The following is a 71,465-nucleotide window of genomic DNA, read 5'->3' on the forward strand; positions in this document are numbered from 1 at the left end:
TCAAGGAGTTAAGAGGGTTCCTTCGGTTAACTGGGTATTATCGCAGGTTCATTAGAGATTATGGGAAAATGGCTAAACCCCTTACTGATTTGTTGAAAAAAGGAATGTTTAAATGGTCTAAAGAGGGGGCCATGGCACTGCAGAAGCTTAAAGAGGCAGTGACTACAGCTCCAGTGTTGATTCTCCCTGATTTTGAGCAACCCTTTGTTGTAGAATGTGATGCTTCGGATACAGGTGTTGGGGCTGTTTTGTCCCAGAAAAACAGACCCATAGCCTTCTTTAGTAAGGCGTTATCTGATTCTTCCTTAACCAAGTCCATTTATGAGAAGGAATTAATGGCACTTGTGCTTGCTATACAACATTGGAGGTCGTATCTATTGGGTCAGAAGTTTGTTGTCTTTACTGACCAGAAGAGTTTGCGTTATTTACTGGAACAACGCATTACAACTCAAAGTCAACAAAATTGGTTAGCTAAACTTTTGGGGTACGAATTTGAAATCAAATATAGGACAGGTGCTTCCAATCATGTGGCAGATGGGTTATCCAAAAAAGGCATGGAGGAGGAGGAAACAGATAAGATGCTACGGATGATATCACGACCATATTGGCTTGAATTTCAAGAGATCATGGAGGAGGTGGAAAAAGATGAGAGTTTGCAGAAAGTGTTGGAGGAATTAAGGGTAGACCCTAACTCTCATCCAGCTTATACGTTGGAGCATGGAAGATTACATTACAAGGGGAGACTTGTCTTATCAGCAAAATCTGTTTGGATCCCTCGCTTGTTGGCTGAATTCCATAGTAGTGTCACGGGAGGGCATTCTGGGGTTTACAGAACCTATAGACGGGTGGCCCAATCTTTGCATTGGATAGGAATGAAGAAAACTGTTACAGATTTTGTGGCTGCATGTCTAGTATGCCAACAACATAAATACTTGGCAACTTCTCCCCAAGGATTGTTGCAGCCTTTGCCAATACCCAAAGCCATTTGGGAGGAGATTAGTATGGATTTTATTGTAAAATTACCCAAATCTCATGGGTTTGATACTATATTGGTGGTGGTGGACAGACTTAGTAAATATGGCCATTTCATCCCAGTCAAACACCCTTATACAGCCAGATCCATCGCTGCATTGTTGGTGAAGGAAGTGATTCGGCTTCACGGGATACCCATGACCATTGTAAGTGATCGCGACTCAACATTCATGAGTGTTTTTTGGCAGGAGATTTTCCGCCTGCAGGGAACTCAGTTGAACATGAGTACTGCTTATCATCCAGAGTCAGATGGCCAAACGGAGGTGCTGAATAGGGTGCTGGGAACGTATTTGCGTTGTTTTAGTTCTGAACAACCAAAAAATTGGAGTACAGTGTTGCCTTGGGCGGAATATTGGTACAATACTAGTTACCAAGGAGCTTCAAAATGCACACCTTTTGAAACTGTGTATGGAAGACCCCCTCCAACTCTCACACGTTTCATTCCTGGAGAAACAGTGGTGGAAGCCGTTGCACAAGACTTACAAACAAGAGATGAGGCTTTGACACAACTTAAATATCATCTGGCCAGAGCTCAAGATCAGATGACCCACTATGTCAACAGGAAGAGAATGGACACCAAGATCAAGGAGGAAGATTGGGTATTCTTGAAAATCCGGCCTCATAGACAAACTTCTATGCCCACACGCTTACACCCAAAACTTTCTGCACGGTATTTTAAAACCCGCGGATACATATGGATACCCGCGGATACCTGCAAATATTTAAAAAAATATATTTTTATAAAATATTAAAATAAAATTAAAATAAAGTTATAAAAAATATATAAAATATAATATAAATTAAATTAAATTTAATTTAAAATTTAATTTTAATTAAATTTAACCTTATAAATATAAATTAATGTTAATTTTAATTAAATTAAATTTAATAAATATAAATTAAATTTTTATTTTTTATTTTTTGCGGATAGCAGATATCCGCGAGTACGGATACTATAATACCCGCACCCGACCCGTTTATAAGCGGGTATTAAAATATTCGCTACGCGTAACCCGCGGGTAGTAAATATCTGCGGATATTAACTATCCGTCGCGGGTTTTATCCGCAGATATCCACGGACGCGGATGTTTTTGCCATCCCTAGCGTAACCCCACCCCCCTCCACCCTCCTCCCCCATCCACCCTCCTCTACAAACTCTAACTTTCAAACTTTTCTCCTCCCAGATCAGATTCTTCCAAATTCCTTTTCTCCTCTAGTTCTGTTTTTTCCCAACCCTTTTTCTCCATAGTAGTTTCCATTTCATTCGTTCTTTCTTCTCTGTTTCAATCTCCTGGTTGTGCGGTGGTGTTGCGGTGTTGGTACGATGGTGGTGCTTTGTGTGTGCGTCTACTGTGCACATTTTTTCTTTGGTCCACGAGAGAGGTTGGTCATGATAGACATTTCATTTTAATTTTAGTGTATTGGAATATGTTGTGTGTTGGATGTTTGGTCCCTGCCTGTGCGTTTTCTATGTTTGGTAGTTGTGCATTTGGCCTTGAACAGATGTTGATATCCGTCTACGGATATTGACATCCGGTTTAAGAGTCCAACGAATACCTACATCCTTCTCCAGCGAATACCCACATCCGTTTACAGTTATAGGTTTATATATTAAAAAAACCTGTGAAGAACGCGGACCACCTTCAACTACAAGAACCTTCTTGCACCTTTTTTTTCTTGCACCACTCTAAAGCTTTTTTGCTATTTCCTCTAATCACTGGAGAACCTTCTTCAATCAATGCTATCTCCAACCAAACACACCACAATATCTCACGCTACACCACCACATTTTCAGCAAACAAAAATTAAAGAGAAAAAGATCCAAAGAAATTTCATTCAACGGAATCAGTGGAATGTTGTGGAGATGCATTGATACAGGGACATTAACGAAAGTGGATAGTTGTTGGGTAAAAAAATTAAAAACATAACTTAAATATTACTAAGAACAAAAAGGGAACAAGAAAGGTGAAGGAAGTGATGCGTGGTAGTGGAGGGAGCAACTCCCTGGTCACAGCTCAAACTGGGTCACTAAGGCATCGAGCCCGGATATGTACTGAGTCCTTTGCGATAGGATTGTGTTTATAATATTATATAATATGAACATGATTAACATATGTGCAAGAAGTTTCTTCTTTACATTTTGGAATTAAATTGTGTTAGTGAAATCTCAAAAAATTGAAGGACTGAAAATTTGAATCGATTTGATTCCAATCTTGTACGTTTATCATAGTATAAAAAAACTCTAATTTTCTTTTAAGTCAAGAAAATATGTATGAAAAAATTTATTCCAAAAATAATTTCATTTCATCATGTATGAAAATATGTGCAACATGATAGAACAAAAAGCATGTGAAGATTGATAGACATTTCATCAAAGAGAAGCTTGAAGCTGGAATAATTTCATTTCCTTTTGTAAGATCAGAATTGAAGTTGACTGATGTTCTCACCAAAGGAGTGTGAAGAAAATTGTTTAATGAGTCTCTATTCAAGTTGGGAATGTGTGATATCCATGCACCAACTTGAGTGGGGTGTTAAGATATTCCAAATATTCTATTAACAGATATTAGGCAATCAAATATTGTGTTAGTTATAATTTAGATATTATTATAATTTGTGCAAATTTGTGCACCTATCATTCTTTTAATAGATAAAGAATTATATGATCTTGTATGTATATATATGATATTATACTATTTGAAATAATACATCAGAATTATTCTTTAAACCTTTTAATACTCTGTATAAGGATATTCAAACAACCAATTATTCAGTCCACCAAATACAACCTTAAGGAAAATATTCTCTCTAACGTACTTAAAGTAAAACCTTAAAGAAAATATTCTCTCTAACATACTTAAAGTACAACCTTAAAGAAAATTTTCTCTCTAACATACATAAAGGGAATTCTTCCATGATTGATTTATTTATATTCAAGCTCTAATTTAAAATGTCCCAAAAGTTTTGATGAGGAATTAAAATACCTCTACACAGTCATGAACAACACTAATCATAATTTTTTGTATCCATGTTTATTTTACACATTTATCTTTTAAATATTTTTTTAAAAATTAAAATAATTATTTTATTAATTTTACCACTTCTTTGGAGGTAACCGTTTTATAAAACTATCTATAAAATAAATAAAAAATAATTATTTATATTTAATTTCATAATTAAAATAATAGCATATATATCTATACTTTTTGGATTTTTTTGTGTGTTTACGTTTGTTTTTTAAATTTACCTTTTATAATTATAATAATAACAATTGTCAGAATCCTTAAAACCCCAATTTAGTGGAGTACATGTGTCCGAAAAAAAAGAAAAATGAAACTCATTAAGTGGAAGACAAGTGTGTGATGCAGAGTGGACAATCAGTATTTGACGGTAGTATTTAAAGCAAAATTTCAAACTCCGTGCCACTTTTTCTGCATGCATCATCTCTTCTCCAATTTTCTGAAAACCTCATTTTCTCCTCCTTCTCTCAAGCTTTTCTCTAAATTTCTTCTTCTTTTCTCTACAAACTCTTATCTTTTCTCCTTCCAATCATCAATCAGGCAACGCCTGAGTACTCCTGGTGTCAAGGACTTCACTTTGCACCGATCAATTTGTGATTCTGAGCTGGTAAGTCCCTTCTCTTTCTAAGAAAACTGGTTTCTGGCACATGCAAGCCAAAGTTATGGTTGCATGTGTTCATCAACTTCATTTTAACCAAATCCTGATCATATTATGGTCTTTTAATTGATTTTTCCTTATTATTCGGTGGGTTAGGCATTCTAGAAAGGTTGGTGTTTGGTGGACACATTCTGCTGTTGATTAAGTAGCTTTGCTGATTAAAGAGGTAAGGGAAGCTTATACAATTTAATTAAGATTCTTGTTTTGAATAGTTGCATGTTGATTGATTGTTGAATGAATATGAAGAATAGTTGTTACCGCATTTTTTTTGCTGTATGAGTGTATAAAGGATGAGGAACTGAGTTGACATAAGGTTTGATCTTAAGTTTGTAGTTTTTTGTGTAATTCTGTGTTTGTCACTGAAAGTCGTTATTGACAGTTCGGTTTTCCTTTGAGCATTCAGTCTGGACTGGATTCTTCCTTTGTGGTGAATTTCAGTTGATAACCGATCGGTTTTATCTTAGTATACTTGTAAATAAGTGTTCGGTCTAAGTGTAGTTGTCCCTTTATATTTGGTAATAAGTCTAGGACAGTATTCCATATTACTTAAGCATATATTAGTATATTTATCCTCCATTAAAAACAAGTTATTTGTATCTATATTATATATATACGAAACCTTTATTCTATAAGTTCAGTAGTGCTTGGTCATAAATCAAGTGCTCAGTCTCGTTAAATAATCTATTATTACTATTTTAAAATAAGAGTGTTCGGTTAAACTCAACAGTGTTCGGATTCTACAGTGCTCGGTCTAAGACTAGCACTCGGTCTCTTCAATGTTAGTCTCAGACCAAAAAGCTAAGTATTATTAGTGCTCGATATCATACTAACTCTCAGCTTCTTCATAGTATCTAGTCTGTTACTAGTATTCGGTGTCAAACAATATAAGTCTCAATAAATGGTGTTCGGCTTAGAGTCTTAGTATTCGGCCTAGACTTAGTAGTATTTGGTTTACACTATTAGGAGTCGGTTCAGTGAAGTGGTTAAATTGGTAATTAGCGTTCGGTCCTGTTAGTTACTAGGGAGTGTTATTCCATTCGGTCTCTTTCATAATCAGGATAATAACTCTTTCGGTTCTGTTCTGTGTATAAGTGGGAGACCACTCGGTTTTCACTCTAAGAGTTCAGTTTTGTCTCTGGAGTGGATGTTATTGTTCAGTTTAAGTGTAAGATGGGTTTTGTTTCTATTGGTTCGGATTGATGTATTGATAATGAAGTATGATGGAATGTGGTATGAATAAAATAGTATGGATATGAAAGAGTATTCTAGGGAGGAATATCTCATGATTTAGTATTGAAATGGTAAAGTATGAATGTGGACAAAGCTTAGCTGGCGTTTATCCTAATATTCTGTGATTACTCATTCTCACGTAGAGAAGAGTAACTCATGTGTGGGAATGACAGGAGGTCCTAGTCCATAATGTGAATTTGGACGGAACGGATTAACCCCGGGTGGCATCTGTTGAGGGCATCCCAGTTACTACATCACCCGGGTGCACAAACGTCATAGCTACACAGAATTCATACAGTCCGGACAATCAGAGTCAAGTGGTCTATCTTTGCATGCAATAATATATGAATTATGATTAGTTGTTGTTTGATCGAATCATGGAATTATATGTTTTACTAAATTAATTAAATTACATAAGCTTACCCTATTTCCTGTCTTGTCTGTGTTGTCCTTTCTATTGTTGTTTTTCGTTGCAATGATCATCCGTGTGGATGTGAGCAGAAGGAGAGGAGTTGCTGGAAGAAGCTCTGGAAGAAGTGGAAGTGAAGGCCGAACCTTAGGACCGTTCGATTATTATCTTTGCTTCTATTTTGTAGAACCGTTCGGTATAGATGATTTTGGAAATCATTCGGTCTAGACTGTATACTGTAATAGTTTAAATTCTGAAGTTATTTTTGTAACGCCGTTCGACCATACTCCTACCTTTTTTCTTTGTAAAACTGAGCTGTAATATTATTAATATGTAATTATTCTCTTATATGATTTTACACTGTATTTTTGGATGTTACAACAATTATTATTATTATTATTATTATTATTATTTATTTATTTATATTTTATTATCATAAAAAAAAGTAAACACATTTGTTTTTAATGGTATATTATAATATAGTTTAAATACATTTTTAATTTTCAATAAAATTATATTCTTTGAATTGAGTACCCAATATTACTTTATAAAAAATTTCATAGTTTTAATATTATTATATTTTTTTCTTTTGTTCATTTATCACCTTTCGTAGAAAACAAGTTTTTCACATAAATTATCTCTTTTATTTCTTTTAATGAATGTTGAAATATTTTTCTTTCTTTTTTTCTTCTATTTTTTTATTTATTTAGTCTCTCCTCTTCGCTTCATGCTGGAAGGAGAGATATCACAGACCACACAACGAGGGGGTAAAGGAAGTAACTACCCCAGCGACATAATTGCAACCTTTCTATCCGACCAAGAAAAACTAGCTGACTTGTCTATGAGAGAAAAAAATGCACTTATGCGCATTAAACCTGAAATGTGGAACCCTAACTGTTCTGCTATTATTCTAATAAATAAAAAAAAAAAAAAACCTAGCAATAGGTAGTAAAACACATTGATGAAAAGATTAAATCGAACAAATATTAAACAACTATTGTTCGGTTAAATATTCAGAATAGCACAAAATACACTTAAAACATTATTAAACCAATTAATATTGATTTATGAACCCAAACTAGTTTGAAAGATAGGTTAAAGTGGCTAAATTGATAATTTATTGAGATATAAGTGTAATAGAATGATCCGTTAAAGTGTTCATAATTATTAATGATTGAATTTAATGTTTATTCAATACCTGTATATATATTTCCTCTAATTTTTTATTGATACAGGTATATTTTGACATATTTTATTTTATTTTTTAATAAAAATTGAAATTCTTATAATTATTTATAGAAAAGTGATTTTAAGATATAACATAAGACAAATAATAAAATGCACCAAACAAACATATAGTTGAAAGTAAAAAAAAAATTGTCAATAAACTATTTGATCAATAAATTAAATTATAGGAATTTTATTTTATTTAAAAACTAAAATTAAAATTCTCTGAAATATACCTTTATCAACAAAAAAAAAACCTATAAAGAAACATATGAAGATAACTATTGATGTCATTCTATTTTTCTTAACTCTATTTAACTTTTCAATTAGCGTAGTCAAATATAACATTGGTCAATTATCATTTATCTCAATTACATTTTTTAATTAACATTACTCGAACTTGAAGTTTCATTTACATATATATAAATTTTCATTTAGACTTATGGCACATTGATACTTCGCTTCTATTCAAATACAAGAAAAATATTTAGTGTATTTAAAATAAAATAAACTTTAACCATTTTAATTTGATGTGATCTCATTATTCTAAAAACTCTATTTTTTTTAAGATAATTTGCAAAACATAAATTTATTTTGTGTGATTCCAATAAAATCAAATGAACTTAATTAATTTGAAATTAATTATTATTTTATTTTTTGCACGCATTCAGATCAAATAAATAGTGAACAGATGTGCAACCATGCATTTAGTTTGAATTTTAATAATTTATGGATATTTATTCTTATTTTGTTTACCCTACACATATAAATTAGTTTAAAAAATATAACAATTATGAACAGTTTTTATTAATATTTATTCATTTTTGTCTGGATTTGAGTATCATGCAAAAAGCAACACATTTCTGTTTTGAAAAATTAATTGAGACATAATTACATATAATTAAATTTATTGAAGTATTAAATAAGAGAAATTGGTGAGAGAAGGTGAGCGTTAAAGTCAACCTGGAGAAGCAGTAAGCTTAATGTAAAGAGAAGGGAAAAGAGAGTGATAAGGAAAACCTGTTGTTAAGGTTAGCGGTCTCTGCATGCCTTTTTCGCACTTCTCTTCAACCTTTATTATGTAAAACGGCATCCTTTTCTAACTTTGCATGCACACTCTTTCTCTATATATATACTAATTCTCTTTCTCTCTCATACCAAAGCACCACAACAATAGTTCACATTTCCAAATTCCTTCGCCAGTGTAAGTGTATTGTTGTTGCAGCACACAGAAAGCACCTCAGAGTTGTTTTGTTTTGAGGATGGTTTTGTTGTTCCTATTTATCTCAAAATCTGTGTCATTTTAATTCGTTTTTGTGTTGTTTCTAGGGTTTTTTGAGTTTGCAGTGGATGGAGCTCGATGTTTGCATGAATGGTGCTTGCAAGAATGGCTATGCGAGAGAGTGGAAGAAAGGGTGGCCTCTGCGATCGGGTGGATTCGCTAGGCTCTGCGATAAGTGCGGGTAAATTTGATTTATCTCCCTTTTCTTTTTCTGTGCTGAATTTTGATGGATTTTTTCGTTGTTGGGCGATTTTGTGAGTTTGACTCTTTTAAAATGAATGAGTATTATTTGGTGACCACAGTTTCTGAGGTCAAGGATTTTACAGTGTTTGTGACTGTAACTGTGACTGCGTGAAATTCCTTAATGTTCACTTTGTTTGCTTTAGATCTGCATATGCCAATTCAATTTTCTGTGAAAAATTCCACCTGCATCAAACTGGTTGGAGAGAGTGCAACTTTTGCAACAAGGTAAAGAGTAAAATATCTTTTTTTTCTATTTAAATTATATTCAATCCTTGTCTTTCTCTCCTTAGTGTATTTTTTGACTTGGTTTGCAGTCTATCCACTGTGGATGCATAATATCAAGGTTTTCTTTTGAGTACCTTGATTTTGGAGGTATAGGTTGTTCAACCTGTTTGAGGGCTTCTCCATTTCCTTTGGTAAGGTTAATCTGAGTATTTATTTTTGAAGGATGATATCCAGGCTTACAGTTTATTTTCTTAGTAACTAATATGGTTCTAGCAATGTATATTTTAGTCAATCTCATATTTTTGCCGAATTGTACTTCTACAACTGTACATGCATGTCTAAATATCACAGAAATTACTCTCTGACAAATGTGAATACTGTTGTTGAAATCGTAAGGATTGAATGCAGCCTTGTTGCTATACCTTTCAAATAATTGTGAAGTTGTGATTGTGTTATAAAACAGAAAATGTAATGCCAAATGATGCAAATAACCCTTTCAAGTTTAGTGACTTAAATATGACCTGTAAAAAGAAGCAAATATAATGTCACTCATGTAATGTAATGTTGTTCTAATTTTCTCCATCCTGTCATATAGTTCATTTTCCAATTAGGTTTAGCAAATTGTTTCACCTTGCTTGCTGGTTCCTCTTAGGGATACCTGGTCTTGATCTCCTGTATGTTTAATTTGATATAGTGTGAGATGTAGCTAATAAAATTTTTGAAGAGTTTATTAATTCCCTGCTGCTATTATTCTCATTATTATTTGATGTTTTGTTGCAGATACAGGAGACTGGAAACTCTATTAGGTCTATTAGATCAGTAAAAAATCATGCTAGTGATCGTCATACAGAACATATTGATGATAGGCTATTCCTTGATGGTTCTAGCAAAAGAAAACCTATGCACATGCGTAGAATTGTGGATGGTAGAGAATCCAGCCGTTGGCCTCAAGTTAAGAGAGATGACATACATTCCTGTATTGATCTAAGCAGAGAAGAAATGAGATTTTCAAATGTGATGAAACCGTCTAATCATTCATTAAAGTTTACTGCATTAGAAAATAACAGACCAACATGGGAGAATAGAAGTATGCACAGATCAAGTTCATTGAATATTTCTCTGGGAGCCTCATCAGGAAACCCTGTGCTACCTTCTGCTTCAGCGGTTGCAGCAGAAGGGAGATTTGATGGTAAAACATCATCTTCTTCCTTTCATCAAGGGCAAAGATCTCTCTCCATTATGCCTAAACCATTGATGAATGCAATAAACATAAATATGGAATCAAGCAATGGAATGATTTCTCAAGAGCGTGTTGCACGGCCACCTACTGATGGGAAAGGCAAGAATATGTTACTTTCTCGATACTGGCCAAGGATTACAGACCAAGAGCTTCAGCAATTATCCGGAGAGTATCCTTTATATTTATGCTAAATAGTTTTTTTTAGCCTCTGCATTACATATCATAAATGCTTATTTTTATATAATTAAAATTCACAATAAACAAATCTTTTTAAAAACTGTAGTATGGATTTACAATGACCAATTTAAACTAATTAAAGGTTATTTTTATTTTCCGTTGACAAATTTATGTAAAAAAAGCATAGGAAGAAATACAAATGACAGTATGGAAACCAAGATGAAAGAATTGTAGTTTTGAGTTTCTGAAAGGGTGAAAGAGAAATATTTTATGTTGTCCACTGTCGTCTAAAAGGTTGAATCATCCACCAGGATTTCATTTTTTATTAGGGACTTTTTCAACTCCATTTGACAAGAGACATACAAATTTGTTGGGGGTAATATTTTCTTATTAATAAATTTTTTTATAAAAATATATAAATAAGTTTATTTATTACTATGAATAATTGAAAAAATAAAAATTTGTGTAATAATTTATTTCACAGTTTGTGTTTGACTTAACTAAGTATATTGTTTAGGATTATATATACATATATATTAAAAATTTGTTTTGGTTTACATCTATACTATGAATAAGTTGTGAACAAATTTTATACAATGGAATAGCTGAAATTGGCTAATTCTTAATTTAAATACATTTAAAAAATTCTAAATAAATGTAACTGCAGCCATGAAGGTGGAATTGGTAGAACATTTATAAATCTTGCATAATTTATTTATATGTAGTACCATCTGATGTACATATGAATTGAGACCAACCTTGTCTGGCAGAAGGAGGTCCTCTTGTTCATGATGAAATCCAGATTGATCCTCTTTAACCAGTAAATCAATAATATCCCTAACTTCAGGTAATAGATACATTTATTCCAGGTAAACAGTTTCAACCTTGTTTTTACTCCTCTAATAAAAATAATATCTCAAAAAATGTTATTGAAAAATATCAGGTACATTCTAAACTTATTCTGAACTTTCTATATATATATATATATATATATATATACATTTTTTTTTGTGAAAAACTCTTTCTCACTTTGAATGGCATTAGTTGCTCATTTTAATAGAAACAATACTATGTATAGCATCACTCTTATATAATTTAGAAGTTAATTCTATAACTTATATATCCTTTGTTTGCTGATCACAAAACTCTTATATAATTTAAAAGTTAATAACATCCACTAACATAGAAAGTTTTGTCGTAGGTCCAAAATAGTTGTTATATAAAAATTGTATTAATGGTAAAAAAATATGATATTTAATAATAAAATCAATTCAATAAATGAAAAGTGAGTGAGTATACACTTGTATTCCATATGTGGAAAGAGATTTCTTTTGCCTATACTATAATGTTGTCTAATTTGACCAAGATCGTAATGCATAAAGTGAAATAATTTAATAAAATGTTGGGAAAATACTTAAAATAAAAATATAAGCGTTGATATGTATCTTACTACTTTACTACCGTTTTTAATTATATATATTATTCACTATGGTTGCGTTTCACAAATCATTTTTACTGGTTATAATTTTTTTAATAATTTTTAACATCTTTTATATACTATTTCAAGTTGCTTTAATTTTAAAGTGCCAGTTTTTTATATTTATTTATTCTTGTCCATATAAACTGTCTATTAATTATTTCTTCTGCTCTACATAACCTTTTTTTTTAATCAGCATCTACTCTACATAAGGTAATATGTTACTATATATTATTTTTCTATTATTTTATTCATACCTGTTAAATAGGATTGAATTTTCATATTTTCACAAGTTTTTGATAATGACGGATAATAAATTTATTGCATTTAACGATTATTTTTTAAAAATACTTTTATATAATTCTATTTATTATAATTACTATATCATTAACAATATTTATTTTATTATTTCAACATTATACTTAAATATATTAATATTTATATATAACTTTATTTTGTGATCGTAACCGCAAGTAGCCGAAAAGATAATTAGTAATTGAAAACTGTTAAATTGGTAGTTTATTAAAATAAAGTATGCAGTAAAATCATCCATTAAAGTACTTAATAATTATAAAGTAATAGAATTGAACATATTTTTTTATTTTATGTTATCAATAAAAGTATATTTTTACTAAAAAAAAACAATAAGAAGAAAAAAAAATTGAAAGAGGGTTGATTGAAATGAACAGACCCTAAAGAGGTTTAGGTATACAAATAAAGATGAAAGACACGTAGTTTGAGTTTGTGAGATGGTTGAGAGAGAAAACTATTTACTAAGCTGGCAACAGTAGTGTGTGGAATACACTTGAAAAAGAGAGAAGAGAAACAATACTTAGAATCTCTGATCAAATTCCGACTCATGTATTCGAATTTACAATATTTACACATCATCTGCATTAAACTTTGTTATAGGGATAATTCATTATACCCGTTTCCTTAACTCTATATCACCACAGTTTGAAGTCTACTATAGTGCCTTTATTTGAGAAGGTACTGAGTGCCAGTGATGCAGGTCGAATTGGTCGTCTTGTTCTGCCAAAATCATGCGCTGAGGTAAGCTTTTATTCAATGAATTTCTGTCTCTATGTTTGTGCACATGTTCATGCATGCAGTTGTTGTAAAAAGTTTTCTATTGAAGAAATATGTTACCACCTTTTAATTGCAGCATATCTGATGTAACCATTTGCACATGAATTTCAGGCTTACTTTCCTCCTATTTCACAATCAGAAGGTCTTCCTTTGCATATGAAAGATGTGAAGGGCAATGAGTGGACATTTCAGTTTAGATTTTGGCCTAATAACAACAGTAGGATGTATGTATTAGAGGGAGTAACCCCATGCATACAGGCCTTGCAATTAAATGCTGGCGACATTGGTATATAATTTCATCTGGGCAGTGATCTATGCACATACTTGTTTCGTTGCTGTTTAATACTTTACTAAAAAAGTTTATTTGGTATTCTGATTTTCTTTGAAAATGTGATCCGAAGTAAATGTGTTTTCATGGCTATAAACGTTTTTGGTTCCTTCAATTGTTTTAATCGCTTATGGCTTGTTCGATATGGGTTATGTACTATGATCTTTTTGCTGCAGTGATATTTAGTCGAATAGATCCTGGAGGCAAATTTGTTTTGGGTTTTAGAAGGGCATCAGATTCTACAGATACACAGGTTGTGACATTATTTTCTATTTCACTGTCCGTTGTCTCTTCTTTTGATAATGCGTTTACGATGTTTCTTCTTTTGATAAAATTAACAAATGATCATTATTGAAACAGGATGCTTCTGCCGCTCATTCCAATGTTTTATCGACAAAGGAAACAACCTTTTCTGGTGCAACTGCAGGCAATAGTTATCATGATCTTCTCCAGACAAGGAAAGGGAATGGTGATCCTTACTTAAATAAATGTTCAGAGCATTTCCGTTTGGGTACTGCTGGCATTGCTGAGCGTCTTCGAACTGAAAATTCTGAGATTGTAAACAAAGATTTGGTGCAACTACCAATTTCAGTTTCAGAGAAGACTCAAAATATTGGACCTATGTGCAAGAGGTTGCTCATACACAATGAAGATGCCATGGAGTTGAGAGTTACATGGGAAGAAGCTCAGGACTTGCTTTGTCCAGCGCCTAGTATCAAGTCCAATATTGTAACAGTTGAGGACCAAGAATTTGAGGAATATGAGGTAAGTGTCAGTGCCACTGCCATGGCTGTGCATCTTTTTATTATATTGGTTTGCTTATTTCCACGAGAACAAGGAATGGAATTATATATAGGGTGTGTACTTTGAAGCATTACATTCAAATTTCTGTTACTCAGCTAATATATGACTTCATTTTCATTTTATTTAGGAACCCCCGGTCTTTGGGAAGAGAACTACAATAAATGCTCGTTCATCTGGGTAAGATTCAACACATTGCATAAATCTTATTTACATTTAATCCAGCAGAAAACTTTGATTGGGGAGTGACAGTTTTATGATAAGTTTTTGTAGCTTGATCTTGTCTTCAAATTTTTCATTCTGTTTTCTTGCATTATTCGATGTTAAAGAAAGTGTAGTGGATTGCTTCCTCGGGCAATTAAGGTTGAGGATAAGTGGTTGATGAAGTTCCTTGTCTAGTGTTTGGATCTGAGTTAAAAAATAGGAATATAAAACATTGTAAGACTAAAAGATAGCAAGAAGTAGTCATTCATACAAGAAATATCCTTTTCGAATCCTACTGTGATCTACTTGTATTTCATGCATGGTCTATGGTTCTTACTGACAATGGTTTTTCAGGTCTTTGAGCTTTGCATCAGAGGAAATGAGTCCAAAGGAATTAGATAATATTCCAGTTATCAGAAAAGGTGTGATGATCCTACACCTTTTATATAATATTCTCTGTATTTGCTTTGTATATTCAGATTCTAAAGTTGTAAAGCTCCTGCATTTTGTGAACATTGAAATAATAGGTCATCTTTTAAAATACCACGTAGTAATTTTTTGGTGATAGAAATGTCCATAGATTCATTCTTTAGTCCAGTTGATTAAACTGAAACTTAGACAATTAATTGTTGAATGTGCAGGAGTTTTGGAAGATGATGTTGCTGACCGTGGTGATTCATCAGCTGGAGCCACCACCAAATATCCAAGGCACCGTTCAGGATGCACTTGCATTGTGTGCATTCAAGCCTCAAGTGGAAAAGGGAGACATAGCCCTCCCTGCATCACCGTGGAACGCCGTTTGGACACCCTTCTGACGCGTAAGAAGCAACGCCTTGGTACCCAGAAAGATGAAGATGAAGGAGATGGTGCATGTCTCTCTGAGAAAGAGGGAAACATAAACAAAGGTTGTCTTAAGAAGGGTGAACTCAGTGCAGGACAGATAGACCTGAATTGTCGTCCCAATCTCGATGAAGACATGCAAGTGGATATATGAAACCATAAATTATCCTTTAACGCAGCAATGCATGAACCAAAATGGCCTAAAACTTTGATCCTGAACTGCAGTTTAGATCGCTCCTTTTCACTTAATCTTCTGTATTGAAGTTTTCTCCTTTTGAAAATGGGTTTGTCAGTGCATTCGCTTTTTGTAGACATGGGAGACTTGCACAAAGTTTTCTCAACGTGTGTCTTTGCTTCCTTGCAAACACAACGATTCTCACAAAAGCGTTGGGACCTTAAACTGTCACAAAATACCTATATGTCAACTTCAAAACTATGATTTGAATATCTTTCAAATAGGTCTCTAAATACTTCGAAAAATTTGCCAAGAATATAGTGTCATTCTTATTCTTTAGATATTTCGATTAAAGAGGTAACGTGCTAACCTCATGTTATAGTTTTTTTACATAAATAGTACACTTTTTCACATAAATTACAAAATTTGGCAAAATTAAAAGAAGTTACTACTTTTTAGATAAGTTGTGTATGTCTAGGACGACTTCTCTATCATACTCTTTACACACAATTTCTGACTAATAATATAAAAGGACTTGAAGTCGTGAGAAGAGAACATAACATTAAATTGTACATTTTATCAAATGATAAATTGACTTTCAATTTTTTTAAAATTAAATTTCATACATGAAAAAAAGCAATTCCAGTGACATAACATTAAATTATATATATATATATATATATATATATGGTACGTTTGATGTAAATTCTTTTAATAAAGAGAAGTACTTCATCCCCGTTATTAATGATTTTTTATGTTATGGACATATCTACTTACAACATGAGAAATATATGTCGGTGAATGCGAAGTTTATATAAAGGAAGTAGAAAGACAATTAGATTGAAAAGTGAAAATCATAAAGTTAGATAGAGGTGGTGAGTATTATGGAAGATATGTGAAAGTGGACAATATCCTGGTTTATTTGCTAAGTTCATTGAAAAACGTGATATTTGTGCTTAATACACAATGTTAGGCACACCACAATAAAATAGTGTGTCAGAGAGGTGTAATCGAACCTTAATGGATATGATTAGGAATATGGAAGATATGTGAAAGTGGACAATATCCTGGTTTGTTTGCTAAGTTCATTGAAAAACGTGATATTTGTGCTTAATACACAATGTTAGGCACACCACAATAAAATAGTGTGTCAAAGAGGTGTAATCGAACCTTAATGGATATGATTAGGAATATATTAAGTAATTCATGTTTATCCTTATCACTGTGGATGTATGCTTTAAACACTATCGCGTATTTGCTGAATAATTCCTAGTAAGGTTGTTCAAAGAACTCCTTTTGAGTTATGAACAAGTAAGAAACCAAGTTTGAGACACTTGCATGTTTGGTTGTCAACAAAAGTAAGAATGTACAATCTGAAAGAAAAAGAAACTGAATGAAAGAACAATCAATGGATATCTCATTGATTATCCAAAAAAATAAAAAAAGGATATATGTTTTACTATCCTACTCATAGTACAAGAATCATTGAAATTGAAAATGTTTAGTTCATTGAGAATGGTTAAATCAGTAGGAATGAAGATTCACGAAATATGGAGATTAAAGAAGTTAGAGTACAAGTTATTGTAGCTAGTACCTCTTCTTCAATAATTGTTGTTCCCTATGTTGTAGAATCACACAACAAACAAGAAAAATGACAAATTAATGATCTTGAGGTTAATTATGAGCTGATAGTAAAACAACCACAAAAAATAGTATTAAGAAGATCTCATAAAGAAAGAAAGTTTGTCATTTCGAATGATTATGTGATTTATCTACAAAGAGTCGCAAAATGACTTGAGTATTGATAATGATCCAATTTCATTTTCAGATGCTATGAAAAATAAGCTTAAATTAATGAGACATAATGACATATGGGACCTTGCACTACAAGAAAAAATTGAATTACATACAGTCAAAATCCGTATATAAGCTAAAATCCATATATAACACTTGGTTACATACGACTTATATACGGACAAAAATCCGTATATAAAACTATCGTAGATAAATTATATACGGATATATCCGTATATAATTTATATACGGATTTTTTCGTATATAATTATATACAAAAAAATCTGTATGTAAAATCCGTATATAAATTATACACGAAAAAATCTGTATATAAAATCTGTATATATATTATATACGGAAAAATCCGTATGTACAGTCTGTATATAATTTATATACGAAAAAATCCGTATGTAACTTATGGTTTTATAAAAAAAAAATTGAATGATCTCACATCTACACCCAATAACTAATAGTTTCATATACTGATAAAAGTCAAATAAAACTGTCAAATTATAAAAAATAATACCAAATATCTGTCAATTTTTATTAAAACGTGATGTTTACAACTGGATGGTCCTACCTCATTGTAACTAGATTGTCATCGGATATTACAAAAATTAAGGCAGAGGTAACTGACTATGCAATATATACTATTATACTATTGAGACAAAAGTTAGTCATGTTATATTCTACTTTGATCCATTGCAAAAGTTACAAAACCATGAAACTATGGTCGAACTGGTAAAGCTTTGGGCAAAGCCTCATGAGCAGTGACTGACAGAGTCTGAAGCTTGCAATAAGAGGAAATGAAGGGAGAATAGTCTCCACTTCCATCTCCAAGTTCTTCTCCATCACTCCAACCATGAATCTCAGCCTTAAGAAGTGAAGGATCTCTGCATATCAGATCCCACAATGGAAAGTTCTTCCTTGGCATCATAAAGTCCTTCTCTTTCAACCTCAAACTTGGACAATAGTGTTGGAACAATCGGTACCGTTATAGAGTCGCGCAGCGGAATAAAGTAAGATAACGGAAAGCGTGTAACGATCACAACACAAGTTAAAATAGTCGGTTTTAAAAATTGATTTTCTTAGCGAACTTTTATCGAACAGTTGATGTGCTAAGAGTTTAGGGATCAAGAAAATCAACACAGAATTTTTATCCTGGTTCGAATCAAAAGATTCTACGTCCAGTCGTTAATCACTATAAATAGTGATTAACCTTTTTCACTAAAAATATAGTTGTACATATTACAAGATAAATGAAATGAGCAAAGAATAGAAAACACCTTCCTTCGACAAACGAACCGGAAGAGCTTCCTTCGACGCACGAACCGGAAGCAACAACTCTGTCAACTTGAAGAGGACTGCTCCGACCTTTGACACACAAAGCGCGAGCTTCTCCTATTCACAAGACCAGACAAGAGCACTCTAACACTTTGAGAACTTCCTCAGACAAACTGTATTCTCAAAATGGCATAAATCCTTTTCACTCAGAGAGAGCTTCCCTTAGGCACAAAGCTCTAATACTCTCAATTGAAAAGTTCTTTCTAAGAGCTGTGAAGACCTCTATTTATAAGCCTAGTTTCGTGCAGGGTCAAAAAAACTGAAAAGACATCTCCCAACTGTCATTGATAATCGATTATCAAAAGTGATAATCGATTATTCAAGTCCGTTACAGGGTTTTCAAAATGTAATAATCGATTATATAATGTGATAATCGATTATTCCTGTATGACTCTGTGATAATCGATTATTGTCATTCCATAATCGATTATTGCAGTTAAAAATGCAAGTTTACAAAGTTTACAAGAATTTCCTACTACATTTAATTTCTACAAATTGCTTTTAACTAATTCTAATATCTTCTTCAACTAAAACTTCTTGCAACATCATCAAAACAAATTTCTTCATGATTTACCAATACTCCTTATTGGTAACAAATAGTCTCCACTTCCATCTCCAAGATAGATCAACCTCTTATCCTCTTCTGATATTGAATCTTGGATTCTCTCTATCACTAAACCCTGCAATCATTCACACAAAATAACGTCTTTCAATCTTTGATAATTAAAGAAGCTTCAACCCAACATTTCATAATTTTGTATTTATTTGGAACTATTGGTGGGGCCTATGTCAAAAATAATCCTTATTCTGTATTTCAATCAAATCCTATGGGCTCATACCAAAGACAAAACCAGAATGGCATGGTTGCTTGGTTAAGAAAAATTTTGATATTTTTTAAGGCCGAGAAATCAAGAAACAGCACTCCACAGTTAGCACTTGTCAACATGATTAAAAATAGAAAATAATACTTTCCCAGAAACTAGAGTCAGTTAACATCAACTTGAAAACAATATCTGGAAATGTGTGTAGTTGCCAACTGCATATACCACAATACAAACCTGTAATATATATAAACACAACTATCCATCACAATAGTTTTCATTCAACACCATACCAAACATTTTACATTTAAAATAGATATATTACATAAACAACTTAACAAAATATACTCAAACCTATTAATGAATTATTGAACACTTACAATATCAAATTTACGATTTTTCATACAATCAAGAGGCGTGAAAAGATTTTGTTTGGATAATGATATCTCTTCCAATACATTGTTGAAATTGCACACAAATTCTAATTTTCACTTCAAGCATCTCAATTACACTCCTGAAAAGAGAAAAGTACTATTAAAATTGGTCTGTTACTGGATTTTCTCTAGCTAAATTTTAAAATTGAGACATAGTGATTGTAGACCTATAACCCACAAAAGATGGCAGCACATTCTGAATGGGGTACAAGGCGTCCAATGAAGCTAGAAGAAATAAAACACGACATACTTCAATTAAATTTTTCCAAAATAATAAAAAAACTTATATTGAGATTTACAATGAAACACTTGCCTCCAATTGAAATTAAACTAAAACTAATTTGAAAAAGGATACTTACACTTCATAAAATTTGCAGTATATCAATACATCAACATGGAACTTTAATTAGAAATCCTAGGAAGATGATAAGGCAATGGGAATTTTAAAAAAATATTTCTAGGATAAAACTAAAGAAAACATAGAAAAATCACACAGATAATTAATTAAGAGCTAGTCAGAAAAAACTTGATAACTAGGCAAACTAATAAAAGTGCAGTAAAAAAAAGAAGCTAAATCCGTGAGTCATCTTTGGAGGATGTGGTCAAAAAGCTTTAGACATAACTAAAAATGTATATACAATTTTTTTTCACATGTCTTAGATTAATAAAAACGGTGGCATCAATATACCATTTTGCTTCTTCGATTGATCTCTCAAGATTTAATATAAGAACAAACTTCTTATCCAAAGGCCACTAAACTTTAATTCTGCAGCCAATTAGATCTTCAGCATCACTTTCACCTTTCTTTGTTGTACACTATAGGAAAGTGTAGAACCACTTTACTTTTTAATCTTATAGATACAAAGAATGTGAGACAGTAATGTCCCATGATATTCACATTAAAATGACACCTATGTTAAAGTTGTATTTTTTTTCCTTTTTATAATTACCAAAGACGAAGATATTTCTTCGACTACAATTAAAATATAATGAAAAGGTACGTTATTTCACTTGTTTAAAAACTTCACTTATTTCGTTTTGACCCTTTTCTCACAGTAATGATGTTACAATGATCACAGACAAAGAATTTAAGATCCAAGATAATCAAATAAAATATAGATTTATTATGTGTTAAGTCTAGGGGTGGACAAAAATCCTTTTTCCCCATCGGATCAACTTTTGCACTGTTTTGATCTATTTAGAATTCATTTCATCAAATCTGTTTTTCGGTGACTAATTGGGTACCAGGAGCCTCTTTGGATGAGCTTCTTTATAAGCTCTTTTTAAAAGAGAAATATAAGAAGAACCTTTATCATAAACTAAAATTAATTTATCCATATGTTACTTTGCAGAACCTTTATCATAATTCCTCTAACTTCTTATTTTTAACTCATGCATAAACTAAATTTGGAACTTGTCAAGTAGCTATACAAACAAGTTTAAGTAAAAAAAAAATTAAGACTCTTTATATGCCAAGGATTATGATTGAGCATTTAAATATTCATGTGAATTACATCACCCCTACCTAATTTTGGGCCACACAGTGATAAATGGCATCCTTTGCATTATAAGAATACAAACACACAACCTGATTTCAATTCATGATGATCAAGAGTTTATTACTTGAGCATGGCAATACCTATTCAATTATAACTGCTTTCACATTAAAAATGTCTCACCTTCTTAATAAAATCTGTCAGGAGAAATAACAGGTCCATTGGGTAAGGTCTTCCCATCCTGCAAATATATGAACTTTTAGTATCACCTAAAGGTAGGGAATGTACCAGCTAACAGATATAATTCTGCTTTGAATGATATATTATTCACAGTTTTTCTCCTCTTCTTGAAACCAAATCAGAGGATAATTTTCTTGGTAATTTGTATTTGACACAATTTGATTTCATAAAGTAAGGCTACACACTAAAGCTACTTTTTTAATACAAGCCACAAAAAATTATATTAAATACAAGTTCACCACACTCGACATATACCTCATTGCACCAAAACTAAATAGACAAGTATAAAATATGCAACCAAACGTATGAAGAAGAGTCAACATAACCAAAATTCTCAAATCAACTTTAGGATGGGAAGTTTGGAAAGATTTGTTAAACAAAGATGCTGAGTTAAAAGGCTAAAATATCTTATTATATAAAGATGAGGAACCCAAAACTTTCATGTTCGACAGAGTAGACAACCCAATTTTTATGTTGAATCTAGCCTACTTGGGTTGTACTGCTACGCCATTTCTCCAGGTAGTCTTAACTATTTATAGCTGATATAGAAAAGAAATTTAAGGTAAAATGGCTTATTAATTAATAACCAAGTTCCAGATAACAATCTCAGTGGGGTCAGGTGCTCAGAACAAAATAACCTTAAAGATCATTCTATTTTTCCTGTACATTCCTTCCAAAGATAGCCTTAAAGTAAACAACTAATTCTCCTGAGATTGATGACCACAACGGGTACATGTATAGAAAGTAGTTTGTCCTTCATCTGCTGATCTCATCTGAAAATAGAATGATTGAAATAAATAATTCTGGACTATAAATAAGATTCAGATCAAATTTCCAAATATACATTATAAAGTCTAACGATACCTGTCGTGGTGAAGCAGTAGCCTTCAAAATAGAAATTGGGAGAAAGTGATGCAAACCAATCTCTCCCCATTACATAACTCCATGAACATTCATACAATCATTTCATCAAAAACCTAGAGTTTGTTTCTCTTCACATTTTAGGTACTGTTATAGGTTGGATTGGTTTACAAATAGTTAATATCCACATTTTATACATTCTCATCACTCTATACATAACATTTGCATTTCAGAATTAGAATAGAAGAAAACAAGAAATAGTCTTGCGTTTGTGACTCATTCAATAATATTCTCAATCATAAAACACATAAAAAAAAAACCTTAAAAGCCCTCTGAATCTTCCCTAAACGCAACATCGGTAATATAAATATCATTGTATGAAGGCCTGAAGGCGCGATTTAAACTGTAATGAGGCTCCTCCGGTGAAGAAACGCAGCGGAATGATGTAAATTGGGAAGAGAACTCGAGACCAAGAGCCGAATCAATGGCGAACGAAAACAAACCCTGAGAATCCAGGAATACTCCAAAAACGGAGAGGATTCGACGTGAAGAACCCTAAAATGGATCGATTAATCGGTGTAAATGATGCTAATCGAAGAATCAATCGGTGGAAAGGCTTTTAATCGATAGGAAAGAGGATTTAATCGGTTGAAAATGAAGAAAATGGTGAAAAGAGGTTGGAGCCCTAACTAGAGATGTAGACCGACTAATGAATCGGTAGAACAAACGTTCTATGGTTGCAAAGGCTATGGAAAAACTAAATATGAAAGAAGAAGAAGATTGTGTGAAGAGAAATGGCTTGCGAATGAGGAGCTCTCGAGTGGAAAGAGGAAACTCGAGGAAGACGAAATGTGAAAGAAGAGAGCAAACCTGAATGGAAGATAGCGTTCAAGACGAAGGAGAAAAGCCACACGCACGCACTGATGAAAACGAAGAAAAAGCTCGAAGGAGGGATCAAGAAGTTCACGTCGAATTGAAGAAGCATGAGGAGGAGTAAAGACTGGGAAGAAGCTTAGAGAAGAGAGGAAAGTGAAGAAGGTTAAGGAAAGAGGGTTCCAGGAAAGAGGCTGAAACTTTGATTTTTTTTTTAAATAATGATTTTCCAAATCCGTATATATTATAGGTAAATAAAACTTGTTTTTAGTTATATACGGATTACAACAATTACATACAGATTTTATCCTTCGAAAATCTTCCCGCCATCACACGCTAAAATTATATACGGATTTTATATATAGATATTCAGTAGATAAAAATCCGTATATAATATCCGTATATAATTTATTTTTCAAAATCTGTATATAATATCTGAATTATATACGGATAATAATCTGTATATAAATATCCGTATATAAATGTAATATTTCTTGTAGTGTTGTGAAATTTCCAAAAGGATGCAAAAGAGTTAGGTGTAAATAGGTCTTTAAGACTAAACGTGACTCTCATCACAATATCAAACATTATAAGACCCAACTTGTTGCCAAGTCAAAGGTTTTACTTAGAAAGATGACATTAACTACAAGGAAACATTTTTACCTATTTTTAAGGAAGATTCCTTTAGAACTATCATGGCATTAATAGCTCATTATTTTTGAATGGGAATTTAGAAGAGAATGTTTATATGAACTAACTGGAGGGGTTAAAGGAGCACATGGTGTGAACTTAAGAAATCAATATATGAACTTAAGCACATGCTTCTCGGCAATGATATCTTAAGTTCAATGATACTTTTAAGGAAAATATTTTTTATCGGAATATATATTTGAAGGTTAGTGAGAGTAAATTTATATTTTTGATTTGGTTTAATGATTCGGTAGGTCCTTTTTTGTGGACAAAATCTCAAATAGGACCCCTATTCATTTTTTTCTTAATTGGGTCCTTAATTTTGAAAAATTGAAACCAATAGAGTCATGCCGTTAAATTGGACTAATGTCGTTCGACTGGCGTGTACGTGGCAAGTTGATGGTGTTTTTTTTTTTAATGACGTGGCATAGGTTATATGGTTAGTAGGTGATTGTGACATGTAAAATCATAATTTTTAATTAAAGAAATTGGTGAAAATTGAATTAAACTCAACCCCTTTCTTGGAGTGAATTAGAGAAAGTGGAGAGTAATTTTGGGAAATTAAGGTTTATAGCAGAACCCCATTTTTGCAACCTGTGCGTTGGCGCATGCGGTGATATTATGCGAGAGAAAAGACACAGAGGAAGAAGACGACGATGAAGACAACAGAGAAGTAGATCGGTATATATATTTGAAGATTTCAACCATGATCTGGGAGAGGCAATATTACACGAGGTTGTTTGGGTTGCATGTTGTTGTTGTCATACGCCTTCGAAGATTCTTCAACACAGATGACTTTGTTTTAAAGTTCTTCTTGCCTGTAGATTGCAATGATAATGAAGAGCCGAGAAAGATGCTCACATCATTGTCCATCATTATACAAAGGCTTTGTCGCAGCTTGCGAGTTATAAGTGAAAAGGAATTGGAGGAAGCTAACTTGTCAATTGATGAAATTATTTTCCTTGTAGATGGTGGATTTGATAGGACTGCAATTTTTGAGGAACTTCAACACAAAGGGATGGTTGCCTCATTGGATAATGAAGAAAAATTAAGTGAAACTATTGGTACAAAGTTCTCTGACCTAAGGCAACAACAAGAAAGTCCTCTTTTAAAAGGAAACCTTGATTGTGTCAGGAAGTGTTCTACTTCTGTTCAGGGTAGCTTATCAAGTGTGGGAAAGAGTAAAATCGGTGTTTGATCATCACCATTGTGGTCCTCCCCCGAAACCAAGCGCGCCTTCTTGGCGGCGGTTCTTAGTAACAAGTTTTCCACCTCTTGCTCGTCGCTTCTGTCGACTTTCTTCCTCAAGTAGAACCACAAATCACAAAAATTACCAAAGCCCTAAAATCTCTTAATTTGAAATTCGTATAAACCATAATTTCCCAAAATGAATACCTATTTTCTCTAATTGATTCCCAATTTTTTCGTCAATGAACCCTAATTCGAAGAAACAACTTTTACTTTCTTTTCGTAATCCCTAATCCGAAGAAAGTTATGAGTTTAATTAACTTTTTCAACATTTTCTTTTATTATCCATTTTCGCCACTGATTCCTAATTCAAAGAAGCAAACACTCACTTTCTTTTCACAAACAAATCCTAATTCGAAGCACCCTCACAATTTTTCCCAATTTGTTTTCGCAAATGTGAATTGGAAGGAAGAAAGGGTTGCGTTGAATTAAAATTCCCCAATTTCTTAATTAAATAATTACAAATTACACATCACATTATGTCACATCATTAGAAAAACACAATTAGCATGTCACGTATACGCTAGTCTAACGATGTTTGTCCAATTTAATGGTAGGGCTTTATTTGTTTTAATTTTTCAAAATTAAAGACCAAATTGAGAAAAAAATAAGTAGGGGTCCTATTTGAAATTCTGACTCAAAAAAAGGACATGTCGAATCATTAAACCTTTTGATTTTGTATATTGATGATATCTTGCTTGCGGCTAATGATCTTGGTCTACTAAGTCAAACTAAAAGTGTCACTTAGTAGAAGAATTTCAGAAACGTAGAACGTCAATAAAACATATTAACATTAATCTTATGATTATTAACCAACGTTATTGCTAAAATTGTTTGTTGGCCATATAAAGAATATGGACATTATGTCTACTAGTGAATGTTGAATATTAATGTCATTAATGTTTATGTGATACTTTGAGCTCTTTGATGTATAAGTTTTTGAAATTTTGTTTTCTTCTTTATGTTTATGTATGCAAATTATGATGAAGAAAAAAAAAGTATGTTATTGAAATGATATTATGTTTGAACTTATTATGGATCTCTCATTCTAAAGTCACATTAAGGAGAAATGGATGATACACTAGTACATGGAATGGAACATGTGACAGATGTGCAATTGTCATTACTTTTGTTATTTTTGAATCTTTGATTATGAATGATGATGAAATCAATTTATGTAAGGGTTTTTAATGTTCATTATGATTTATGTATTAAATTAAATAATGTTATAACATTATATGAGTTAAATGAGAGATATTAGAATTAATTGACGAATTATTTTATTATTTGACTTATTTGAATTATTATGATGTATTCAAATATAATTTAATGAAATATAAGGACTTATTAATTGTTAGGTTTAATAGCCAACTTTGTCCCTAGTTTGGTTGACAAATCTCAATTTAATCCCTCTTTAGAAAAATGTTTGAAATTGGTTCTTACTTTTAAATTTTTGAGTCAAAATAGTCTCTTCCGTTAAGTATAACCAAACGGAGTTAATGGGTTAATGATGTGACACTAATTATTGATTACGTGTCAAAAAATGTGCTTACATGTTGGTTAATTAGGAAATAAATTAGGGAAGAAAGGATTTTATTCAGAAAGGATTTTTTAATTGGGGAAATAAAATAATTTGCAACTGTTTCATTCTTTTTTTCTAAAAAAAAAATAATATCTCTTGTATCTCGGCCCATAACCCCAATCTATCTTGATCCTCTTCTCCCCTCTGCGCCACCCATATCAACACATAACCATCATCATTTCCGTACCCCTTCTTATGCTGCCACCAACCATCACACTCTTCATCCTTACGTACCTTCATTCACCAACATCTCTTTAACCTGCACCCAGAAAGCTAAGCAATATCCAGAGAAGAAAAACATTAAGTGGAGAAGACTAGCCAATAAACATCACACTCCCCAAAAATCAAATTCAATCTGCTTCATTTTCTTAATCCAATAAAAAAGGAGGCAGAATCTACTCTCATCATCTTCATCAAATTTTAACCTAGGAATTCATTCCCCATTTCCCCAATTTCTTTTTAGTACGCAAACCCTAATCCGCACCCTTTAGTGAAGAAATCCGTTGTCCAACGATAACGATAACAGAGATCGATCCTTATTAGATGATTGGTGCGTTCATCCGCATTACCGGTGTCGAGGTTGTTGCGGCGAGTTCCCTCGCCCAGAAGATTGGTTCCTTCTCCACTCTGAACCGCGGCGTCGGCGACGACAGTCCGCGGGTAGTATGGTGGTGCTCTTGGTGGCAGCGTCAGCGTGAGTGGTTGGCTGCTGCAACCGGCACGGGTCTCAGCCAGCCGGAGGAGATGCAGCGGATCGAGGCGGAGAATCGCGACGGTGGTGATCCTGGTTCATGTCGTTGGCGTTGCAGGAATAGACGAGACTCCTCTCGCGCGCGAAAAGCGGGGATGAAGGTTTCGACCTGCTGCGTCCAGCGTAGGTGGCGTCGTCGGTGATGCTCTTGGCCGGCAGAAAAGAGGTGCGACGCCGCGAGTGGGGAGAAGATGGCTGCTAAATTAAAAAACCCAATTTCTGAATAAAATCCTTTCTTCTCTAATTAACCAACGTAAGAATATATTTTCACACGTAATCAATAAGTAGTGCCACATCATTAATCAATTAACTCTGTTTGGTTATACTTAACGGAAGAGACTATTTTGAGTTAAAAATTTAAAAGTAAGGACCAATTTCAAACACTTTTCTAAAGAGGGACTAAATTGAGATTTGCTAACCCAAACTAGGGACAAAGTTGGCTATTAAACCTTAATTATTATGAAAAATTATAATAAAATAAAATAAAGATAAAATAAAATCTAAGACATGAGATTATTTCATTGTAAGCCATAAAAGCAATGAAAGAAGAAAAGAAAGACATAGATAAATTAAAAACAAAATAGAAATTAAAAATTTTATTTTTATTGAATTTCTCATTACTCTTTTGAGATCTTATAATAGTCTTTTAGAATAAATTAATTGTTTCAGTTGAAATTGTCCGAGGGTCGGTCGTCCTTCCTTGCTCTGCTATCTTTCAATCGTCCAATCCTCTCTGAGAATGCAATCCACTCCGATGAGTTGTTGACATGCAGAAGACACTCTGATGCTCAAGTCAAATATGTTTCATAAAAACGTCTCTATTTTAATTAGAATAGATTCAGGTTATTTTACCTGGACGTCAATAGTATATTTATAGGGCTTCTAGCAGCCACGGACATTGATTAACCATTAACGCAATATATTTTTAGGCAATCAAATCCAATAATATATGCTAATATACCTGTTTACTGTCCATAAATGACCATTAACTCTGATTGGTATATTTCAGATAGTAAATAAGTCCCTCAAGCCCAAGCAAGCTCTTTATTGGAAGAGGTGCACAGGGATTATTATGAGCTTAAGAGAGGTCGCTCATGTTGTGTTAGGGAGTCTATTTTCGATGCACTTTAAGTCTTCATTCCTTTCTGTACTAAGCGACGGACTCTGGGAGTTCTCTTTGGAACCGTTCCCTAGAAAATGCTAGGAGTTCTCTTTGGAACTTTTTCCTATGCAATAAATTTTCACTCCAAAAAATATGTGTTAAACAAAATTAAGTAAACGCTTCAATATTTTACTTTTATAATGAAAAGGCATTGGAACCTGCCAAGGCTGAACGTAGGTGGTCCGAGTGGGAAGGGACTGAACCTGTTGAGCGACGACTGATAGGAGTTCTTTTTTGAACTTTTTCCTATGTTGAGCGGAGGCATTAGAAGTTCTTTTTTGAACTTCTCTCCAAGTGGCGAATGATAGGAGTTCTTTTTTGAACTTCCTACGTTGAGCGGAGGCGTTTGTAGTTCTTTGTGAACTTCTCTCCGAGCGGTGAATGGTAGGAATTCTTTTTTGAACTTCCTACGTTGAGCGGAGGCGTCTGATGTTCTTTTTTGAACTTCTCTCCGAGCGGTGAATGGTAGCAATTCTTTTTTGAACTTCCTACGTTGAGCAAAGGCGTCTGAAGTTCTTTTTCGAACATTTTTCTATGAAGATATTTTCACTCACAAAAATGTATATGGGTTAAAAAAAATATTTAATATTTTATAATCTTCTTTTATATGAAGAGCCATTGGAACCTGACAAGGTTGACAAGGTTGAACGTTACTGGTCCAATCGACCCTGCGGTAAGAGATTGAACCTTCATGTGCATGATATTTTTACTCACGAAAATATGTGTTAAATAAAATATTCAACATTTTATTTTTATAATGAGATGACATTAGAACCTGATAAGGTTGAATGTTGGTGGTCCAACTGACCAAGCGGTAAGGTGTTGAACCTTCCTGATAAGGTTAAACGTTGATGGTCCAACTGACCGAGCGGTAGGACTGAAACCTTCCTGTGTAGGATATTTTTACTCACAAAAATATATATGGGTTAAATAAAATTTTTAATATTTTATAAACATCTTTTATAACGAAGGGTCATTAGAACCTGACAAGGTTGAACGTAGGACTGAACCCTTCATGTGCAGGATATTTTTACTCACAAAAACATGAGTTAAACAAAATAAAGTAAACGCTTCAATATATTATAATTTATAAATTGTAATAAAAAGTCATTGGAACCTGACAAGGTTGAATGTTGGAGGTTCAACGTAGGACTGAACCCTTCTTGTGCAGGATATTTTTACTCACAAAAATACGAGTTAAACAAAATGAAATAAACGCTTCAATATATTATAATTTATAAATTATAATAAAAAGTCATTGGAACCTGACAAGGTTGAATGTTGGACTGAACCTTCCTAAAGTAGCAATGTTGTCCGAGGGTCGGTCGTCCTTCCTTGCTCTGCTCTCTTTCAATTGTCCAATCCTTCCTGAGAATGCAATACACTTCGATGGGTTGTTAACCTGCAGAAGACACTCTAACGTTCAAGTTAAATATGTTTCATAAAAACATCTCTATTTTAATTAGAATAGATTCAGGTTACCTAAAGGTCAATAGTATATTTATAAGGCATATGGCAGTCAAGCACACATTGATTAATCATTAACACAATATATTTTTAGGCAATCAAATCTAATAATATCTGCTAATATATTTGTTAATTGTACATAAATGACCATTAACTCTGATCCGTATATTTCATATAGTATATTAATAATATAGAAAAAGCTACAAAATTAATTTAGAATAGATATCATTATGCCAAATCACTATTCTTTAAACAAGTCCTTTTATCTAAAGAAATCTCAATAATTCATTTTAATAAATATTAGACCATGTGGAGTAAAAAAGCAAAAAAAAAAACACATAAAATAATTATTTCAAATATTAAAACCAAAATACAATCAATCCTATTTTAAAACTAAATGCAAGAAAAACAGAGTTGCATCTGTTGTATCTAAATTCTGCAAAGCATTCGACAAGGTAAATAAAAGAAAGAGAGTGATGCTCCCTCCACCACCCCAATTTTTTTTAAATTCCAAATTTACCTTTTTTACTTTTTACTTTTACCAATTTTACTTTTTATTTTTTAAAACCCTAATCTCAATCCTCTCTCACTTTCACTTTCTCTTTCCCTTTCACTCTCAGTAGCAAGTCCCCACCCCCTATTATCACTTTCTCTCTTTTTCTTAATTTCACATGATACTGTACAATGGAACATCAGCCTTGAGCTAGAGATATTGAAACAATGTTTGTGTAGTTGCAGTCATTTATAACAAGGAGCTTTGAGGCAGTGCAACAGTTGGTATAATCAAAACATGTTACAATAATAATATTAATGTAAGTGATTAAAAGAAACTAGGTAGTAGCAACATTGTTGTGTTCCCCATTTTAAGGGATCACATGGAGGCCCATGTGGGGGAGGGATTTAGACTTTAGCAAACAACTAGTGAAAACTCAACTAAGAGGATATTTATTTTATAACTTAATTAAGTGCAGATTGTTGATTATTGAGATGATTTGAAAAGGAAATAATAAGTTATGTGGGGAGAAGAAAGAAAGAAGAAGAAAATGTTGGGTTAACGGAAGTGGAAGAGAGAAAGTTACAGTTCGTGCTGAGAGAGAAAGGAAAAGTGAACATGAGAGGAGATTGAGATTAAGATTTTAAAAAATAAAAAGTAAAATTGGTAAAAGTAAATAATAAAAAAGATAAATTTGGAATTAAAAAAAGTTGAGAAGGTGTAGAGAGAAGAGGAGATGACGGAGGGAGCATCACTCAAATAAATAATAGGAATGGTTTGAGTTGGTAAACCTCCCGCATCAACTCTATCTCCAATTTTAAAACATTTAACAAATATTCCCTGCTTTTCTTTTGAATGGTTCAAACACCTGATTGGATATATCTCTTAGAAAATGGCTACAACCAATGAACAGGAAACTTCGAATCTAATGTATCTACACGACAGCTTACTTTCGACCGGCCTCAAAACACGTAAACCTTGGCCACATGCGGTCGTCCTTATTTCCAATACGACCGAATTAACAAGCATGTTCCCTTGTCACTTTCTTTCATACTTTGCTTAAATATGTTGATTCAAAGCTATAACTATGTACCCTCATCTCATCTTATCCTCAACCTACAACTCTATAATGGTTGATCACACTAATAAGGACATGCAGGAAAAACCAATCTTAGTATCTCTTGAAGATTTGTACCAAGGAATCCCAGATGAATCCGTTAACCTGACCTTTAAGCATCTTGCTCAAGTGAACACATCAGAGAAGAGAAAGCCCACAACAACCTTAACACCTGCACACTCTCTGACCAAACTACCTAGTCTTGATTTCACCAAAGGCTTGCAAGGTTCTGGTCATCACCATGATCAACACAACGTACAAGATTTTGGCCATGGAGAGTCGTCACCATGGCGTCATCCCGGTCATTTTAACTACCATTCAGATGGTGGTTCACAAAGAAGTCCTCAATGCATGGTCAGTGGAGATGATCGTTCGAAGTGTGGCCTGAGCTTTGATGGTATTAGTGTTGCTTCAGGAAGAGGTAATCGAAGACCACGACCTGGGATTCCGCACTCCAAGATTTGCGCAACTTGCAATACCTATATTTATATATTCCGAACCAGATGCCTGGTACGTGTACTTAGATATATTAACAAAGTAAATTTCTGAATTTCTATACAATAAATTCAATCTTTTATAACATATATTATATATTCTGTCTTTATAAGTATGTGTGTTACAGATAACAAAATATATAATAGGTACATGGATAAGATAAGATGGATAATTAATATAGCCGTTGCACCATTCAATCCTTCTCCTTATAATGATTCTGATGCATGCAGGTGTGCGGGAGGGTTTATTGCAGACAATGTGTAGAAATAGGAATGGGGGAGATGGTAGAAGGAAGAAAGTGTATTGAGTGCCTTGGATTGAGATTCAGCCATAGGTAACGATTTTATTTACTTTAAAAAAAAAGGGGGAAAAAGTCTCTTTTGTTTGAACTAGGTAGTGGATGAGATTGTAACTTTCATCTTTTTCTTTTCTGGCTTTAAAAATAGTGAAAGGAATTTTTTTGTATAAAGGGTTTACTTAAAATTATGTGCTGATTATATGAAAATGGCTGTTTTTTTTATTTTTTGAAAGGCAAAGGAATACTGCTTTTTTAACTACAAGGAAAGAAAAGATTAGCTCTTGAACCACATCATGTGTTATTGCTGAATTTCTGCCTAATATATATATATATATATATATATATATATATATATATATATATATAGTCGGTTTATTGCAGACGAGTTAACAATATTTGATTGTGTCCTATGTAAATTGAAGAAAGCATGACGATTTGGAAAGATGTATTAGTTTTTCGTGAGGTACTGATAAGTACAAATGTAACACCTAAACAAGATAACAGCCCCAAAGAAAAAACATAAGCTTCCCAACACATACTAATATGCTACCCCACCTAAACATATATATATATATATATATATAAATTAATTCTAGAGGGAAATCATAGGAAGATATAAAATTATTTTTTTCCTTACTAAAAGATGATGATGTTGAATCCTGTGAAGCTGATGAAAAGTTCTGTAATTATAAATATATTTTCTGTCTTGTTTGTTTTCTTGACAGCATTATTTATGTTTTGGTTTGCCGTCCCATGAATTTGTCTATATCAAACATTAATTAAGTCATACATTGGAATCAAAGTTGGTCTGGATCACACATGCATACTCCTCTTAACACTACCAATGGACAAACAAGTCACATCCGGAATTATACAATGCCAAATAGTATGATACATCTTCCATCTTATCTCATAAATATCTCACATTGTACGAATATTCATGGAAATAAAGAGTCTGTGTGTCTGAGTATCATTATTCAATACTTAATCCAAAATTTTTAAATCCTTTGCAACAAATACATCACAGCTAATATAGTTGTCTAGCCGGAGAACATACATCAATTAAATTAAAAATAAGGTGAGTTTACACTAAATAAGATAAGAACTGAGTTTATAATATATAAGTGAACTTAATTTTATAAGTTAGTTTTGTGAAATTGAATTATATTTAAATTCACATTTTAATATATGATATCAGAATCATTTGCAGTTTATCCTAATGAATTTTATTGTTTGTTTATTATATGTCACCTATTATTAAGAAATTTGTTGTTTGTCGAGTCTATCATGTCTTCCACTGTTAGACCATCATTGAACTACCCTTTAGTCTAATCTACACTTAATGTCTAGTTTTATTATTGGATGTATATGTTTCAGTATGAGGAGAATGTGTTGAAGAACACATAGATTAGAGATAAGACGAATTTACAATATATAAATAAATACAAACTTTATTTTACAAGTAAATTTTATAGAATTAAGTTAATCTTAAAACCTTTCTTAAGAAATTGTTTGAGTTTAACCTTTTAGTTTAGAAATAAAATCTAATTAAAAAACATCATTCAAAATACTTATAATATTATATTTGTATATAGTTTTGTTCTTAATTTAATCTTTGTATACTAAGATACATATGAAAGTTTGGTTGAAGATAATCTAAGATAATTTTTTGTGACATAGGTACATAGAAAGAGCAGGGAAGGTAGGGTGCTGTAGCTGGAGGTATCCAAAGACCCTGAAACAGGTTGAGCTGAAGTGTGCTGAGAAAGGACCAAGAAAGAGTGGAAGGTATGGTCATGTTGGGATGGCACACTCAAGATCACGAAGTCCTGTTAGCCCAAGAAGAAACCATGGTGTTGCTAGCAATGAGCACTCTTTCATCAATTCTTCATCCTTTTCTCCTTTCTCACCACATTACAGCCTCCCTCTATAAAGGAGTAACAGTTTAATGGCGACATATCTCCTAGGTGGATCAGCCATACGTTCACAATTTCATTTGTTTAACTTTATTCCATGTTTTTAACTTAATTTGTTCCTCTAGTTTAATTGAATGCATATTGTATTTCTTCTAAAAATTATGCTTATAATGTTTTAAGCAAATTATAATGCATTATTTATGATGGCTAGCAATATTAGCACTTTTATTTTATGATTTTAATTTTTATTTATTATTAAATAGATATTTCTAAAATATTATAAACATCTAAATTTAAACAGATGATTATTATCCAATGGTAATACAAGTAGTTGATTTCCCACTTAATATATAGATACAAAACACAATTTATCCTTTTTTGACTTTTTTATAAAATGAAACAAAAAGTTATTTAACTAAATAAACAAAAACAAATTTTATAGGAAATATTTCATGTAATATAATTGATTAAAACAAGTAATAATGGAAATAAAATGTTGAGAAAAAAATGATGGAAAGGTAGAATCTTGAGTAAGATTAGAAAAATGATAAAAATCTGAAGAGATATATCTCATTCTATTGATAATCATTCTGATCGGTTAAAACTTTTAAAATTCTCACGACTCTCCAATTAGCGTCAAAATTGCCTCCCTCCCTATTGGTCAATCTCTCCAAGTTGGTGTGATATAGATCTTTTTGAATTTTCTTATCCTCAAATTTTACTTATTTTACTTTTTAGGTTTAATAGATTTCTATATTTCAATTTCTGTCAAAATTATTTAATGTGGTTCTTTAACTTTTCTTTCTTTTGTTTTATTTTATTGTAATTCTCATTTTTGTCAAAAAAATAATAATTAATGTCATAATTATATTAAGTTAGTGTTAATACCATTTATAAATAATAACGTAACTGGATAAGATGTGGCCATATAAATATCCAGTGGTCACGATCAAACCAGTTCTGCGCTTGATGCCCAAAATCATGTCAAAACTGTTGTTACCGTATGGAGTAGTTTCTCTTTCCATACGTGTATATATATCGCGTTTTTCCCTTCCTTGTAACCTAACACTCTATCATCTAACTTTTTTCTTAATACCATCTTCTCCTTTTCTATGTTTTTTTCCCTCTGCTCATGATTCTCAGCAATGCTAAGCTTCTGCGAAACGTCAATAATCTCTTTCTACACAAAAACCAGGGTTATTGAGAGAGTATAAAATAAAATGTGACGAGAGTGAGCAGTTGGATGGTGAACGCAAGGTACAGAGTCTCTGAAGGTGATGAAATGGTGTTATAGAGATTAAGAAATGATGAAGCAGACGGAAGTGTATGGAGAAAGAGAAGTGGTGGAAGATGATGGTTGTTTTCTGATGAAGCGTGGAGAGTGAATGATGAGTTGGAATACAATTGTACACGTCATTCTTCTTAAGAAATTGAAATCCACGTATCAAATATAACAGCTCCACGTCAGCATTGCCATTATACATCTTAGGAAAAAAGTAAATGTGGTTGAATGACGATCATGATGTATTTTATCCATTAATAAAGTAAAGTATATGTATGAATTGATGGACTAAAAAATACTTAATTTTAAAAAACAAATTAAAAGACTTATTAAATAATTTTAACAATTAAGACAAAAATATTATATTAACCTTTTATTTTATGAAAACGTGTGTTAATCTATTGTTTTAGTTTAAAATCTTGAGCACATTTCACCTAATAACTTTATATAATAACTTTATATAATAACTTTATAGTCATAAAATATGTTATTAGAAATGTTTACACAAGGTTACATAAATTAAAAAAAGTTATGTTACCACGGTAAATCTAACAAGGGTAATAAATGAAATTTTCAACAAAACCTTCACTTTAACCCGTGAAACTTAGTATTTTTTGGCTTCCTATTATTTATTTCTTTCAGAGTTTGACCAAAAATATTTTCGATAACATCATCTATTAAGTACTTGTTTATAAATTTTAAAGGCTTAAATACTTACTTCGTTTACATGTTAAGAGGTCGTTCACATGTTAAGAAGTGAACTTTTGTTTAGTATTCAGTTTTAAAAATGAAGTCATTGAGTCTATATGTTATTAAAATTGTTTGACTTCAGTCATGTCCGTTAAGTTTGTAGGAACGACGTTAAATGTTAATTGATGTGGCAAAATATATATCCAACGTGGCAAAATTTAAATACTTTTATTTATTTACATTAACCAATTTAATTATTAATTTTATTTTAATTCTGCTATAATTTCCTTGATACAGCACAAGGTATGTCATCTTTTTCGTCAACTGCTACCATGGTTGAGTCAGAGCCTCCTTTTTCCAGACCCATTCTTCTTGCTCCTCCCTTGGCATCCACACCATTTTCATTATATGTGCCACCGGGCCAGTTTAACGGCCCCTCAGTGCCTCCTTCTCCTTCCAATTCCCCACCTGGACCTTTCTTGCGTTTTCCGATTACACAGTTCCCCTTAAATACTCAAGCACCTCCCGTGTTTCCTCCACCCATGGGACAACCAACATTTCAACCTTCTGCGGATCAAACTCAGTCTTTTCCAGCTTCTCTTCCGCCTCAGTCGCACACGCCTTTTGATACAACAGCATCAGCACCGGAAGAAAAGTAAACCCTAAGTAAGATGCCGAAGAAGATGGGGGTGAACACCAAGGCGGAGCCAGCGAGGACGCGTAAGAGCGCGGCGGAAACGGAGCCCAAGGAGAAGGAGACTTGACAAAAGGAGGATTAGTACTGACAAGAGGTTGAAGGCTCCAAGTCACGAGCTACAAAGAAGAAGGAGGAAGAGGCCAAAAAGAGGGCCGAAGTAGCCGGGTGTCAATACTCGTGTCGAAGGTGACGGAGGTGGAGCTGAGGCGGTGGCGGGAAGAGGAGCATGCAGAGGCTGAGAGGAAGGCGAAGGAGGTGAAGAAACGGCAGAGTCGCATGGTTCTAGTCTCCAACACTAATAGCGACGATTCTATCATCGAAGCGAGATCTTCGGATGATGCCATCACTCAGATGACTGTTGCCAACAACTTGCCCCCGATCGCCATCCCGAGAGGCACCTCAAGGCCTCCTTCTTAGTATAAATTCATTCTATTTTTCACCTTTTATCATTTATTTGATTTGATCAGCTAACCATACCTTGCAGGTATAAATTCCATGGAAGACAAAGGAGCAACCCGCACCTCCACCATTGTAGAACGAAGAGAAAAGGAAATTGAGGATTGGGATTTGCGAAACCCGCAAAAGAAAGAGAACCATTGGGGATTTATTTCCCAATTAAAAATCCTAAACTTTTAATATACACTTAACATAAACTCTGCCACGTCAATTGAATTTAGGTCAACTAAATGTCACGTCAACATTTCTTGTAAAGCTCACATCCACAGTAACTTTAACGTTATCAATTTTAACGTCGTTAAACGGATAGGACTAAAGTCATATATTTTTCATAACATAGGGACTTAATGTCTTCATTTTTAAAACTGGGTATTAAACAAAAATTCACTTCTTAACATAGAAACGAAGTAAACATTTAAGCCAATTTAAAATTATAGAAAAAAAACTATTGTGAAATCCACCCAGCGTTTTTTAAAATGACAAAGAAATTAAGTTTGATTACATTTGCATATATAAATTTGGTTTAATAATAATCATCTCAAAATCTGTGTATTTTTTTGATGATAGATTCTAAGTTTGCAAATATGAAACATGTGGAGAGTTACAAGAAATTTAATTATTTTAAAATTTTGAAAAACTATCCTCCTTCTTTTTCGCATTCATCGTCTTCCCCTTTATCCTCTCCCCATTGTGTACCTCCGCCTCCCCCGTCGTGTCCTTCGCAACTCCTGGGGTGGCTCCCACTAGGAGAAGCGCGTCGCCAAATCCGCGCGTCGCTCTACCTCCAGCTTAAGGATTTTTAATTTGGGTAATATTTCTCTTGTTCCAGTGAATATTTCCCTTGTGCCATGAGTGATCTTGTTGCGATTTGAGGGTTTACAGTTGTATTGGGGGTTTAGGGTGATCTACCATCATGTCTTGCCAGGGTCACGCGCGGGCCTCTAGCGTGAGGGCGGTGAGGTTAAAAAATTGGGGCAACTCGAGGAATCTTCCTTCCTCGCACTCAACTTCTGCGACAGTGACTCACGTAGCCGCTTCTCGCGCCTCTTGTGTGAACTTGATGCCCCTGTCATCGAATATCCGAAGCAGTACGAGGGTTGCCCCCTCTTCCCTCTCTCCCTCCTCCACCACTTCCTCCGCCTCTATGACACCTGCCTAGCCGACCCCGCTGCCGTGATCCTGTTTCACTGTGAGCGCGGCGGCTAACCCCTCCTCGCCTTTCTCCTTGCTGCTTTCCTCATTTTCTGGAAGGTGCAGAGTGGGGAGCGGAAGATTCTGGAGATGGTTCACAGGGAGGCACCAAGGGGCTGTTGCAGCTGTGATGTGATTAAGATTAATATTCAATGCTTAGTGCAAGGGGATGTGGTGTTGGAATGCGTGCATTTGGATTTGGATTCGGAGAGGGAGGTGATGATGTTTCGAGTGATGTTGAATACAGCATTCATTCAGTCAAACATTTTGATGTTGAATGCTGAGAACTTGGACATTTTGTGGGATTCGAAGGAGCGGTATCCAAAGGGCTTCCGGGCTGAGGTGAGTATGTGTTAAAATGTACTGTATTGTGAAAAGTTAAGACTTAGATTGTTTGTTATAATGGTGTGATTGTTGCAATTTTACTTTGGTTTAAACTAAAATTTTAGATTATTGTTGTAATGCTCTAATTTTTGTTTAAAGTAGCTTGTTATTTGGTTAATGAATTCTGCGTGTTCTGCATGTAATGCTAATTATTGTGAGTATTACATATGTTTTGGTTTAGATTATGGATGTTAGATGAGTATGGTATTGTTGTAAATGTGTAGGTGTAGACCTGTTTTGGTGACTCTGAATTATCAAGATGATTGAATTGTCATTCCGGCGGCATTCAGAGAAGTACAAGTATATTCACCCACCTAGCCATCGCGTCGAAGAAGAACAAACTTCCCAGACCTCACGCACCATTATTAAAAAGAAAATTTTCAAATTAAGGATTTAACCAAGGAAGAAGATAATGCTTTATTCCCTTTTTTATAATTAAATTTCACCAAAGCATAATTAAATTCTACCTAACCCGATTTCAATGTGCCACATCATAATTAATTGCATAGTTAATATGTTACGACATAATTAACATCAAGATTTCAATTTTGACTCAATTTTAAATAAATAAATTGAAATAAAAATAAATATTATGACCTATTTGAGATAACTCTCTATAAATAAAGATCTCCAAAATGATTAAACTTATAAATTTCAAAGAATAAATATTCTTGATTATATATCATAAAATCTAGTTACACAATCGACGAGTAAGCCTCTTATATTGTGTTTGAATGAAAAATTTATACAATTAAAAATAAAAGACATAATATTTGAATTGTTTGGAGTTGAATTTTTTTTTATCTTAAATACTTTATTTGGTTAAAATATTTTACACTTTAATTTTTTTGTATTCGAATAAAGTAATTGGATTTTTATTTTAAAACTAAATTTCATTTTACAAAAATTTATTTCAAAAATATGAAATTTTAAAATTTACGAAAAGAATATAATTATTATTTAAATATTTAAAAATTAATTTCTTTTTCATTGTATATTTGTATAAGGACAAATAGACTAGTTGTCAACTATCAATTTTCTCCGTTTTTTAGTGAATTTAAATTTAAATACTTTAGTTATTTTAAATACCTCTAAAATTTTATATATCTTATTTATTTTTTAATTTTCTCATAGAAATAACTCATCTTACTCTAAAAAATTTTAAATTTACCAAATAATGAATTACACCTTTTAATTACCTCATTTAAACACACTATTAGTATTGAAGGAACATGAAACTAATACGAAAAAGAGTTTTACGTCTCGCATTTAACATCGTAATACGAAAAGGACAATGTAAACAAATGATTGGTAAAATTTTTGTAAATAAATGTTAAATTTCAACATCATAATTTATATTTTTCAACATCATATGGTTATTAGACGTTGAAATTCTCAATTTCCAACGTCAAATTGGAGAAATTTGATGAAAATGTTCAGTGCGAAGGTGAAAATGTACCCATATATGACATCGAATGTCCTAATTTCAAACGTTAAAGAGCTATAACACGTCGAGATATTAGTTTACAAATGTTATATGTTAGTTAATTCATTAAAACTTTGGGTGGGAGAGTGATACAAGATAAAGTAATAATTCCAAAACAAAATACAAGATAGAAACAATTTTTTACTTATTTTGTATCACTTTACCCAAAGGTGCAAAGGAAAAAGTACTGACAAACTGCTTTGCATAGAAAAGCATAAGAGAGAAAAAAAATTAACATCGTTTGTGAGTATTTAACGGAAGGAACTTGATTGAGGCAATTTTTACCAAGTCAGGATGTAATTGACACCTTTTATAAGGAGGGATCTAATTGACACAACTCGCCAAAACTGGAGACAAAATAAGCTATTAAACTTAATTTTTTTAACTCTAGACTAGTCCAAAATAAGGGCTCCTGATGTTTTGTTTTCTAGAAATAGGGGTTCCAAGGAGTGCTAAAAAAAATTTCAACCAAAAATAAAAACTATAACTATCAAAACCAAAAATAACAAAATAGTCACTATACACTACTCACTATAACATCATTCACTACTACTTATATAGTAAGGATTGACAAAATGACAACTCTTTCTTCATTTTACGCTAGCTACATTCTCATGATTTTTCTGTTTTTCAAGTTTTTACTTGTGATAGCTTTAGTGATAGATTTATTTTATATTAGTTCATACAAATTTGAAAATGAGTTATGGATATATGAAATGCCAATACTAGGCTACATTTGTTGGTTTTCTGCTTTTCAGGTTTGGTAAAACTCTAAAAATATTGATTTACAAAGGAGATGGACGTTCGAAAGTGCATTTTTGGACCTCATTTGATGCAATTCATGTCAGAAATGGTCATTTTCAAATGTTAATTGACGTAAAAAATGTTTATTTTCAAACATTAATTAACGTAAAAAATGACCATTTTCCAACGTCAATTAATGTCTGAAAATGGTCATTTCTAACGTTAATTATGTGTGAAGCCAAAGCAACTCAAGACCAAGCCAAAGGTCGGCATGAGTAAACCTCAATTGAAGGTTAGTCAAGTAAGCCTTACTTAAAGACTGGCCAAAGTAGGCCTTTGTCAATAGTCAGCTCGATTTGATCGCGATTGAAGATGATTTGTCATCGATCTTGGTTGAACATCAATCTGATTCGGTCCAAACAAAAGGTCAATCAGGGTTGGTCTTGGCCAAAGATTGGCCTGTCTCAACCCGTCAAAGGTCAACATGAGTTAGGATTTGTCAAAGGTCAACACGAGTCGCACCAGGTCGAAGGTTGACACAAGTTAGGTCGCTTCGAAATTCAGCCCTAGTCGGACTTGGTCGAATTAGCAAAGGCTGAAGGTCGTTCGAGTCAACCCTAGCCGAAGGTTGGTTGGCTCGACCTCGACTAAAGGTCAGTCAAGTTGTTCCCTGTTGAAGCTTGGCCAAGTCAAGTCGGGTTGAAGGTCGACCAAAGTTCGACTAAAGCTTGACCAAAGTTCAACCTAAGCTTGACCAGTTTTGACCTAGTCGAAGATCAGTTGAGTTAGTTGAAGATCAGTTAAGTCGTCCAATCAACTTAAGTCATTCCAACATAAATTCGACTGAGTCGAATTTGACCAAAGGTCGACTGAAGTTGGACCTAATCAATCGATCAAAGATGGACAAATTCAACTTAGTTGAATATCAATGAAGTTATAGCTCGGTTGAGTTGACTCAACTAAATATCTACATAGTTGATCTTTTTGAAGATCAATTGACTTAATCAACCAAAGATCAATTGAATCAATCCAACTAAAGATTAACCCAATCAGCTCAATCATTTTAACTAAATTAATTATGTTTAAATTATAAACCCAATCCACTTTATTAAATCTAGATGGAAACTAAACTAAATATTAAAAAATCCAATTCTTTGACCTTTAAAAATTCATTCTAATCTAATCACGAAGTGAATATTACTAATGCATGGGTCTAAAATCTGTTAATCTAATGAAGTAAGTTATCAAAATATACAAGTATATGCAAGAATTTTTCTCGTCAAAAAATAAGAGAAAAATTGTTAGTTAATGAGAAAAATAAATAATAAATAGTGTATAGAAATATTTGTTAAACATCTCGAAGTTCAATAGGTCAATTTCTTGCCAAATGTTCATAGATTTATCTCGTTATTGATAAATAACATTCAGTTTTACAATCAATGTAATGAGTGGTGATAAAATCATTTCAAACTAAACATAGCTTTTAACTCTCTCTCTCTCTCTCTCTCTCTCTCTCTCTCTCTCTCTCTATATATATATATATATATATATATATAATAAAAATAAATAAAAAAATAAAAAAGGTTAGTGGGCCAAGCCCTACACACGTTCTTAGTTCCGTTTCTGGCTACCGGCCAATGAATAAGGTGCCCTTAAATCAAATGTATAAACATTTAGACAAGTGGACCTTCAATAAATAAAAAATTTCATTGTCAGATATTCTTAATGAATCTATATTTTAGATAAGGATACAATGAACATCACGTTTAATTTTGACAAAAAGGGTTGAGACGGATCAAATCATTATGTAAGCAAGTTTTATCAAATTATGTAGGAAAACTTAAAACATTGGAACGTATTTTTCGAATCTAGATGCATATGATAAGGAATGTGAAAATAATTGGATATATGATTGATAATAAATATTAAACTCGTGATTTTAATATACTAATGTTAATAGGAATAAATATTTTAATTTGTTACTTGATAACGAAGAGAGTACTCATATATTTCAATATGTTAAGAATTATAAGTTTCAAAGATAAAAATAAAACAAAAGTTAAATAATTATAAGAAAAAAATTTATAAAATTATACTTTTATAATTTTGGAGAAAAAAATATATAAGGAAAATAAACATGAAGTAAAAAACAAAAATATATTAGAAATAAACAAGAGAGAATCTTGAAATAGTCATTACTGTATATGTTTGGTGGAGAGAGAAAAAAATGTTTTTATTTTCTCTCTCTCAGAATTCAAAAACGTTTATTCTTTGATTTTTCTAGATAGTCTATGTATTATTGTTAAAAGATCCCTCTCTTAACTTATTTTAGAGGACTTTCCCAGTTGAATTTTTATTTTATCTTTTTTAAAGGGTTGTTGAAAGAAGTAGCTATTATAGCCAATTTTGGTTTAGTATTTCTCTTTGAGAATGAGTTTATCCCTTGGTTTTACCTTGAACCTTGATTCAAATGATATCAACAACCATTCATCTAGATTGGTTCATCCCCAATTGACGTTCCACCTTTTCTATCCCCTTCCATTTCCTTTCTTTTCCATCTTTTTTCTTTATTTCAAGTTTTTTGTTCTTATTACATTTTATGATTCTACAATTTATTTTGTCTTTGTTATCTTGTGTTCTTTCTTTGTGATTTGAATTCATCATCTTCTCTCTTTTGAGCCCCTATGAAGTGCATATTCACATCTAGATAACTTAGTTATCTTAATGTTTAATGAGAATCTTCTTGGAGCTTTCTTAAAGAACAAAAAACATAATTACCTTATCCTCTTAAAATCAACAAGAGTAATTATCATCATTTGGTAATGACAACTTAGGTTTAAGGTGTTTTTCTCTATTTGGGCTTAATTTTGTCTTATGTAGCTATCATAAAATGCTTTAAACCATTAGTTTATGAATTTATAAGAAAAAGTGAGTTGTTGGCTTCGTGTCACGCTGGGCACCATTCATCACATTGGATGAAATCGCTAATAAGGGGATACTGACTAAACAACGTCGGGCGCCATTGCATCATCGTTGGGCACCACCTTCTTACCACTTGGTGTTGGTTGCTACTGAGTTGCAGTTTGTTGGGTGTTGTTTTGTTCGTTAGGCTCTGGTTCTACTACTAGGTTCTATTTTGGCAGTTTTAGCTATTGTTCCGTGCTTTTTAAATGTGCTCAAATGTTATTACATGACATGCTTGTATGTGCTTAGTCATAGGGTATTGTCATCTTTATGAAAATTGCATGATTGTTACATGTTTGATTTTATGTTTGTGTCATTGTTTATGTGTTTTAAGTCTTTAAATGAAGGCTTAATACCCTATTTTGTCCTTAGTTTCGCTCGAAAATGTCAAATTAGCCCATCCTTTAAAAAATGCGTCAATTACGTCCTCACTTAATAAAATTTGCATCAATGAAATCCCTTCCGTTAAATCTGTACAAACGGCGTTAATTATTTTGTATCAAGATAATTAACGCCGTTTGTACGGATTTAACGGAAGGGATTTAATTGATGCAAATTTTATTAAGTGAGGACGTAATTGACGTATTTTTTAAAGGATGGACTAATTTGACATTTTCGAGCGAAACTGGGGACAAAATAGGGTATTAAGCCTTAAATGAACTTATCGTTGCTTGAGTCATATGTCATGAATAACTAGTTTTAGTTTTCCTATCTTTGTTTATAATGCTTGGATGTATTTGATGCTAAAAAGTCATACGCATTGGTCATTTTAGGTTGTGTGACGAGCTTGGTAAATTAGTCTCATTCTTGTAAGTTTACTAATCTTCTTAGGATGTGTAGTTGGTTCAATTTTATTGTAAGTTTGAGTCTTTCCCTTTAGTCTTAATTCAAGTTTTTCATCATTTAGTCTTCTAAAATGTTTTGTCAATAGAGTATATCCATTAGTGTGCTATTTCATGTTTTGTGCTTTTCTTTAGTCTTAGGATATTCTTAAGGTTTGTATTTATAGTTTTCCTTCCTTCAACTTCTTTGAGTGATTGGTTGGCTGTTTTTTATTGCCATTTTTCAAGACTATGAACTTAAGATATTTGAACACTCTTGAATTTATATTTGAGATTTTGAATGCATACCAAGTGTTCATTTAAGCCTTAGTTCATGGAATGACCTTGACCACTTATAAAACAAAGTCCTATTTTTCTTACCCACTTAATAGGACATTTTTAAAAAAACTCCAACCTCGAAAGCCCCACATAAAGTGGGTTGAAACATTAAGGTGAGGTTGGTTCCAAAAAACCAAATCGGTTTAATTTTAACATGATATTTTACTAATATCCTTTTTTCTTTAAATATAAATATATAGATGTTGGTTTTATAAAAAAATAATTTTTTAATTGTAATTCGTTATTTTGAAAATATATGTTAGAGTTTGTTTAAGCTTAAAAATAAGGTAATTTTGAAAGAAAAAAAATGTTCAAAATAAATCGTTTCTGTAAGTTCAAAAATTATTTATATTTGGATACAATTGTAAAACTACATTTTCTTTTAATTCTTTTGTGTTTTGAAAGTTTTTATAAATTTATTTTGATAAACTATTTTAAAAAGATTATATATAAATAAAATTTTAACTTATTTTTTGTTTTGACATATCTAAAATATAATAAGCGCATTTCAGTTCAAAAAAAAATTTCTTAAAAGAATTGTCCATAAAAAAAAATCAACTGTGCTAATATAACATAAACATTTTTATATATCAAAATTGAATAAAAATACACACAATTTTATAAAATTAAAAAAACAATCTAGATATTAATACAATTACATAATTTGATTCGCACGACTATTGGATATGATTAAGTTACAACATCGGTTAGACCAATATTATTAACTTAATCAGAAATTTTTTTAATATTATTAGGAATAAAATTGTCAACATGTTACATAGCTTGACCTTAGCCATGGGGCTTTAAGAATATTTGGTCTTATGGGTTTTTTTAAATAAAGGCTTGAAATTTGGTGAGCTAGCCAAACACTACGAGAGTTTACTTGTTTTTGTTAACCTTAACCTCGTTTCTAACTTCTTGTTGGTCTTGGTTTTTGTGTGTAGGTATAAAACGTCAAAACCTTCATCCAACACCTCCACACCCAAGGTTGGAAAGCCTTTGATGACTTAACTCAACCAAGATTCATTTGTAGTTGAGCTTCTCAAAGAAATTGAATTGTCAATAAAGGGAAGTGAAAGACACTTGAGGGAGAAAATTCAAATATTGGTGATGAAGCTGAGAAAGAAGCAAGAGAAGCAAAAAGAAGGACCTCACATTGACCAAATAACTCCCAAGGAGATTGACGATACTATGGAAGTAGAACACACCTTTAAAGAAACCAACCTTAAACATCAAGATCCCTAAGTTTTATGGAATAATGATCTAGATGTGTATTTAAAGTGGGAAGCAAAAGTTGACTAAAATAAGTGTCTATTTTACTTGATTTTATATGTTTTTAACATTTGAATTGCATGTAATGGACTTAACTTTTAGTAAAATAACACTCTTTTAGTTAGGAATTGCATAATGAGGTATGAAGAATCATATATATGGAAATATAATGTATTTTGGGTGAATTACAACACTTTTTGAAGATTTATTCAAATGAAACAAAAATTAAGTATAGGAGAATAAAAGAAGATAAATTTTTTATATTACTTAGTAAGTAAAAGGTTTATGCTATTTAACACTTAAATTACTTATATGAGAGTTAAATATTCAAATATTCTCATGTGAAAAAAAAATAATAAATACAAATATTAAAAAGGAATAGAAATATTCAAATATGTGAAGTAAAAATATTTAATTTACATATATCATTTGAACATAATTGCACAAAAGTTTTGATTTGAGAAAAAGTATCTTGGAGATGTACGTCAAACAATTACCCATATACCTGTACTCAATCAATGTGGGGATTCCCCATCAAAAAGGGATGGGTTCAGACAATATCCACATGGATGAGTTTAGTTGTCATCCTTAGTTAAAAGGCAATTAGATCAAAATTCAAAATTGGCCTTACAACGGAGTAGTTGAGCAACAATGTTAGAGCTTAAGCCACGTGACGAAAACTTCACAACAAAGAAACCTTCAGCACCACATTTGGGAGCTGAACCATGGAGGAAACCCACCTTAAAAGGAAATCTCCACTATTGACCATTACAAAAGAGGTATGAGCTAGAAGAAAACCTACAATAGAAGAAAACCTACAATAGAAGAAAACCCCAAATTTTTATCTCCATGATTAGAATTGAAGCCAATCAATAGAAGTTTATAAAAACAAAGTAATGCTTTTTTATTTGCATCCAAATTTTAACTTCTTTTTAGAACTTTGTTAGAACACTTCTCTTCTAAATATTAAACTCCTTTGTAAGAGACATGAAGGAGGAACAAAAGCTCGTAGTTTTTATTGTTAGATCCATCATGAGTAACTAAATTCTCTTGTGTTAGGATTGAATGTAACTACTTTGGATTCTCTGTACTGGTACTAATTTCTATTTATTTAAATGGTTTATAAAGATGTTATTGATTTGATTCATGTTTAATGCTTGGATAAATCACTCATCCATTATATCAACTTGGATTGAGTTGGAAACTACTCTAAGTTAAGATCCAATCACATCATCTACTATTATTAGGTGCTATGAATATAAAGTCTCATTCTTAATGCAAAGATTCATTCAATCAGGAGTGGGGGAATTACACTGAGTATAAACTCCTTAGGTTCTAAAGTGAAAGAATTGCTTTAGAAGTAACTTAGTACTTCTAGGAACACTGAATAATGATTTGATACTCAATAAATTAGTAATGGTAAAGTAGAAACAAAGTAATGAAACTCAATCCCAACACGCTCATTCTCATTAGTTTATCTAATTAAATTTTAATTGTGTGGATCAATATTAAACTACTAAAGTACTGTTTTATTCCAAATCTAGATTAATTCAAGGTTATTGATAAATATGAACATACCCATGTGGATACAACACTTGTTTATAACAATTGATCCAATTCACTTGCTAGTATTTGACACTAGAGGTCAACATTGACCAAATATTTAATATTTAATGTAAACCAAGGAGATCAAGAACAAGTAGACTTAGTGGTAGTGGAGTGTGAAGGATATGCCTTGATTTGGTGGCATAAAAGTTTTATGGACAATTACCAAGGGTCAGTCGCAACTCCTTAAAGCAACATTAAATTTCTTATGCGTGCTAGATTTGTTCCTTCCAACTATAGGAGAGAACTCCTTTTGAAGCTACAAAGGTTTCAAAAATGTCAAATGTATGTGAATGACTATTTCAAAGAGCTAGAATCCTTAATGCTTAGGGTTAGAATAGATGAATCTAATGAAGAAAAGGTAGCTAGATTTGTCAATGGCTTAAGGAGAGACATTCAAGACCGGGTATAATTGTATGCTTATTCTATAATTGAAATTGATTTACACCTTACCCTAAGAACTGAAACTCAATTGAAAAGAAAAGATGGGGCAAAGAGGAGTCGCTCATATAATGACTAAAATAGTCTTTATTTGTAGAGAAATGAAAAAGGAAAACATGACAAGTCCCCTTCAAAGTCTCACAAAGAGCCACCTTTCAGGGTAATTCACCTAGAGATCACCCTCCACCATTCCACTTCTCCAAGGTCAAGTTCTATAAAATGTTTTAAGATATGAGAACATTGCTTTGAATAGTACAACCAAGAGAATCATGACCTTAAAGTCAAGTGGTGAGGCAGAGAATGAACACTTCTCTCCCCCTTTTCTTCAAGAGACTACTCTTCTTTTTCTAGTAACAATGAAATTAAACCATGTGAGAGAGACCTATTGATAATGAGATGCATTCTAAATATTAATTAATTTATATTAACTTGATGATAAATTTTAAAAACTCTTTTTTATCATTAATCATATAACATATTTGGTTGACATTTTTTGAGACAAGATAATTCAACAATAAAACTTTTGTAATGAACACCACTTCATTCTCCACATTCTCATGTTACCTAAAATATGTCAATTCTTTTAAGATGCTTAAAAAGGTACAAATTGAAATTAAAAAAATATTACTTTTATACTTTTAAATGTAAAATACTAATTAAATATAATAAATGTCTAAATAAGTGTCATATAAATCATAATAATATTGATTACTTATTTTAATACCCCAAGAAAATAGACATTACTACTATTTCATGTCTTTACATGATTGAGCATAAAATAAACTTGGCTATAAAGATTATATTTAGACATATACAAATATAAAATAATAGTAATAGTTATAGTCTTTCATAATTAAGTTCCTTAAAAAACCTTCTATGAATGTCTTCATTTTTTACATAAAAAGTCATCAAACTATGAATTATACTAAATATTCTATGTTATGTACATCTATCAAACTTAGGAAACAAACACTACTCTAAAGCGTATTCACTCTTATTGGCTACCACGACTAGCTCTTGAAACATTTTGTATTCATGTCAAAATGATGATCGTCGCAAAGGAAGAGAAAACACATAACCACAAACAAAAAAAGGGTAAGCTAATGCTAACATAAACATACATAAACAATTTATAACTTAAAATCTCAACCAATTCAAAACAAAGCATTTAATGATTCAGTCATCATGTCATTCTTAGATACCTAAGCAAAATATAATACTAGACTTGATACCTAAATTTATGCACTCACTACTCTAGAAGCTTTGTGTTGTCATGTAAAAATAATGAATTTCTTAGCATTACAATTCTAGTAATGATACATGTTCCCCCTCTCTCGTGACAAAGCGAGCTAACTTATAGCCTAAAGGAAATGAAGTTAACAACCCTAAGACTAGCTATAAGAATCTCCTTCCCTCTTCACCTCTTAGACCTCTTAGACCTCTTCCTCTATATGAGTCTGAGAGTCTAGTAGAGTATAAGGATAACTTTCAAAGAGTGTCCCTAATAAATGCAAAACACTAGACTTACATGTCATACCCGTATTCTTTAGGAATTATATGACCATACAATTCAAACACAACATTCAATCCACATACAACATTCCTGAGACCTGATAAAATCTCTTGAAACAGTTCATTACATTCCTCTCATACAATAATGATATAACCTCTTTGAAAATTTTCATATTTTTAATACTCCTCAATCATTTCCTCCTTATTCATATTTTTATAACACAACCACAATATATAAATAAAATTATTTCATCACATTGACATGTCTTACTTTTCACATCACACTTATTTATCATTCCCAAAACACATACTTTTTATATTAAGATCAACACAAGATCACAACGATATATAAGAAATTACTAACTTAGCAAATAGAAATACCTTTTACAAAATAGAAACCTAAAATATAGTGCAATCATGACAAATTAACTGGTCTAACTATGGACCTCATATCAACGATCCCACTAGTCAAAATGAATAATCATTTTTCTAAGATCAATTGTCAAAATTTCAACTTGATATAATGGTTAACGAAGCAGAAATTTCAACTTTCTTAAAATGACTCAAAATAGAAAAACCTAGTTTTGTAATTGGTAATCATTTACCAACATTCCTAGAGCCATATTTATGCAAATAGCACGATTTTGCAACTAATAATTGATGACCAACGAGATGTAATTTGTAAGATCCTTGAAAATATTTGTAAGTTAGATACCAGATAAAAAAAAAGAAAAAAAAAGTGAATAGTAAATTGTGAATAGTAAAAAGTGAAAAGTAAAAAAAATATTTTTGGAAAGGATAAGTGTTCCACGTAGCTTTGAGATCAGAATTCTTCAAATTGCAAATAAAAAAATTATTTTTGTAATAGTAAAATGAATAAAAAAATGAATAGTTAAAATGAATAGTAAAAAATGAATAGTAAATTTTTTTGCTATAAATAGCCAAGGGGGGAGGCTGAAAATTTACACCAAAGAACTTAGAAAATTTTTGAGAGAAGAGAGTTGGAAGAATTTCTAATTGCAAGGGGATATTCTGGAAGTTTTCAGAGAGCGAGGAGATTAAGTCTGTAATAGAGGTAAGGGAAGCCATTCTTATACTTTGCTTTTATCTAATCCTAAATCTTGAATATAGAGTATTTTGTTTCTGTATGGTCTTGAATTTTGAATGAGAACATTTAATTGTTTCTTTTGTATTTTTGGAAGGACGAGAAGTTGTCTAACCGGCTCTGCCAAATTCAACTTCTTGTTTCCCCAAAGCTTTTGTTGTTTCTTATATCTTTATATTGTATTTTTGGAAGGACGAGAAGTTGTCTAACCGGCTCTGCCAGATTCAACTTCTTGTTTCCCCATACCTGTTATTTCTTATTTATATTGTATTTTTGGAAGGATGAGAAGTTGTCTAACCGGCTCTACCAGATTCAACTTCTTGTTTCCCCAGAAATTTTATTGTTTTATCTATTCTTTATTGCATCTTTCTGGAAGGATGAGAAGTTGTCTAACCGGCTCTGCCAGATTCAACTTCTTGTTTCCCCTGAATTTTTATATTAATATTATTTTGATGGTAAGGGCAACTAATTATTTTTGAATGAATTTATATACATACGAATGTTGAACTGGTGTTCTCTTGTGAAACTGTTTTATGACTTTTATTATATTGGGTGTTATAACTGAAATTGTTAAATTGTACATGTTGTGATGTGATGAATTTAATCTGTTTTGAATGAGTTTGTTGGCTGAAATTGATCTTGTTGGAAGGTCTGGAGTAAGGGTTCTGTAATAGCTTGTATATGGGTATTAAATAGATGTACAGATACTGTTTGAGGTTGTTGAGAGATGAAGTAAAAATATTAAAATTAGGCATTTTAGATTTATAGCATAATAGAACAAGGTAGATAATTTAAATAAATAAATTGTTAATTATTGAGGGCCTCCCTTTGTTGGTAGGATAGAGGAACCTTAAAAACCTGAGTTGGCACATCCCTGATCATAGAGCAGCCCTGGCCTGGTCCAGTCAGTTGTGACTAGTCATATGTGCTGGCGTCGAAGGTGAGTTTGATGCGTTCAGACATCTGGGTCCTCTCCGGTGACCAATTGGGGTAAAGAAAGATTTCTACTAGGATGAAAATAAAATAAAACAAGTTGATTGTAGATGCATAAAGTTATCATGGTAAAAAACTTCATATATATTTCATTTATCGTTACATTGAGCTCAGACTTTAATATGTAGTTGCTAAGATATGTTGAAGTGTTTTGGTTGATCTATGATCTTTGATTGATGAAAATATGTTGAGTTATACTCGTCATGGTCAAAATGAGTTTATAATATGAAGTATGATATCTGGCAATATGTTTAATTTATTGACACCAAAATAGGTTATTGTCAAATTATTATTAGAGAATGAACATGATTGAGTTATGTGGATAACAGGTTAGGAATTATTGATTTGATGAAATGTTGGAGTGGATAAGAGGGTATGAAATGTTGATTTGATGAAATATGTGAGTGGATATAAGAAATCATTGCTTATGAAATGATGTTTACTACGGGGAGTAGTATGATCGGTTTATACCATGAGAGCTTGATATGAGCAAAGTAACACCTGAGGTTTATGAAAGCAGGCAGAAAGTGGTCTGACCATAAGGCTTTGACATAAATATATGGTTCATAAGTTTTATAGAAGCAGGCAGAGAGAGGTCTGACCATAAGACTTCAGAAAGTAAGACATAGTATACAGGTGCGGCTTAAGGAAGCAGGCAGAGAGCGGTCTGACCATAAGGCTTCGTGAGTAAGCATGGTACAATTGTAAGGTTTATGAAAATGAGGAAGATGATTTTGATAATGATGAATTAATGACATCGGGATAATGATATTTTATCAATTGCAGAAATACATGATTGAAATATTTTTATTATAAATTTAATGATTTATATGATATGGTTGGCTTACCCTTATTTGTTTGTGCTATGATCATATAACTCATGTTATATGTGAATAGATAATGTTGCAGATGCGGTTGAAAAAGCTTAGAGATGAGAGAGATGCGGGGAAAAACTTTCAGGGATATTTTGTAAAAAGAATAGATTTGTATTGGAAAAATTATGTTGTGTAAAACTTATAAGTTGAAATTTTTAATTTATGTTAAGTGGTGAAGACTATATTGTTTGAAGTTTGTAAGTTTGGTATTGTACTTTGGAAGAATTGAAATAAAGTTTGATTGTTTATAGAAGATATCAAATTAATTTAGTCTCTACTATCAGTAATACCCTTTAAAATATTAGGGTGTTACATAATTGATTACTAGTGTCAAATTGGTCTACATATAACCAAACCTGCAAAATACCCATGCGAATCATACCAATAATGCATCTCATGCTTTACACAAGTCCTAAACACTTCAAAAACCATATTAAAACAAGTCATTCCCGCCAATAATTATCTATACCTCATCTCACAACAAATTCCAATCTACAAACATATGAATTTTTCTTACCATAGGAAACCCCCAAATTCTCGGCTAAATAAACAAATTTCATAAATTTCAAGTCATCCCAATATACCAATTTAATAGATTTCATTGTCAACATATTTTATGCAACTTAACCATTCAATTTAAAGAAACAATGCAATTCCAAGTTCAAAAACAGAAATTCATTACACAATCAATAATTAAAAAAATGAAATTTAACCTGAAATAGTTAAAATTAGTTTTTCTCACCTTAGCCAAATACATTTCTTCCCAAACAAGGATTTTCTAGAACACACAGACACACACGATTCCTTAGAAAAACAACAAAAGTCTGATTAGAATTCTAAACCTACTATTAAGATCAGAAAACAACAAAAAAATCACAAAAAATAATCTTAAATCACATTCATGATTTTAGAGCTATTTGCAAATCTAAGGTTTAAAACATAAAAAAAAAAACAAAAGGGTTATTCCATTTGACATTTGATCAAATGGTTTTATAAGATTCCTTACAAAAGAATCACAATTATAATTTTTAATTGTTAAAAAGATAAAAAAAAAACGAGTAAGATAAGCTAAAGTGAAATTAGAAAAAATTTAAAAAAATTGGTTGTAAAGAAATGATGGTTTTAGCAAAAAAAAACTTTAATTATTGAAACCTATGTATAATGTCCTTTGATACTAAAAAAAACTGTAGTATTTTATTTTTAATAAAACCACCAATACTGTTATATCCGCGCTTATTGATATGCAAAATAATAATATTAAATTTATTAGTTAACTTTAATACATGTTGTTTTCGTGGATATATTAAATAAATATTAGACAATAGTAATTTAACCTAAATGTTAAAACTATTAACATTTCAAAACATTTTTTTATTCTACATACTTTAACTTCTTCACCTACACACTTAAATATGTCTAAAAACACCTTTTAAAGGGTCAAAACATTAATTCACACAGTGTATAGTGACATATCACTGGACCTTTTCAACCATGTCACATGATTGTGCATGTGCTGTTACGTGATGTTTGAAAATGATGTGCATAAATTATAATTATATATATATATATATATATATACACATATATATATATATATATATAATTCTATATAATACAAATTAAATAGGACTTTTTGGGCAACAACGAATTAAATATCATTTGGGCCCTCAACAACACATACCATAATATATATAAATATCTATAATTTAATTCAAATAGCTTTCCATTGTACAAGGCGGGGATCACAAGGTACTTTATAAAATTATAATGTAAAATAATAATATTCTATTTCTTCAACAATGATAGAAAGAGTTTAATTAAAACTTCCACAAAAATCATTATTTATAATTTGAAAGTAATTACTCCCTTTGCTATTTATTATAGAATACATCTTTTTCAGGATTTTTTTTATCCTTTTCATAAAATACTTTATAATGATAATAATAACTTAAAACCATCAATAATAAAAAATTAATCTGATGCATTCATGATATTCTTTAAAAATTCAACTAAATTAATTAGTTTATGAATGTGTTTAATTATTATATTGAAAGTGCCCTATCTTAAAATTCAGATGAACGACTTTTTTAGAATAATTCTAGTTGGATTGAATATAATAATTATACATAATTAATGCAATTATTAAAAACTATTTCAAAGTCAAAGTCATCATTTTATTCGAATGGCTTAGTATAATGTTTTTTTATACATGTATCACAAATCTTAATTGTATACTGTTACAATTTTATTTTTCATAATCATGAGCTGGGAAAAAAATGTTATGTAGTATAAATACTCCCCTTCAATATTTTAATGGTGATTTTTTTTTGTTTATGTTTAATAATATCATTCAGTCTAAAGAATATGTAAAAAAATAAAAATAGCATATAACAATGTAAAAGTAACGTAAAACGAATATATGGATACATTATAGTTAATTTGATTAAAAAGCTCTTAACATTATATATTTATTATTACTCTTATTATTTAAATATATAGTTTTTATTTACTCGTGTCTATCGGAAATGTTAGAACTGGAGAGAAAGAAGGAAGAGAGTTCAATTCTGTTGGGTGACAAAACTATTAGCTTTTGGGAACAGATGCAAGATCCATCTTCAAACCCTAATTCCAATTCCAATCCCAATCCTCACAATGCCAATGCTGCATCTCAGCTACCACGACCGCCGCCGTCAACAGCGGTCCCCGCCGCCGGCGCCTCCTCGTCCTCGATTTTCGCACGCTCCGGCGGGGCTCACCACCGGCGAGCTCACTCGGAGGTGAGTTTCCGGCTTCCGGACGACATGATGGACCTGTCGCCGTCGGATCCGTTTGCCGGCGGGTCATCTACGGCGAGTATGGAGGAGATCGGATCCGAGGACGACTTGTTCTCGACGTACATTGACGTGGACAAGCTGGGAGGTGCAAACGGGTCGGGCGGTGCGGGAAACGGAGCGGATCCGACCGGAGAACGGGAGAAAAGTCCGGCGAGGGCGCGGCATCGGCACAGTAATTCCGTCGATGGCTCTTCATCTTTTGCCGAAATTATGGAAGCTAAGAAGGCTATGCCTCCTGATAAGTTAGCTGAGCTATGGACAGTTGATCCCAAGCGTGCTAAGAGGTTCTCAACTTCGATCTCAGAAATGCTTCTTTTTTGGGTTCTAATGATTAGACTTCGATGTGACGTGTGAATTAGTAAACAATAGGGTCTTATCTGTTTGAGGTTTTACTTTTGTTGATTTTCCCGTTTCAAATTTAATTGGTTTATGAAGTTAAATTGAGGCTTGTTGCTGAAGGCCGAAACTGCTCGACCTCTCTGTTGTGATATTTCGATGATGCTGTGTGAATTGATAAGTTTTAATTTATGAATAATTAGAGGCCAGGGTTTTTAATTGCAGTTGTCGTCATTGTTTCACTGCAATCCATGTCATTTGCTAGAAAAGTCAGGCATATGTAGCCTTAAATTGCTTTGCCACTTGGTTGGAGTGTGTAAAAGAACCTTGTTGTGGCAAAAGTTACGGTCATAATTTGGTAAACAGAATTGTTGTAGTGGCTGAAATTGAGGATGTGAATGCATTTTTAAAACCTTGTTACAGACCATGAAGAATCATTTAAATGCCGGGAGCGAAGGGTTTATGTTAAAACTAGTGCTCACTTGTTTTATTAAGTGATTGCTTTGAATTTGATTCTGTATATTATTATTCTCATTATTTTATTGTTTTTGTGAATAGAATACTTGCAAATCGGCAATCCGCTGCTCGATCTAAAGAGAGAAAAGCTCGCTATATACAAGAACTCGAGCGCAAGGTTCAAACACTTCAGACCGAAGCCACAACCCTTTCTGCTCAGTTGACATTATACCAGGTTTGTGCGTGTCTAAAATTTAAAGTGCTTTTAGACGTTCCCTTTTACGGAGTAGACTCTGATTTGTTAAGGGATTTCGTGATGCTGCTTGGTGCAATTTCAACTGTATCATGACACATTTACATTTATTCCAGAAGTATTGTAAAATTTGCTTCAACTTAAATTTAGTATACTAATCAAGTTGTCTTCTGTATGCCGCATAGGATTATATTTTTATAATTTGTGTCTGTTCTTGTTACCTTCAAATATTTGCTTAACCCGTAGATGTCATTGTTGCGTTTGTATTTCTCTTCTGGAATTCCTCCTTTTATGTGGAATCTAGAATTGTATAGAATTTTACATAATGTGATTTGTGGGTAATGTAATGATGCGTTGTTTTTGAGGATTTACTGGGATGACTTATTTTGTATGCGTATACAAACCAATTGTGGCCAAATAGAAATTACTCAAATACTTAATGATTCTTTATAGAGGGACACAACAGGCCTGAGTACTGAAAATACCGAGCTTAAGCTCCGTCTGCAAGCCATGGAGCAGCAAGCACAGCTTCGTGATGGTAACCATCATTATATTCTTAATATACATAAAAACCACGTACTTTACTAATCTTTTTAATGTAACTTTTAGAAGTGTGTTATTAAGATCAGCTAATTGTACTGAAATTAGTTTCTGATATGTTGTAGCTCTTAATGAAGCATTGAAAAAGGAAGTTGAGAGACTTAAAGTTGCTACTGGTGAGATGATGAGCCACACTGAATCCTTTAATTTGGGAATGCACCATATGCCGTTTACGGGATCAACTTTCAGTCCAATCCTGTCACAATCAGGTCCTTCTGGTCACCAGAACATCCAGTTGTCATCATTTGGTCACTCCCCATCAACAATGCCAACTCATCAACTGCATCAAACTAGTTCTCATACACTATCAGAAATATTGCAAAATGACCAGCTTGGTCGTTTCCAGGGCCTTGACATTAGTAGCAAAGGATCAACTCTGGTGAAGTCTGAAGGCCCCTCACTGTCTGCAAGTGAGAGTAGCACTACCTTTTGAATTGACAGAAATCACTTGACCTGCTGACTTATCCATTTCATTCATTCTTCGTAGTGTTGACGTCTAGTCAACTAATGAAGATACCTTATTTCATCATTCAGATTTGAGGATTAATTCTTAACTATTTATTCTTAGGGATGCTCACCAAAAAGGGGAAGCACCCTTGGGGTTTTGTTGTGAAGTTCACACAATCTTGTTCAGCAAAGCATTTGGTGTTTCTGGGCGCGGGAATATCGGGAATGAAAGGTCATTCCCATTGTATCTTTGTATGTTGGGATATGCATGGATCCTCTGATCTTTTGTATCATCGTTTACGTGATAACATGTACACTGTGTGATTTATGTTGTGTTTCACTTCATTAATAGTCCTAGATGGACTCGTTTTTTTATAAATTTAGGTATTTAGTTTTTGGTTTATTCATAGTCGTTGTACAATCCAAGAGTTTTGGATAGCTGTTGTATTAAAAGTTTCTTCCCAGATCAGACCTTTTTATTAATAATTGGCATTTCTTAGTAAATTCTAATCCAACGGAGGACACAGAAATTAGTCAAAATGTAAATCTTTGTAAGATTACACTTTTGATCGTAGCAGCATGTTTAGCCACACCATAAAAGCGAAGCATTTTATGGTGTAATTATCCAAGCTTTTTAAGCTATATCTGTTGTAACTCCGGCGTAACCATCGTTTTCAATTTCATATTAAATTTTCGGCTCTGCCATTTGCTACTGTCCTTGTATAATTTTCTGCGTTAAGTTTCTGTATTGTTCTTTCTCTCTCTTTCTTTACATAGTATGATGTGATCATAAAATACTCATTTCAGTGACTTTCAGATGTTAGATCCTCAACATAGAAACAATGAATCTGAATCGTAGGTTATGTGGTGCATATACATGTAGGCCAAGCACGATATAGTTATTAAATATTGTACCAAACCATGATGATGCAACCATACTGGTATTAGATGCATAATCAATGATGCCGGCAAAGGGCATAATTTGAAACAATTTTATGATGCTCAAGTGGGTCCCTGGTAGACTCTGCAAACAGAACATGTTCTTGGTAACAAAAAAACATATATGTTCTTCCTGGACTATCTCTCTGAAGTTTAAAATAATCTTTTAAAAATCCAAAATATTATCATTCTCACTTCCCAAGGGGCTTTCCTTCATCTCCAATTTCTCTTCCTACACATCCAATTTTTCTAAATCCCTTTTTTATTAGGACAAAAAAAAATCTCTCTCCTTGTATTTTCTTACTGGATAAAGATATTTTGACAACATTTTTCTGACAACATTTTAACATCATCTGCGTGTCATTATGTGATTGGTCTATGTTAGTGTTTATGATTATTATTATTATTGATGGTGGAGTAATTTTGGACCAATCATAAAATGACACGTAGATGATGTTAAAATGTTATCAAAAAAATGTTGTCAAAGTATCATTATTCGTTCTTATTCACCCATTTTTCACATACTTTCATGCTAATCATAGGTGTCGCGCAAGTCCTCCTTCACCCCCTCACTCTTTGCACTGCCTTCATCACTCCCTCACCCCTTGCACCCTAGGCACCGCAGTACAAACTTTCTTTAAATCAGCACTCACACATCTCTCTCCCCACATAGTGCACCCCACACACTACCTCTCCACATACACCCCACCTTAAAGCAAGGTCGTGTCATGAACAACAAACAAGCAAATACACATTATATTTACTAAATTTATATATTTGAGATAATAGAAATTTGTAAATGTTTTGTTGTTGATGTCGAAATATGTAGGTGGACTTAGGTACGAAACAAATTTGGAGATTTACGGTTACAAATTTAGAAAATTAGTATTTAGAGGTTGTGAAAAATAATAGATTTTGAAATTTAGTTGTAAATTATACGATTTCAAATCCGGTCAAAAAAGTATCAAATTTGGGGATTGTATTGAATTTTGATTTTCACAATGGAATGGATTTCGAAATAAAAAATTCTATCAAATTTCAATATATATTGTGTTTTAGATTTTTTTAAATTTAATTTTTATATTTTCTTTAAATTTAGTTATTTTGTTAGGCATACTGGTTTTAATGTTTATTTTGAACTTGTTTCTGTAAAAATGGCAACAACACAGGGGCTCTATATACTAAGTTGAGTGTTTTGCATAAAGTGAAGCCAAAAGGAGGCTTATGACATTTGTCCATAGAAGAGGCTGTGATAGTGAAGTTGGAGAAGTTGCAACATTAATTGGTTTTCATTTTTAGAAAGATGTTATTAAGCAACAAGAGGAAGTTATTAGCAACACAAGAATATTGTTCACTAAGAAGATGAAGTGGTTGGATATCCTAAAGGTCTACACGACATTTGTTTGTTGACGAGTTATGTTGATCACGTTGCATATGGATTATAGAAAGGTTGAGTTAGTGTAGAATTGATGGGAGATAAAGTTGGTCTCCCATGAAAAAATTAATTAAATTTGGACCACATCATATTGTTGTCAAGAATTATGTGTTGAATTATGGTTTACTATCTCTATATGATATTTCTTATTATTATGCCGATAAGGGATTGATATTCGCGTTTGTTGAAAGATGACATAGAGATATAAATACTTTCCATGTTTGTTGGTGAGATGATCATCACACTAAATGATGCATTTGTGCTGCTACATTTGCCTATGGTGGGACAATTTTGTCCGAATGAACCTTTAGACTTTGAAGTGACACTAAAAAATTTCATGGACCTATTAGGAATGGAACGCCTGAAGGCTACATTTGAGCTCAAGCAATATTGTGGTCCTCACGAAAGATTGAGTTGGTTGAGAGACATATATACTAACTATTGTGAGAACTAACAACGGATGTATGTCGCATGGGCCTATTTGTTGCATCTTGTTGAGTGCATAATTTTTGCAAAAGATAATGTCACATACATCAGTGTATCCTACTTCATTATCTTTAGATATCTACAATCATGTGGCCAATATGTCTAAGAAGCAGCTTGGAGATTATGATTTTGTAGAGTTGAATATATGAGCATTTTTCTAGGATGGGAAGGAAAAAATTGCTTACTAGTTATGATGAGGCTAGACCTCGCGCTGCACGTTTTGTCATGGAGAGGAAGAGTTCCAGCCTACATGAGATCAAAGCATAATTAGATGCCTTGACATATGATGGGATGATATGGAACCTATATAGATCACATCAAATTACTCGTCGCATATGGCAATATATATATATATATATATATATATATATATATATATATATATATATATATATATATTCTTTCCATTCATCAAAGTTGATGGTGTACACTGTCATCTATTCGAACGTGTGTTAAGGAAATTTGAGTGTCAACAACCTATCCCGCAGTCGTCAAATGTTGTTCCATAGGCTGACATGATAACCATTGATAATTGTTGATTATGCTTCACTAAGCATGTGTTGGTCAATTTCACCGCAGCCTCCTTCCATTTACATGTGTTTGGGACCCCAAGTTGTTCATAAGGGTATCTCATCCTTATGTTATTCGTGTTGCTGAAGACGATTGATCAAGTCTCGTACCAAGACTTCATTGGCATTCCAGTGAGCATGAGATTAGAGTCAAAATTTGGTTTATTGGTATGTAACCAAACAATGTTTATGTATTTATGTTATGAAATAAGGTTAATTAATTTATTGGTGTTGTCATTGTTGGGCATTATCTGACGTGTTGTGACAATTTTACAAAGGATGATTGATTGTCGTGATGTGAGTGAGGGTTTTTTAGCTTGGGACCGAACTAGCTTGGGAGGCATCCAAAGAACATGCCTCAACAGTAGAGGAGGTCGTAATGTATGTAGCAGACATTCATCTACATTTGGCTAGCAACATGTTTATTTAATGATGTTTTGACCTATGTTGATTTACATGTAATATCAACATTTTTATTATGCCTTGTGATGTTTTGAACTTCAAAGTAATGTTTGTAACCAAAGAACTTTGTATTTAATATTTTCATTTATATAATTTGTTTACCTAACACAAATATCAGTTTTGATGCAAGTCTACATAACTGGTATTGACGTCCATCAACTCTGTAAATCTTTACATTTTATTGACATAAAACGATGTTCATTCCCAAGTCTCGGGGTAACAATGGGTAAACGATATGATATTCACCATCGATAAAGAACAACATTCTTATGGGTGAACCTCTAAAGATAAAATTAGTAAATGAAACTTATTCTATAACAATACAAAATAATAATCACTATACCTGCACAAAATGAGAATCATGAACACGTCATATAGTTATTAGTTGATGTTATCTTATATTAGAATGTTGTCTAGTACGTAGTGGAAATATCGTAATATCTTGAACTGATGACAAATAGACTGATATGACATCGATTAGAAATAGCATAGTCTGTGTCTGGTATAGTCATTCACTTCTCCATATTAGCTTGTAATTAATAAAACAAATTGTTATGGAAGAAAATGGTAAGATATAATAAGTAAAGTGTAAAGTATACCAACATGTACCCCTGATTGTGAGTCGACTAGTAAAGGTTTCCTTAGTTCTTCTAGTCGATCATAGCTTCCTACTAATCTTACATATTCATCATGTTATTGGCTAAGTTCTTTAAACAAATCATGTTAGATAAGGGGCTATGACTCTTCACCCATCCCCAATAAAACAACAATGCATCTATACTCACAATTGTCAACAACAATATCAACAACATCAATAATGTAAAGATGACAAATCAGATTGAATTGATTTAACATGGGTATTCTCCTTTATTGCACAAATCCAAATTTTGCATCTAATCACTAGTCCAGAATTGGCCTTTAACGTCACCCAATAGACGTCCGTCCACGAAAATATTATAAACGTCGGGCCTAAAGGCTAACAGGGTATTTGAAGAGTTTATTTTTTCAGCCACTTAAACGTCCGTTGTGGGGGGGCCCCGACATTTATAATATTATAGACGTCGGGGCCCCAACAACGGACGCCTAAAGGGTTGACAAGGTAGTTGAAGAGTTTTTTCAGCCACTTAAACGTCCGTTAGAGGGGCACCGACGTCTATAATATTATAGACGTCGGGCCCCCCCACAAGGAACGTCTAAAGGGCTGACAGGGTAGTTGAAGAGTTTATTTTTACAGCCACTTAAACGTCCATTGTGGGGGGGGGGGGGGGGGGGGGGGGGGCCCGACGTTTATAATATTATAGACGTCGGGGGCCCCACAACAGATGCCTAAAGGCTGACAAGGTAGTTGAAGAGTTTATTTTTTCAACCACTTAAACGTCCGTTGTGGGGAGCCCCGACGTTTATAATATTATAGACGTCGGGGCCCCCACAACGGACGCCTAAAGGGCTGACAGGGTAGTTGAAGAGTTTATTTTTTCAGCCACTTAAACGTCCGTTAGAGGGGCACTGACGTCTATAATATTATAGACGTTGCCCCCCCCTCCACAACGGACGTCTAAAGGGCTGACAGGGTAGTTGAATAGTTTATTTTTTCAGCCACTTAAACGTCTGTTAGAGGGACACCGATGTCTTTAATATTATAGACGTCGGGGCCCCCCACAACGGATGTCTAAAGGGCTGACAGGGTAGTTGAAGAGTTTATTTTATCAGCCACTTAAACGTCCGTTAGAGGGGCCGCGACGTTATAATATTATAGACGTCGGGGCCCCTCTAACGGACGTCTAAATGCCCCCGCAAATATGAATATTTAAATCAGAAAGACGTCATATTAGTTAGGGCCCCGACGTTATAGACGTCGGGGTCCCCTAGTACCTGACGTCTAGTGCCATTTATATTAAAATCGCGAACCCGCGAGGAGTTACGCTCATTGTTCATCGTCTTCCCCGCGTTTTCTCTCTGCGGCATTGCATTTTCAGGTGAGTTTTCTCTCTTTTGGACCGTTTAAATTTATTTTTACTCCGATTAAATTACTCTTTGATGAAATATCTTTGATTTGAACCGATTAAAAATCGTTTTCGGTGCGTTTTGGTGCATATTCTGGCGTGTTCTTGGGTGGCGTTTTTTACTCTTTTTGGCCTACATTTTAGGTCGTGCACTCCTCCATTTCCCTCCATTTCTTTTTGAATCTGCTAAAAAGGTTAGCTTCTTTGCTGATAATTTTTTTGTATGCATGTTATTGGGTTTTGTGTATACATTTTACTAGCTTTTGCGTATGCATGTTTTTTACTTTAAGGTCTGCACGTGTTATTGGCTTTTGAATATGCATGTGATAGTTGTGTTATTATAATTGGCATGTTAGATTATAAGTATCAAATCATTGAGTGAAACTTAGTTCCCGTTTAAAATTTAACACAAACGATTAATCTTTTAATCGTTTGTATTAAATTTTGAATTGTCCGATCAAACAGTTTGAGAAAATTATTTTTCATAATTTGCAATAACATGTAAGTTGGAGTTTATGGATAAGATTGATAAAATTTCGATTCAGTATTTGTGTTGTTCTCCGGATGCATATTTGATTGTGGTCATCGTTGACTACTCTCATTTCGTGTATTTCGGAGATCAATGTGAAATGCTGCCGAAATCTTATCAAATTTATGATGTAAACTTCTTTGCACGTGTCTTAGCAAATTATGAAAAATAATTTTTTTGAATGGGTATGGCCTAACCTTGTGAGAGTTAAAAAACTTAAATTGATGATTTTACGAACATAGTATGGATCGAAGCTGGATGAATGAACGTCGCATCAGTGAAGAATATGATAAGGGTGTTTCGGAGTTCTTGCAATACGTTGAACAAAATGCTAAGTCTGTGAACGGGACATATTTTTGTCCTTGTGTTTGTTGTCTTAATCAAATACGTCAAGACTTAGGCAATGTGCGTGACCATCTATTCATGTTCGGCATAATGACGACTTATACCGTTTGGACTTGACATGGAGAAGTACTGGACCAGCCTACCACGTCACGAGGAACGGATCATGTGGAAGAATGGATGAGTGATCATTTAGAGGACATGATACGTGATGTTTGTGAAGATAATTTTGGAAGAGCTAATTTGTATGATTCTCTTATAAATGATTCAGAGCAACTGTTGTTCCCAGGATGCTCGAACTTTACACGTCTGTCTGCAACTTTAAAGTTGTTTAGTTTAAAAGCAAGGAATGGATGGACCGATAAAAGTTTCACAGAGTTGTTGGAGTTGTTGAAGGAGATGCTTCCAGAAAATAATACTCTACCTATTCGTAATTACGAGGCACAAATTTTTTTATGTCCAATGGGTCTTGAATATCAAAAGATACAGGCTTGTCCTAATGATTGTGTTTTGTACATAAAGGAGTTTGCTTCGCTAAAATATTGTCCAACATGTGGTTTATCCCGTTTTAAAAAGAAATCTGACAGAAACACTACTAATGAAGGTAATGATGGTGCACCTACTAAGGTGATGTGGTATTTGCCTATAATACCTAGGTTCAAACGTATGTTATTTGTTAAAGAAGATGCAAAGAACCTTAAATGACACTTTGACGAAAGAAAGTGCGATAATCTTCTTCGACACCCTGTTGATTCACCATAATGGAAAAAGATTGATGACAAATTTCCAGAATTTGGTGCAGATCCAAGAAACTTAAGACTTGCACTTGCAACTGATGGTATGAATCCTTATGGAAACTTAAGTAGAAAACATAGTTCATGGCCAGTTATGTTGATGATATACAATCTTTCTCCTTTGTTGTGCATGAAGAGAAAATATGTGATGTTGTCCATGATGATATCGGGTCCTAGACAACCTGGAAATGACATTGATGTTTACTTAAAACCTTTAATTGATGATTTGAAATTGTTGTGGGAAGAAGGGGTCGACGTGTTTGATTCACATGTTGAGGAATAGTTCCGTTTGCGTGCAATGTTGTTTTGCACTATAAATGATTTCCCAGCGTATGGAAACTTGAGCAGTTAATGCACCAACGGACGTCTATAGACGTCTGGTAGTGCACAAACCGACGTCCAACCCCTAACCCCTAAACAAACCGTTTCAGGCATATGGACGTCGGGGGGTGGCTTCATCCGATGTCTACACAGACGTCGGTTGTATCCCTTGGACGTCTACATAGACGTTGAGGGTATACCTCGGACGTCTACATAGACGTCGGGTCTGACCACATCGGACGTCTATATAGACGTCCGAGGTATACTCCCGACGTCTGAGTAACGTCACCCACAAAGACGTCAGGTACAGGTCGGACGTCAAAAAGTCAAAAGAACAGACGTCTAAAGCACTTTCTGCACTAGTGAATTTAGCCTTAGATTACATGTCTTTCTTTGTTGAAGAACTATCATGTTTGGAATGCAAGGCATCTACATGCTCGAAATATGAGGGTTCACACTTTGTTGACCTTTGAGATCGATCAACTTTAGTCTTTTATACACCCTTCATTTTAATTTTATGCATTGGAGGTACCATTGATGTCATAGTAGGACAAGTAATTTCAAGTAACTTATGTTTGATTGTCACTTTTCTTACAATGTCAACATTTTTTAAACAATTGAGCAAGTTTCTTTTGAATGCATAAAGTTAAGCCATACTACTTCCCAATACTTTTTCAAGTTTTAGTGAGCAAACTCAACCCTAATACAAATGACATGAACAATATCATAAAACATCTAAAAAAATAAAATAAGATTCAAACATACTTTTTTGATGTTGTGTTTCCTAAATGCATTACAAGATTTGCCCACGCCTTTACAAAGTATTTCTTATACAGAAGGATCCAAGATTCATTAACATATTCAAAGAATAAAGGTCATGAGTTACAAACATGATGAAGGTGAACAACACAATTACTAAACTTTACTCATGTTCACAATCCATAACACTTTCACATGCATCCATGAAAACATCACATACGTCAACAGAATTTACTAGCATTTTGCACTTGACTTGCACATTTTTTAGAATGTGGAAAAGACATAGGAAACTATAGCATTGAAGAAATATAGTGTCAATGACATTCATTAAAGTTAAGTCTTTGTTGTTAACAATAGCTCTTGGACCACCCTTATATGTCATAAATAATCCTCTTAGTTTTTCCAGAATCCAAGTGAAGTTATTTTATTGTTCACGTGATAAGAATACAAAGGTAGCTGAGAAAGTCAACCCTTTTGATGTGACCTCAAATATCTCAAGTAATGACAATCAATATCTGTTGGTTTTGTAGGTGTTATCGATCAAGAAAATAATATTAAATGCATTCAATAATTTTCATGTATTGGGATATGTCCAAAAGATGTCACTTACCACTTCAGATTCATTGACACATCTACTCTAGTGGAAGTATTTATCACACTTTAACATCATCATTAACTATTATAATTCAATTTGTCAACCTTTTAATGATCATATGTAAGTATATATTATATTATATACTTGCTTGATTGTTGTCACATTACACTCATTATTTTCTTTGAGTGTAAGGAGAATATTTAGAGGCTTCACTTGACTCTTGGTTATATCAACAAGCAATGAGTGTTCAATGGATGTTAACCTCCCAACAAAAGGGTGACCAACTGAAGTCTCTAACAAATCATGGTTATGATATTTCCACATTACTTTCAATACCCACCTATTTCCATTAAAACTAAGTTTGTCTCTCAATCTAAAAGAACAATCGCATTTTCTTATGTTGGATATACTAGGTTGAACATCAAATTTGTATTTTCTATACTTTCCACTCCTTTTACATCCTAACAATACATACATCTTTCTCTCATTTTGATCATTAGCTTTATCACATCTTATAATGATAGCAACAAAAGCAAAATCAAAAGTAATCTCTCAAACCTACTAAATTAAATTAATCACGTGTTAGAAAAATCTGATAAAAATTTATTTGTGTAATCTCCTTCGCACATTTCATTTATAAAAAGAGAGAAACATGACATGAAGCTACAATTTACTTATGATTTCATAAAACTTAAAGGAATATCTTCCATCTTAAACTATAACAACCTACAACATGACATCAAGATAGAATATCTTACTTGTTCAATAATAATAACTAGAGATAAAAAAAAATCCATAAAACAAAATTAGGGACATAAATTTTTAAAAAAAAAACAAAAACAAAAACAAAAGAAAAAAAATAAATGTAAAAAGGTAAATTTTTTAAAAATTAATAAAAACAATATCGAATTTTGAAATTTGAGAGAATACTTAACCAGATTTCAAAATTGGGAGATTGCTAAACTGAATTTCAAATCAGGTGAGCCTGTAAATTAGATTTTGAAATCCAATAAGTTTATAAATCGAATTTTGAAATCTGATGAGTTCCTAAATCAATTGAGTTACTTAACCAATTTTTTTGAAATTTAGCACTTCTCTAAACCGAATTTCGAAATTCGATACTGCTCTAAACTGAATTTCAAAATCTAGTTATTATTAAAACTATTTACCTATGACTTTTGAAATTTGATAAATATTTTTATAAACTAGATTTTAAATATATATATATATATATATATATATATATATATATATATATATATATATATATATAATGTAATAAAAAAAACTATCAAATTTTAATTCACAAAACAAAAGTATAAACAAAGAAAAACGAAGTGAATACGTATACCTATTTCAAACGAAGATGAAAAAAATAAGGAAGTCGTTCAAAGAAGAAGAAACTTGAAGTTGAACGTCGTTCAAAGAGAAAGAAAGCTAAAGTTCAAATTGAAGAAGAGAAAAAATGTTATTACTTCTGAAATTAAAAATAACTTGAAGGTGCAAGTTCTCAATAAATATACTACTTTGCAGTAAATATTGGTAAGTTGCAATTACTACTTATCTAATTTATATATATATATATATATATATATATATATATATATATATATATATATATATATATATATATATATATATATATATATATATTTGGAAGGAACATTTTGTATCACAATAAAATTTGGGAGTGAAAAAAAAATTAGAGGTGCAAAAAGAAAGCCTCCTTGCTGAAACATAGTCCGGAACACAAACTCATTCGGCCATGATCCATATAATACCTCTTTCTTCCTGTAGTGAGTATTCCAGAAAATAATAAAATAGTATTATGAAACAAATATTCTAAAAAGTAATTAAATTCATTTTAAAATGAGTATTTTAAAACCTAGCTTTGTATTTCAGATTGGTATAACAAATAAAAAGATGTCAATAATTCTATTATTTGGAATTATGTTTTCTAAAATAGAATGACATTGTTTGAAAATATGAAATGCACTGCTCGGATTTAGGATTTCGGATTTGGTAATGTTGTACTATTAATTAAAATGGTTATTTCAGTTTTCATTCACCAACAAATAATTAACATCTCACATACTACTAGGGAAAAAAATTTCAATCTTAAAAACAAAGATAAAATTTGGAAGAGACCAAAATTAAAACATGTTTAAGTATATTTTATAATTAATTATAAAACTATAATTATTGTAAGAACTAAGTTAATTTTCTAAAAGTAGAAATTATTAAAATGATATTAAATATGAATATTATATTATTTAAGTTAAGAAACTTATAAATAAAAAGAATAATTATTTAAATTTTATTTTATAAAACTTATTTACATATATTTTGATCTAATTTTTTCCATACTTTTAAGTTGTATGTGTATTCCTCTCAAAATACGAGTTTGTCTCAGTAGAGATAGCAAAAAGAAAACAAAAGTTATGAGTTGAATTTTGTTTGGAGAGAATTTCTCTTTATCCTTTTTTGATTTAGTTGCACGAAGGAAAGTTTGCATGCCTATATTATATGCTTGCATTTACAGTCTCATGAGCAAAGTAAGCGTAAGGACTCTATCTTAGTAATTTTGTATAAAATATTTGAAGATGGATAATTTAACTTGGTTGAGGCAACTAGGAAGGTTAAATGATAAAGTTTAGATTCTATTCTATTATTAGATTTGCTTATAGTTGAATAATTGATTTTGCAGTGTGATTGTGAAATGACGCAGCAAGTGGTTAAAGTCAAACATCTGAAACATTTTGGAATGTATTTTTGTTGAAACATTTTGGAATGTATGTTTGTTAAAACATTTTGGAATGTATGTTTCTTGGAAGTTCCACATCGATTAAAGATAAGGCCAAATTATAATATATAAATGAGGTGGAAAAACCTGATCTTACAGGCTGGTTTTGGAAGTTGATGTTTTGAATGGATTTTTGAAAGTTCTGAAAATGATAAATTTTGCACAAATTTTCTCAGCTAATGAAAAATTCAGTGAGTGAATTTCATCTAAAGAACTTGTTATAGTTGACTCTTCATTACAGTTTTATTTTCTTTTTGTGCATAACTGTGCATAACTGCTCAACAGTTATGGAGGGTTATTTTCTTTTGTTTGTGAATGATGTAAGTTGTATGTTGTTGTGAACAGAAATACTAGACATTATTTTGTTTCCTTTTTTGTTATCTCTGCTTTGTATATCTTGTTTATACTTGTTTGAACCAACAAGTGGCACCGTCTGTGGGGATAAACAAGGCAAGACTGTTTTTCTTCACCAAGAAACAATGGCAGCAAAATTTGATATTGAGAAGTTCAATGGATCAAATGATTTTGGGTTATGGAAGATCAAGATGGAAGCTATCTTGATTCAGCAAGGTTGTGATGAAGCCTTGAAGGGTGAAGAAAGTATGTCACCAGTCTTATCACAAGCGGAAAAGAAGAACATGATTGATAAGGCCAGAAGTGCCATTATCTTATGTCTGGGTGACAAGGCTCTCAGAGAGGTTGCCAAGGAAAGAAGTGCAACAGGCATATGGGCAAGATTGGAGTCATTATACATGACTAGATCATTAGCTCATAGATTGTGCTTGAAACAACAACTATACTCGTTCAAGATGATGGAGTCAAGATCCATTGAAGAACAAATTTCTGATTTTAACAAGATCATTGATGATCTTGAGAACATCGGGGTAAAACTTGAAGATGAAGATAAAG

At 32.5% G+C, this 71,465-nt stretch overlaps 5 protein-coding genes and 1 pseudogene across 5 annotated transcripts; 5 read left to right on the forward strand and 1 right to left on the reverse strand.

Moving 5' to 3' along the window:
- Positions 1-8,708: 8,708 nt before the first annotated feature.
- LOC108336469 (B3 domain-containing protein Os07g0679700) lies at positions 8,709-15,993 on the forward strand. Its single transcript, XM_017572938.2, has 12 exons — positions 8,709-8,777; positions 8,903-9,036; positions 9,242-9,323; positions 9,413-9,514; positions 10,104-10,732; positions 13,174-13,270; positions 13,418-13,592; positions 13,811-13,887; positions 13,995-14,399; positions 14,566-14,615; positions 14,994-15,061; positions 15,281-15,993. The coding sequence occupies exons 2-12, from the start codon at positions 8,924-8,926 to the stop codon at positions 15,631-15,633; spliced, it is 2,151 nt and encodes a 716-aa protein (XP_017428427.1). The 5' UTR covers positions 8,709-8,777; positions 8,903-8,923; the 3' UTR covers positions 15,634-15,993.
- Positions 15,994-19,053: 3,060 nt separating this feature from the next.
- On the reverse strand, positions 19,054-24,915 carry LOC108336329 (uncharacterized). Its single transcript, XM_052880716.1, has 4 exons — positions 24,802-24,915; positions 23,515-23,717; positions 21,727-21,784; positions 19,054-19,472 (listed from the first exon to the last, which is right to left on the reverse strand). Exons 1-4 carry the CDS (start codon positions 24,913-24,915, stop codon positions 19,356-19,358), a joined length of 492 nt encoding a protein of 163 aa, XP_052736676.1. The 3' UTR covers positions 19,054-19,355.
- Positions 24,916-32,035: 7,120 nt separating this feature from the next.
- LOC108336635 (uncharacterized) lies at positions 32,036-34,843 on the forward strand. The gene is made up of 3 exons (XM_017573108.2): positions 32,036-32,537; positions 32,753-32,856; positions 34,501-34,843. Exons 1-3 carry the CDS (start codon positions 32,040-32,042, stop codon positions 34,751-34,753), a joined length of 855 nt encoding a protein of 284 aa, XP_017428597.1. The 5' UTR covers positions 32,036-32,039; the 3' UTR covers positions 34,754-34,843.
- Positions 34,844-37,351: 2,508 nt separating this feature from the next.
- LOC108336636 (uncharacterized) lies at positions 37,352-37,827 on the forward strand (annotated as a pseudogene).
- Positions 37,828-38,366: 539 nt separating this feature from the next.
- LOC108337750 (formin-like protein 14) lies at positions 38,367-39,828 on the forward strand. Its single transcript, XM_017574333.2, has 2 exons — positions 38,367-39,394; positions 39,661-39,828. Exons 1-2 carry the CDS (start codon positions 39,143-39,145, stop codon positions 39,664-39,666), a joined length of 258 nt encoding a protein of 85 aa, XP_017429822.1. The 5' UTR covers positions 38,367-39,142; the 3' UTR covers positions 39,667-39,828.
- Positions 39,829-56,098: 16,270 nt separating this feature from the next.
- LOC108337151 (transcription factor RF2b) lies at positions 56,099-58,982 on the forward strand. Its single transcript, XM_017573611.2, has 4 exons — positions 56,099-56,711; positions 57,322-57,454; positions 57,926-58,010; positions 58,138-58,982. Exons 1-4 carry the CDS (start codon positions 56,119-56,121, stop codon positions 58,503-58,505), a joined length of 1,179 nt encoding a protein of 392 aa, XP_017429100.1. The 5' UTR covers positions 56,099-56,118; the 3' UTR covers positions 58,506-58,982.
- The last annotated feature ends 12,483 nt before the right edge of the window (positions 58,983-71,465 follow it).

Source organism: Vigna angularis, chromosome 7 (assembly GCF_016808095.1).
Source record: "Vigna angularis cultivar LongXiaoDou No.4 chromosome 7, ASM1680809v1, whole genome shotgun sequence".
NCBI classification, from domain to species: domain Eukaryota; kingdom Viridiplantae; phylum Streptophyta; class Magnoliopsida; order Fabales; family Fabaceae; genus Vigna; species Vigna angularis.

Excerpts from the sequence above, each read along its gene's own strand:
- LOC108336469 (XM_017572938.2), top strand. The coding sequence starts at position 8,924 with ATGGAGCTCGATGTTTGCATGAATGGTGCTTGCAAGAATGGCTATGCG. Across the intron at positions 14,400-14,565 it reads AAGAATTTGAGGAATATGAG|GAACCCCCGGTCTTTGGGAA; the intron begins GTAAGTGTCAGT and ends CATTTTATTTAG. Across the intron at positions 15,062-15,280 it reads TATTCCAGTTATCAGAAAAG|GAGTTTTGGAAGATGATGTT; the intron begins GTGTGATGATCC and ends TTGAATGTGCAG.
- LOC108336329 (XM_052880716.1), bottom strand. The coding sequence starts at position 24,915 with ATGGTTGAAATCTTCAAATATATATACCGATCTACTTCTCTGTTGTCT. Across the intron at positions 23,718-24,801 it reads CCGCATGCGCCAACGCACAG|TTTCAGCCTCTTTCCTGGAA; the intron begins GTTGCAAAAATG and ends AAAAAATCAAAG. Across the intron at positions 19,473-21,726 it reads TGACAGATTTTATTAAGAAG|GGTTTAGTGATAGAGAGAAT; the intron begins GTGAGACATTTT and ends GAATGATTGCAG.
- LOC108336635 (XM_017573108.2), top strand. The coding sequence starts at position 32,040 with ATGGTTGATCACACTAATAAGGACATGCAGGAAAAACCAATCTTAGTA. Across the intron at positions 32,538-32,752 it reads TATTCCGAACCAGATGCCTG|GTGTGCGGGAGGGTTTATTG; the intron begins GTACGTGTACTT and ends TGATGCATGCAG. Across the intron at positions 32,857-34,500 it reads GGATTGAGATTCAGCCATAG|GTACATAGAAAGAGCAGGGA; the intron begins GTAACGATTTTA and ends TTTGTGACATAG.
- LOC108337750 (XM_017574333.2), top strand. The coding sequence starts at position 39,143 with ATGGTTCACAGGGAGGCACCAAGGGGCTGTTGCAGCTGTGATGTGATT.
- LOC108337151 (XM_017573611.2), top strand. The coding sequence starts at position 56,119 with ATGTTAGAACTGGAGAGAAAGAAGGAAGAGAGTTCAATTCTGTTGGGT. Across the intron at positions 56,712-57,321 it reads GATCCCAAGCGTGCTAAGAG|AATACTTGCAAATCGGCAAT; the intron begins GTTCTCAACTTC and ends TTTTGTGAATAG. Across the intron at positions 58,011-58,137 it reads GCAAGCACAGCTTCGTGATG|CTCTTAATGAAGCATTGAAA; the intron begins GTAACCATCATT and ends GATATGTTGTAG.